The following is a 70922-nucleotide window of genomic DNA, read 5'->3' as shown; positions in this document are numbered from 1 at the left end:
AATTAAGTTTTATTTCCTTTAAAGTTGTTAGCCTATATATACCAAATTAACTCCTCATGGAACGATATTTGAATTTTGCAACAAACAAACAAAAAAGCAAAAGAAAAAACTTTCACACTTATCTTAAACAAAAACGCAACCTGTTTTCAATTTTGTCTGTCTAGTATAGGACAACAAGAAAACAAAGACATTAAATGAGACCATCATCAACAATGAACATAGATTAAAGTTTAATGAACCGCCGAACCAATTACATTAAATGGAAAACGTCAAATAGCACCTACAATTATTTAATCAGAACATTAACGCTTCTTTATGTAGAATGATAATGTTTATTATTGTAACGAATAAATTATTCAGATCAACTACTGATGCAGTAACGTACTAAATTTTCATCTATTTAGCACCATAAAGATACTATATTTAATTAACAGTCTTATTAATTAATCTATTTCGATGTGGGTCATTGTCAAATTTAGTTTAACATTATTTTTGGTTAGTTCCTAAGCCAACTACACAACAATGCATGGCCAGTATTCATTTGATATCTTAACCTATATGCTCCAGCAAAAATTGGGTGGCCCCAAAATTATAGCTAAACAAGAAAGAAAAGTAAAGGTCAAAAGCAAATGCAAGTTGACCAAAGTACCGCTACCACTAGGGCTGTTCACGGTTTTGGTTAAAATCAAAATCAAATCGAAAATTTAACCAAACCGAATAAAAAAACCGACATTTGGTTTGGTTTGGTTTGATTTGGTTTTAAATTTTAAAAACCGATAATATTTGGTTTGGTTATGATTATATTAAAAAAATAACCGAATAAATAACCGAACCAAACCGATAAATTATATACATAAATTTTATAATTATTTATATGTATAATATTAGTTTTTCATAAATAATTATAAATATTTTATACATTTTAATCATTAATTTTTATTTTGATCTACTTATTTCACATGATTGTTTAAGGCTCATGTTTTTAAGAATGTGTCCAAGCCCATGTCTTTAGTCTTTTAACTCTTTAAGTATTAAGTGTAAACTTACTAATAGAACCTCGTGTTAGAGTCTAATGTCTTTAACTTAAATTTTTAGCCTTTCTTTATCAGCCATTTGATTTTAGGTTGTTTCTTCTTCTTTTTTTTCGAATTTATACCTCTTTTTTTTTGTCTGAATGGGTCCTAAACTTCTAATACTTTTCATATGAAAAGGACAGAGGTTGTAGATTTGGAGGTTTCTATAGAAGATACTTCAGTAACATCAGCATTTGCTGCAACTCAAGCACATGGTAATGCCCTAATACTTCTTCCGTGGGTAATCCTCCTAAAAAGCAGAAAAGAACAACTCCTTGTAGTTGAGACCCTAACCTTTGGGATAATGATAGAAAAAACATCTGAAGTTTTGGATCATTATAGAAAGTTTTTTTAATAAAATGGGAGAATTGAGGGCAAAATGCAAGTACTGCCCCAAAGTTTGAGATCATTACACAAAGTTTTTTTATTCTATATATTTTCATTTTAATTTTAGGTAGTCTTTATGTTTAATTAATATGTATGTTTATAACAACAACTAAAAGCTCCTATGCTCTACTTTATTTCCAGATATGTGTATTAAGATGACAAAAATGGTGCAGCCACTACTTAGTTAGTTTTTAGCTCTATATGTAATAGTTTAGCAACTTTGGGTAACTTGAATACGACACTATCACTAATAGTGAAAATGTTTCTATGATGTATGTTCCACCTTAAACGATAAATAAAAGTTATCGTTCGAATAAAAAAAAAAGACATGTCTTTTTCAACTTTTTAATATTTTACTGATAAGTCTCATGGTTGTTAGTCATAAATCGAAAAATCCAACCAAACCGAACCAAACCGACAACAACCAAACCGGTGGTTATTATTTTATTTGGTTTGGTTATGGTTTTAGACATTTAAAAACCGACTAAATTGGTTTGGTTATGGTTTTAATCAATAACCGATCCAAACCGAACCATGAACACCCCTAGCTACCACTATCTTAGGCCCTGTTTGGACATTACTCCCTCCGGATCAAAAAGAGCGTCCAATTAGCCATTTGCACACGCTTTAAAAAAATATTAATTCTTAGAGGAAAAAAAGGTAATTTGACTAAACTGTCCCTAAATAAATAGGTTTTGGGGTTTGATCACATAACACTTAATAGGGGCAAAGCTGAAAAAATAATGTTATAATTCTTTCTTGGTTTGATAATGTTATACCCCGTACATTTATACGACAAATTATCCGCAAGCAAATCGACTCAAGTTAAAGGAGGAATTATTTTCGGACATGAAATAAGAGCTTTTAATTTTCAACTTTGATTATCACAAAAATTGATTAATTAAAGTTAGACAAGTAAATTAGTGGGACATGTGTCAATGTTAAGGGCTACTTATATAAGGCATAAGATGACTTATATTCCTCCATTATTCACAAAACTCATCCATCAAAGTAGAGTTAGTGAGAGAAGCTCTCAAGCTTAGAGAGAGAGAGAAGTTCCCGGTGCTACTATTCACGGCGGCGCACTGTTCACGGCGCCGCCACTGTTCACGCACTGTTCACGCCGCCACTGTTCACGGGCGGCACACTATTCACGGCCAGCCCATTTTTGCCCCCTTCTACACAATTAATTGGAGAGATTTGAAGCTCAAGAGGAGGAAAAAGATGGAGCTCATGGTAGCCATGGCTTTCTTGAAGACATTTCATGGTGAAAAATTAGAGCTTGTCTCTAAGGTAAGATTTAATTCTTTTCTACATGTTTTGGAGGTAGTTTAGACTTGTATAGCTTGGTAGATGTGTGTTGAATTCAAACGGGTTATGTATGTTGATGTTGAATTATAAATTGAGCCGTGTAAGGGGGGTGTTTTGAGTAAGAATGAGGAATTGATTTTAGTAGCATTATGTAGGAATTAAATGGTTAAATTTAAAGTTGTGTTATTTTATGGACATATTGCTATCCTTGCTAAATTGAAAGGATTGAGGGTATGATTATGTTCATATGATTATTGTTGTTGTTATCATGGGTTATGTGATGAGAATGGAGGAAATTAATGGTTAGAAACTTTATAGAGGTCGTGTGGGTGTGTGAAGAGGAGTATGGTCGTGAGCCATAGTAATGAAAGAGAATGGTGAATTAAAATTTATTTAGCTTGTTAGAGGTGTCGTTGTGACATTGATGACGTAGATAAAGGGTTAACGAGTTGAGTTGGTGTTGAAATTGGTTGTATGTTGTTATGAGAAATTAAGTGATTTTTATATAATTTTTATGCAATTATGAAAGTAAGATGCTAAATGTGAACTATGGTTGTTATTAATGAATTTGGAAGAAAACAATGCGATTTGGTAGTTTCGTTGCAATTGTAGAAGTTTCGAATGGAATATGGAAATGGGCGGAATGGTTCGAATCCTTGGATATTGTTTAAAATGTTATTGAAATATGTTTGGGTAATCTTGAGTTAGTTGATGAATATGGAAAAAGAAATGTTGATATTAGTTGGATGGTGTGAAGTTAGAATGGAAGAGTTACATTATGTGGAAAGGAAGGGAAAAATTTTGGATTGTTGGAAATGTTGTATGAATTGCTTAGAATGTCTTTAAGTATTGTTGGTATGGATTCGGGTTAGTATTTAAATATATATAAGCATCGATGGTGGCTTGAAGGTAAGTCGTCGAGTTGAATTTATGAAAGTTGTTGAATGATGTAAAAGAGAGTTACTATTATTATTTTGCCTTTCGAATTGGTTATCAATGTTACTAGGTTGGTTATTGTGGTTGTTGTTGTTGATTTTGAGCGAGATAAATTCTCGGGATGGCCTATTTACAGGGGAAGTGTTGCCGAATTTTCTGTAGAATTTAATGATTAGTTTGGAATGAATGGCTTAAGTGCCCTTAGCTAATGATTGGATATTCGTTGGCATATTTGTAGACCTTGGGGAGCCCGAGGCGTAGATTGGGATTTACTTTAGATTGACTATCTTGGAGTGTGTACGAGGTATGTAAAGCATCCTCTTTTTTTTTTTGGCATGTCTTAGTTTTACATAGGCTAGATTAAAGCCTTAAGGAAATTCCAAATTCGAAATCCGAGCATGATATGATATATATATATATATATATATATATATATATATATATATATATATATATATATATATATATATATATATATATATATATATATATTCCTTGGCACTCTTATGTATGATTTGATGAAATATGAACCATTATGTTTTTGAAAGAAGTGATTTCCAAACTTTGTACAAAAAGGTTTCACTTTAATGAATTTCGTAATTTTTGAATGCATATCTTTCGCATAAAGGCTCGGATTGTTCTAACATTTTCATAAGAGTTTGCATTATGTATAATGAGTATGTTTTCCATAAGCGGGCCCGACTTGGATAAATACCCGTCCGTGGGTCCCGCGACGTTCCTTTATGTAATTCGGGAACTTTTGAAAGAATTCGTTATGACTATTATTTCGATTTTTCAAGTATGATCAGTTTACTTATGTTTGAGTTCATGATAATGATTTTATGCATATGACTACTCACGACTCTACTCGTGCGTTCTGTTATATCTTTCGCCGGTTCCCGGGCCGGTTCTGTTATCGTGCGCACTTTGATATACTCCGGAGTTATGCTGTGTTATGGTTCTCCGAGCTACTCGCTAATGAGGGTCGGGTTCCACATATATTTGGTGTTATGCTGTGTATGGCGTTATGTTGTGATGTGATATGTGACGGGGATACGGAGATTTGCAACTTTCTGGTGTTATGTTGTGTTATGGCGCCATCGACGGGAGGGCGACCATATTCTTCTGTACCCTATGCATGACTTACATGTTTGAAACTAAACATTTTGATATGATTGGATTTGTACTTATGTTCGGCACTTCTGCTTCGTTTATGTCTCAGGTTTGTTTTCTGTATATTCTGCTTTGCATACTCAGTACATATTTCGTACTGACCCCCTTTCTTGGGGGGGCTGCGTTTCATGCCCGCAGGTACAGACGCACAGTTTGGTGATCTACCCATTTAGGACATCCTCTTCTGCTGTTTGGAGTGCTCTTCTCATTTCAGAGCACACATTTTGGTATACATTTGTTCGCTATGTATATATGTATTTGTTCAGGGGTACGGCGGGGCCCTGTCCCGCCATATGATTCGGTTTGTCTGTTTAGAGGTCTGTAGACGTATTTGTGGGTGTGTGTGTCTACTTCTGTACAGTTGTGTTTATATGATTCTATTCGTTATGGCAGCCTTGTCGGCGTGCATTCGTATATGTGTTTTGGGCTGTTGTGCCATTTGATAGCCTTGTCGGCTTTTGATACATTTTTGATATATGCATATGGTTGCGTTTGAAATATGTCTAAGACAGTTTGATATAATTTGAGGCAGCGTGTGATATTTGTGCCTATATACGTTATCTGTATGTGATTAGATTTGGATAAGTATGTTACGATTTGATATGTTTGTCTGTTTGGGTGTCCAAGTAGGGCACCAGTCGCGGCCCACGGGGCTGGGTCGTGACAGATAAGTGGACACTCTTTTTGATCCGGAGGGAGTATTTGAAATTAGATTGATTTGAAGTTGAAGTTTTGTTTGGACATGAAATTTGAATTTCTTAAGTTGTATTTTTTCTCATAAATTTGAAAACCCCCACAAGTTATGAAAACGATCAAAACATCTCCAATTCTTGTACAATCTTACCAAATGAGCAAACCACATAGTTCATAACAAAGTTAATAGGGTACCAAAAGGCCTTTTTAAAAATCAACATCTATTGATCGAACTTCAGTTCAATAAAAAGGAAAATTGAACATAAGTTGTAATGTAACTACTCTTTAATATAATATTCCCACATGATAAAGACAATCTCTTCATGCCAAGCATGCATTTCCAATCAGATGATCGAGAAGACGAACCAACATTATTACTTTGAGTCAAGTTTTACATTTAAAAAAATATCTATCAACTTATGGATCTTGTTTTTACAAAATATAAACTTATGGGTCTCAAGTTTTACACTTAAAAAAAATTTGAAATCATTATCTGTAATCCCAAATCCTAATTTTTGAAGAATTTGGAATTTAAAATCATGATATGTATTAAAGTTGAAATTTTATGCAAATTACATAAAGAAATGTTGATTTGAAATCAAAATATGAAATGATGATTCTAACTGCAGGGCCAAACACCTACTTAGTTTTGTTATCTCACAAAGGACTGATTAGTAATTTAGCCATCTCAAATATTTTGGCATGCATCGAAGGCGCCATATACTATATATTAGACTGCTCATGATGAATGGAGAGTCAAGAATGGGACAGAAGTTGCTTCAAGTTTCACCGATCAGCTTTTGTTGCCGGAGTTTTGCCGGAGACCTGCCTGCTTCCTAAAGCTTGTCAGGATTTTGTAATCTGAATGTACTTATCAAGAATTGCTCGGTTAAAGTTGATCTAAACCAAGGTGATTCCTGCTCTTAGCTCTGCATGAAAGTTTGTTTGTTGCTTCCTGATGATACGTTTATTCATAAATAGTAGTACTTAATAATATTGCAAAAAAGAAATTTTTTATGTGACACTCTATTTTCTTTTGACCGTTTTAAAAAGAATGCAGATATCATATTTGGAATCATTTCTTAGTCTGTTCTAAAAAGAATGACATGATTCTACACTTTTTGTTTAACCTTAATGGCAATGCTTATAGCTCAAGACATGTTTACATCAAGAAGTTTTAAAGTCTTTATTTCTTAACTTTCGCGTCTAGTCAATCAGAACGAGAGAGTAGTAATTTGCTCTTCCTCTTTGACTCTTAATCGGACAATTCTGTCCTTAAGATGTGGAAGACGGGCGATAATATAAATATAAGAAATTTAAGATTGGAGACTATGGATCATGTTTTTGGTATGAAAGATGGACACTCTAGTCATCTTCAGCTTTCAGCTTTAAATGATCTGGGGGTATTCGAGGTTCTCCTTTTAATGAAGAAGGCTTTTCTTCCATGTGGAACTAGGGAAATAGCCTTTATCTGCCTCTTTGGATCCAAAATATTGCAAGTATTGTGAGAAAGAAAACTACTACTCTAGTTACTACTAGCTAGCATATCTTCTCTTGGAGGGAGAAGAGGTGGATGATCTGGACCTATTTTTATGACAGAGAAATCTGTCTTGAGCCAACCCTTAGGACCAAGCGCAGCCTTCGAAACTCGGGGATAATGAGCCCACCCCTATCCTTTTCTACTTAAATACCAAGCTTAGTTTGGTTGGTGCGAGGCTCGAACCTGTGACATAAGTCACAAATCACTCAACTTTTGCCACTTGATCAACTCCCCGGGGCCTGATACGGACCTATTAATGGCTGACTATTAGCCTCAGTAGGCTTACTAACTGAAAGAAAATATTGTCTTGCCCGTGAATCTTGTTCAGATGAGTTTGCACTATGAATTTAACAATTAGTACCATTGGTGATTAGATCTTGTTTTGGTTTGATCAGGAGAATCAGTAGAGAAAACCTTGCATTTCTGGAATAGATCTTCAAGTTTACAATAAAGGGCCTTTTCCTATTTATATTTTCTTTTGAGGGGGTGGGGGCGATGGGGGGATCGCGCTCCTTCCATAAGCTAATGCCAACTTTCTTCTTTCTTTATAGAGACATCATTCCAAGTATACCTGAGCTTTCACTTCTTATATAAATAGCCTATTAGTCCTAACACTTACGGAGTCTACCAATTAAATTCATGGTGTATATATTTTGCAAATTCAATGGCTACTCTCATTGGCATGCACTCTTCCACCTTCCTTAATTTTCTCCTCCATAAAGTGTGTTGTAGGCTTCTCCGCACTTTGAGTCAATTAGCCTAAATCCACTAAAGGCTCTTCTGTGTGTTTGTCATCTTGATTATTCAATAGTATGTATTTTGATGTAGAGTTTCTCCCAGGTTCAGTTTAGGGGCGTAGGATCAGCAGAAAGGGGAGAAGGGTGGGAAAAGTTAGAATGGTATAATTTGGTTTAACACCTCTCCTGAAAGATAAATCACTTTCTCTTAATTATAAATTGGAGGCTGAATAAGTTGATCGCAACAAACATATGGACACAAAATTTGTTTTGAGTTCTAATTGGAGGATTATAACTTCATTTTATGCAACATGTTCTTATGTTAGAGTATCACCATTTCGCTCTTGTTTTATTATTTTCATAAATTGTAGTCACAAGGAATCCTAATTTCTCCATAATTATGCTTGGTAGGATCTGCAGCTATATTTAGGAACAAAGAAAAATGGTGCAGTTCTCTTCTATTTTCACTGGCTTTACCAAATCTAGAAATGGGAGGAAAAGTAAACATGATGTCGGAAGGGAAGCTGCGGATGCAATGGCTAAGGAAGCCAAAAAGAACGACATGATGTTAACATCATCTGGCTGTGTAGCTGGTGGCTCTGAGAATTTGGCTGCTGTTTTCTCCAAAGGAGGGAAGAAGGGTATCAATCAGGACAGATTTCTTGTATGGGAGGTATGAAAATCTCGTCATTTACAAATAGTAGTGTAACTCTCTAAGACCCATAATGGCATTGATGTATCTGAAATTGTCGATATAAAAACAAGAACATGATGAAGTTTATATGATTTGAATTTAGGACTTTGGATGCCAAGATGACATGATTTTCTGTGGGGTGTTTGATGGGCATGGTCCTTGGGGTCATCTTGTTGCTAAAAGAGTTAGAGAATTGATGCCACCAGCTTTGCTTCGTAATTGGCAGAAACGGGTTGCCAACTACATGGATGGCGATGGGATGGGAATAGATGAAAGCTATTTCCAGTTTGACATTTGGAAGCAATCTTACTTTGAGACTTGCTCCATCATAGATCAAGAGCTCGGGCAGCATGCTGACTCTTTCTACAGTGGTACAACAGCTTTGACGCTCGTTAGACAGGTAAAGTATACACTTTACAATTCAAAGTACTCTGTGATTATCAGGATGGAAGGATAATGAAGCGAGTGACATTTACTTCAATCTCCGTCCGCAACTCTCTTTTATCAGCTTAAGTAATTAGCTACCATGTCAGCAGACAGGATTGGAGTGTTGAAGATTTAGAGAGGCAACATTTAGTTGTTACATATGAGTTTCTAATTGATGATAACTCCAGCATTTGTTCGTAGAAAAACAAGTATTAGGAACTTTAGAAAGCCTGGCCAGATTCTTTCTGGATCAGGAGTGGAATTTTAATTTTAAATCCTTGGTTGAGGAATTCGTCAATATCAGGAACTGACAGTTCTTTTATAATCTAAAACATATTTGCCTTCTGAAGGTATCCAGTAGTTTGCTTCCAGGATAGGTCAAATCAAATACACGGTGGCTAAAATTTACTACTAAAGATTTTTAATTTGTATTGACTTGATAATCCCAACCATGAGCTGCCAAGTGTCTAATGTTGCTGCTTCAGCTTGGACATAGCTGGTGTAAATTCATAAAATAAACTCCATCCAGTTCCTATGATTAATTGCCCCTTTAACATGTGGTCTCAAAGATTTTATCTGATCCATGTTTACATTCACTCACTATAAGTTCTGAAACTTGCAATGCTTGAAAATCTTCTCTTTTTCTTCCTCAAGTAGCAGGCCTCCTGCAAACAAATTGGATCTTGAGAAGTTAGCATGCATAATGATACCATTTAAATAACTTATATCTTTCTGCTTCATAAATTCGTTTAGTTTTTCTTTTTTCAAGCTCTATGATACCACTTGTCTCCTGTCTGAAAACTTCTAAATGTGACGTACTTTCAGGGTGATCTACTGGTAGTAGCAAACATTGGAGATTCTCGAGCTGTATTGGCAACAACAGATGATGATGGTAGTTTAGTGCCAGTTCAGCTCACTGTTGACCTCAAACCCAACTTACCTCGTCGGTTCTCTTCCATGTTCCCATAATTTCGTTTTTTGATTGCCAAATGTAATTTCAGCAAAGACTAAATATCGTGACGTATTAATGATAACAGGTGAAACCGAGCGAATAATGCAGTCAAGAGGGAGGGTGTTGTCGTGCGACGATGAACCAGGGGTATACAGAGTGTGGATGCCCATGGGGGAAGGACCTGGATTAGCACTATCAAGAGCCTTTGGTGATTACTACATAAAGGACTTTGGCCTTATTTCTGAACCAGAATTGACATCAAGAAATATAACCCACAGAGATCAGTTTGCCATCTTGGCAACAGATGGGGTATGTATTCCATTGTCTTGGAATACTACATAATACACGATTGATTGAATGATGAACAAATAACTAAGCTTAACCTGTATAAATCACACCATCAACTCATCACTGACTAGATCTTTACCAAGATGTTCCAATTGCATCTTATATAAGACAATAATAGACCTTACATCAAAGTAATCCTTCGAGGTGTTCTTTTCCCCTATCCCTACTCCTGGATCCATGCAGAATAATTGCCTCGAATCGAGGGCCTTGGGAGCAACTTAATTATGTATTTCCTCTGTTCAATTTATATGACACTTTCCTGGGCGCGGAGCCACAATGGTGGCTACGAGTTCGGCAGACGAACCTAGTAGCTTTAGCTCAAAATCTATATATGTATTAAATTCATTTGATATGTACAAATAATCTATCAAAAAAGCAAAAATAATTATAATCTAGAACTCATAAACTAAAAATCCTAACTCCACCTCTGCTCTTTCCCCTTTAGTCTGTTCCATAAAAAATGAAACATATCTATATTTAAAAGCTCTTTAACTTAGAAACTTCATATGTTACCCTTAATGACATGTTCTTATAGGCATAGAAGTGTCTATATGTCTACGACCGCAAGTTTAAATGTACTTTTGGTATGTGCCAAAAGTCTGTCTCTCTTTCTCAAACGCTGTGCTTAATCAAATAGCGCTATATATAATGTAAGGGAGGGAGTATTTATTAGTTCAGGGAGTTAACAGTGAAATCCTTTTTCATATTGATTAGGTATGGGATGTTTTGTCAAACCAAGAAGCAGTGGAGATAGTTTCTTCAACACCAGAAAGGGAAGAAGCACCTAAGAGACTGGTGGAAAGTGCTATTTGTGCGTGGAAACGCAAACGAAGAGGCGTTCCCATGGATGACATCTCTGCAATTTGCCTTTTCTTTCATAACTGTATTCCTCCTTCCAAACAACAGGATTGTCCAAAATTCGAGAAGAAGTTTACATGAACTACCGGCTGACTTACAGTTGCTGCAATTTTTGTTTTCTCTCTTTTTCCTGTACTGATTTGTACATAAGTTCATACATAGGCTCATGTTTTCTATATTTCTATCAGGCAATGAAATGGAAAATCTTGAAATTAGCTTCAAAACTTATGTTCGTTCATGTACTTTTTGTCAATCAAACTTTAACGTTAAAGAATATGGTTAATTTCTGTTTTCCAGAATAGAACATACTCAATATTATGTGTGCAAACTTTAAAATGAAAAAGAAAAAGGGCGGCTAGGATCTTCATTTCTTTAAATATTTCAATGCACCGTCAAAATTCCACTTTCTTCTTGCTTTTGACTATTTAGGCAGTTTAGAAAAGAACCTTTCTAATGCACGTACATTTTTTTGTTTTTCATATGGACTTTTAAACTCCCACAACAACAATGCCATCTGTCATTACTTTTAATATTATACAAATTGTTGTAGACTTGTAGTTCTTTAAGAGATTTCGAGGAATAAATTCGGTATTATATACAAATTTCATTACAACCTCGATAGGTCGTGTGAAAAGCTTTTGGGTAACCTGTAACAAGTACTCAATATAGAGAAGTAAAATTTCAAAATAGATTCGCTTAAAACCAATCAAAGTGTCTGCGTATTGAATGTGAATAATAACTTATTGAAGAGGGTATGTAACATATTGCAACCCGTCAAATTACGACGTATTTATTACACCGTTAGAGAAACAAAATTCAGAAAATTGTATGAATTGACATTTTGAGACACTAAAAAAAATTAAGCGACTTGATTCCCGTATGTTCTTGCAACTATTTCATATTTTTCTTTCAGTAGGCTGGTTATTTCGCAATAAATTCCATCATAATTATGAAGAAAACGGAATACATACGTACGCTGGAAAAAAAAAGTAGAGGAGTTAGGATAATAGTACAAGGAAAACAAAAGATATAGATTGTAAAGAACCTAAGCTGATCTGTGATTCTAATAAACATCATTGATAGCGAATCAAAGATGCAGCTAAATTGGCAAAAGATTCTTTCACCAGGGCTCAAGCAAACGATCGAAAAATACTTGCCTTTGTGAATGCTTGAATGCTACCTAGGGCTAGTAGTGATTAAGACGACAAAAAATTACTCATTTGGTGTTTACATTATCAAGGCTACATCAACAACGAATATATACATGATTCATTCATATATACTTTTCTCACTTGACTATGATTAATTTATTTACATTCTCACCTCAACCCAATGGTGTTTATATTATCAACGCCACATCAACAACAAATATATATGTGTCATTTATACATATTTTTCTCATTTGGTTATGATTGATTAATTTATATTCTCACCTCAATTCAATACTTGGGTAAATTAGTGCGTTCTTCGTATGATGCCGAATCTTCATATTCATGTTTATTTTTTAACTCCTGAAAGCTTTTCGTTGACAAGTATGCCTTCCTTGTCACGACCCAGCCCCGTGGGCCGCGACTGGTGCCCTACTTGGGCACCCATACGGACATACAAACTAAATCATCATAGCAAAGCTTAATACGGATTTCATATTCATCATTTTTATTTTTTTTAACAGAGTTGAGAACGAATATTATCTTGCGCGATTGCGCGTACAAAACATTATATCAGAATTAGAAGAGGCGGCGGAATATACATCGCCGAACATATGCACATATATGCTTTCTCGGAATAAAATTTCCCAATTAAGGATAATGCTTCTTACGAATGTCATGGAGGGTATCTCTTAACTTTAATCCATCATGATAGATTTACCCTATCGGTATCGACTTTCAAAACATGTTGAGAACTTATATCTCATTTTCTCTCTTTATATTTCTGGAAAAATTTGGGCAGAGGTTCCTCTGTATTTCTTACTATTCCAAAACCTGTACACAGGAAATACCAATCATGCCTTACAGGGCCAACACATATACGTATACATATATCATATCAGGTCATATCATAGCCACACAAGGCTAACAATTGCAAAAAAAAGTATACAAATGTCGAGGCTTACCTCACATGCCCAACTCAAACGGCACCGGTGACATCTCCCTGTTTATTTTTCTTTTCAATCTTCAACTTTATTTTTCCATCATACTCCAAATAACTTTCCTGACATACATCTTTCATACCATTTCTTACCTGTGTACGGTACAGCTTCCAATATCATCGGTCACTTTCTTACGTCGATACCGTCCTCCAGCTGAATTTAAAGGTTAGTAGAAAGAGATTCATTTCCTACGGCTGGCTCTATCGCACGATCTAAGATTCAAAGAAAGGAAACACCCTAAATGTCCTGTAGCCTCCTGTTTATCGATGTGGTGCACAACACACCGATAAACAAGACTCTACGAGACACGGTCTGTAGACATTACGAGGACAAACCGCTCTGATACCACTTCTGTCACGACCCAGCCCCGTGGGCCGCGACTGGTGCCCTACTTGGGCACCCATACGGACATACAAACTAAATCATCATAGCAAAGCTTAATACGGATTTCATATTCATCATTTTTAATTTTTTTAACAGAGTTGAGAACGAATATTATCTTGCGCGATTGCGCGTACAAAACATTATATCAGAATCAGAAGAGGCGGCGGAATATACATCGCCGAACATATGCACATATATCAAAAAGCCGGCAAGGCTATCAAATGTGTCAAAAGCCGACAAGGCTGTCAAATACGTCAAAAGCCGACAAGGCTGTCATAGCGAATAGGGTCATATAAATTCATCTGTACAGAAGTAGGCACACACACCCACAAATACGTCTACAAACCTCTAAACAGACAAACCGAAACATATGGCGGGACAGGGCCCCTCCGTACCCCTGAACAAATACATATATACATAGCGAACAAATATATACCAAAATGTGTGCTCTGAAATGAGAAGAGCACTCCAAACAGCAGAAGAGGGTGTCCTAAATGGGTAGATCACCAAACTGTGCGTCTGTACCTGCGTGCATGAAACGCAGCCCCCCGAAGAAAGGGGGGTCAGTACGGAATATGTACTGAGTATGCTAAGCAGAATATACAGAAAACAAACCTGAGACATAAACGAAGCAGAAGTGCCGAACATAAGTACAAATCCAATCATATCAAAATGTTTAGTTTAAAAATATAAATCATGCATAGGGTACAGAAGAATATGGTCGCCCGCCCGTCGATGGCGCCATAACACAGCATAACACCAGAAAGTCTCAAATCTCCGTATCCCCGTCACATATCACATCACAACATAACGCCATACACAGCATAACACCAAGTATAGGTGGAACCCATCCCTCTTTTGCGAGTAGCTCGGTGAACCATAAACACAGCATAACTCCGGAGTATATCAAAATGCGCACGATAACAGAACCGGCCCGGGACTCGGCGAAGGGAATAACAAAATGCACGAATAGAGTCGTGAGTAGTCATATGCATAAAATCAATATCATAAATTCAAACATAAGCAAAACGATCATATTTGAAAATTGAATAATATTCTTAAAAAATTCTTTCAAAATCTCCCGAATTTCATAAAAGGAAGTCGCGGGACCCACGGATGGGAATTTACCCAAGTCGGGCCGCTTATGGAAAACATACTCGTTATACGTAATGCAAACTTTTATAAAAATATATTGGAGCAATCCGAGCATTTATGTGAAAGATATGGCATTCGGATATTTCGAAGTTCCTTAAAGGGAAACCTTTTTGCGCAAAGTTCGAAAAGCGATTTTTCAAATACATAAAGGTTCATATTTCATCAGATCATACATAAAAGTGTCAAAGAACATATATGGATCATAACATGCTCGGATTTCGGATTTGGAATTTTCCTTAAGGCTCTAATTTAGCCTATGAAAACTAAGACATGCCAAAAAGAAAGGAAGTTGCCTTACATACCTTGTACGCACTCCAAAATAGCCAATCTAAAGTAAATCCCAATCTACGCCTCGGGCTCCCCAAGGTCTACAAATATGCCATCGAATATCCAATATTAAACATAGGCACTTAAGCGATTTATTCCAAACTAACTCTAAATTCTACAGAAAATTCGGCAGCATTTCCCCTGTAAATAGGCCAACCCGAGAATTTAACTCGCTCAAAATCAACAACAACAACCACAATAACCAACCTAGCAACATCGATAATCAATTCGAAAGGCAATATTACATTAATACTCTCTTTTTCATCATTCAATAACCTTCATAATAATTTATTCGACTGCTTACATTCAAGCCACATTATCGCTTATACATTCAATTATGAACCTGAATCCTTACCAACAATATTCAAGGACATTCTAAACAATTCACATAATATTTTCAATAATCCAACAACTTCTCCAAGTTGGCCGAAAACATTCCCAACCGAGAACAGCCCCTTTTAACACATTCCTCATTTTCAATTCATGATTTGTATCGACAATTTACAATATAACGGTATCATTTTCATGGATATACAAATTACGCCAAATGCACAATAAGCCTCAAATCAGCCCGCAACAATTCACCATATCACTTTGGGACATTAAACTTTCATTTCCAAACTAGAAGTCATCACAACAACCATTAAAACGCTAAGCGACATTAGTGTGTTCTTGGGCATATAGCATGACCCATATTCATCTATCACTACACATATACATATATTGATGATTCTTGGCCATCCTACACACTACAACAATTTAACATGCTACAAGGAATTTATTCAATAACCCAATCACAATACCCATTTACACGGCTAGCACACCCATCACACAACCCACTTCCAACATACTATATCTCATGATTTTCATCCATATTAACATACTACAATGTGCACAAAACATTCACAACTCATAAAACAAGAGAAATTCTTACCTTTCTTCTTTACTCCACAATTAGGCTAGGGTTTGAAATCCACAAAATTGATGGCTTGATCGCTCCAACCACGCTTCCACGTTACTTAGGGACCTCAAAATAGTGGGTTTATACCAAAGAAATTTTTTTTGGAGAGGCTAGAAATGATCTTGATTTTTCCATGGTTCAGCCGTGAGGTTGGAGGGATTTTTCTCCTTCTTGCTATTTGTTCTAAGTGTGGGAAATGAATAAAGATGACTTGGTTTTCATCTTTTAGGTGTCCACCAAATATCTATACAAGTCTTTGGCCCACACAATGTGTTGGACCATTTAAAATTGGCCACACAATTGTGTGGGACCACTTCATATACACGGCCACCATGGCCTTATTTTGCAAGATTTTTAAATTCCCATTTTGTGAATTGTGGTCCCAAATTTTTTTTTTCTAAGTGTACAATGCCAACAATTTTATATACAACTTATGTCTCAAAATAAAATCAAATGGTCAAAAGTCCCGACTTCAAATCCCGGAATGGTCTTGGCCTTACATTATCATAGTTAATCCGGGTTGTCCCAATGTATAAAAATACGGGACGTAACATTCCTCGTCTTTGATTTTAGCAGTGTCAATCAGATTTCATCAACCATTTGCTGGCGAGCATAAGTTTTTAAAGCACCTTGTCTCAATCAGATGACGACGGATGATGCTTTGAGGAACAACAACGAGTAACTTTTTCTGTTTTTGCTTTTCCACCCAGTGTGTGATACCCGCATTAAGGTCAACTACATCTCGATTCGTGCCAGAAGTCCCACATTTGGGTAAAGCGCTCCCTAAAGAAGGGCAACTCCACAACCACTAGGACTCAAACCCGAGACATGTGATTAATGATGAAGGAGTACTTACCACTCCACCACAACGAGTAACTTAATACAAACAGAAAAGACTTTTTTCTGGGACGGGGTTTCTTTACTTGTAACAAAAGGATTCCTCGAGTGTGGATATCCCTCTTTCACCTCTAAAGTTACTTTCATTTTGTTGACCATCAAGCATGACCCACCGCCTATGCCCCCCCCCCACCCACCCACACCCCCCACGCCCCTCTACCTCCCTTATGTGATGATATATCTTTCTCAAACTTTTTAATCCTTCTTTCCATGGTCGGCTTTAGATAATCATCCCTGCACTTGGAAAAGAAACTGGCAATTGTAGATAGCCATCTACTTTTTAGTGCTTAAGAGCAAAAATTCCCTTGGCTCAACAGAACAGTCCAGGGTCCAAAAATAAGCAAAATTCGGGGTGGGGACTTCTTTTCTTTTTGCTCTTAGCTTAAGATGATAATGACTTGCTAAAGTTCACCAAGAAGCAAAAACTCTCCCTTAAAAAGGAGATTCTTTTCCTGTCCCACAACTTCATGGCTTTTAAATATTCCCTTACACGCACACAATGATGCCATATATTGATTCCCTCCATTTGATTCCCTCCATTCTCAACAATCAATCTCTCCATACAAGCATCTCTCTCTCTCCCTCTTCCTCCAGAACAGATGGAGGTAAGCCTTGCTTCTACTTCCATATCAACATCTGTCTTTGAACAAATCAAGAATCATATTCATGTATAGAGCAAATTGTTTTCTAACTGTGTTTACACATATATCTTTTCATGCAGAAACCTACGGTGACCGAGATACAGGTGAGAATGGACTGTAATGGGTGTGCGCAAAAGGTCAAGAAAGCTCTAGATGGCGTCCATGGTGAGTAAGTGATGCTTTGAAGTACTAATTCTTTCTTTTTAAGTGCTAATCCTTTCTTGATCTCCTCTTGAAGATGTTATAATATTCTATATGTGCTTCTACAGGTATTCATCATCATTATATAGATGTTCATCAGCAAAAGATTACTATAGTAGGATCAGCAGATCCTGAAAAAATAGTAAAGGCAATAAAGAAGAGAAGAAAAAGTGCTATTGTTTGTTCCCGCATAGAACAAGCAGACCCTCCAACTGAGCCAGAGGAATCTGTACCAGCTGAGAATGAAGCACCAACCCCTGAGTCTAGCAATCCTCCAACAGAAGCTCCACCAACTGAAGAGCCACCCAAAGAACCGCCAAAAGATCCACCAACACAAGAAAATCAACCATCAGAGGAGAAACAAACACATGAGGGTGCTGACAACACCAAAAGCCAATCAGACCAACCCTCTAAACCGAGAGATGTTGAAGAGGTTCATGTAATTTACCACTATCCACCAGACTATGGTTACAGATACAACTTTAGCCAGGGTATGAGTAGTCACGAGCCACACAAGGACCCTGGATACCGATACAACTATGGTCAGAACGTGATCCATGAGCCACCCCGGGACCATCGTTACAGCAGATACAACTATGGTCAGAGTATGAGCCAAGAGCCACCCAGGGTGAGCCAAGAGCCACCCAGGGACCATGGCTACAACAGATACAATTATGGTCAGACCATGAGTTATGAGCTTCCTAGGGACCATGGCTACAGATATAACTATGGTCACAGCATGATCCATGAGCCTCCTCAACGAGACTCTGGTTTCAGAAATAACCATCCTCGTCCTATCGGTCCAGAATTCAGACCTGAGGTGCCACCACCAGGTCAACCACCAGTTCATGTGACTCACAGCTACAATAGCTACCAGCCATCACCCTATGTGACTGGATATGAGCACATCAGGTCACCACCAAGATACACACAATATACTAGGCCAGATCATTACTCTGAGGATTATCATTATGGAAACAATGGCTATGGAACAATCAGCTCAGTTTTCAGTGATGAAAACCCAAATGCATGCACAATAGCTTAAGGAGGGTGCTCAAAATGGTTTGCAAGGGAAGCAAGTAATTATTTTTGTTTCACCTGTACGAGAGAAAGATGCCTAACTAATTCCAGATGATTCGTAAAGTAATTCTCAACAAACAAAAATAAAGCAAACATGTGCAAATGTTGAGAGAAATGAGATTCTTGACTTCAAAAGCAAAAGGGAATATATCCTCCGCTCCACCTCTACAGGGCTAATACAGACCACCTGGCATTCATTTCCTGAAGAAGAATACTAATAAATATCCTTTATTCTTGGAATTTATTCCCCAGCTTACTTTTAGAATTTTAGCTATCCTTTTATGCTTGAAAGTTAACCATCCTTTTCTGCCAAAATCCAGACAGTTGAAATTTTAATTGACTATGAAATGGAGAAATAAAGGAATTTGGTACTTTCTTTGGTAAGCTTTGCGGAACAAGTCTTGTAAATTAATTCCCATTGAATGACTCGGCCTATTATCGGCTTTGCGAAATCTGAGCAATTACATATCCTGCATAACATATTTCTTTAGGCAGGGAAATGCAGATAGCAATTACCAGATAACAGCACCTTGTTCTCAGAGAAGAAAAATTGCTCATCCAAAACATCTAAAACTTACGGTTTGAAGCTTAGGTTTCTTTCTGTAACTTTGCATCTACTTGATGCCTTTTCTAATGGAATTTGTTTACTTTACAAAAAAAAAAAAAAAAAAAAAAAATTGCCAACTTATTTTGCCAATGATGTAAAATTCCTTGCACAATGGAATAATTCCATGTGGACTCAATTAAGAACAGAATAGGGTAGCAAGAAATCCATTCAGATGATACAAATTAGGTGGGGTTAAAACTTACTCATTACATAACGTCAATTGTATGCCATGAGTCTTTTCTGGTCCGGCTAGAGATTTGTAAGTACTTTTAGAAACAAGTGAGAGGATTTAGAAAAAACAACTGGCAGAGCAATTGAAGCAAATCGTCCCCAGTAAAGCATAGAGCTGACGTCATCTAGTTTGTCTGATCAATTGATTTGGCATTGCAGTAACTTCCATAGATACAAAATCCAACCACCCACACCTGGACAGCTGAGATTTCCCGGTAAAACTGATACTTGGATTAATATGAATCAATACTCTGTGTACTCCAAAAGACCAACAAAAGCAAGACTTTTAACATTCACTCGTTCTCATAGAGATGAAGTAACAAGAAATCCTCACAAAATTGTTATTCCAGGCTGTTAATCACAAGATATCTCACAATAACTATGTTGGTAGGAGATAGCAGGTATCCAGTGGAATAATCAAGGTGCTCACAAGCTAGTCTGGACACCACCGACATTGGGAAAAGAAAAGGATATCTCAAATTAATGAACATCCAAAAAACAAAAATTTGACAATACAGCTTGCACCGATGATGACTATGTAGATTCAATCGCATATGGTAAAATTCTTTTGAGCGCATATTGTGATGAGTTTCCTAGCAAAAGGACTCGCTATAGACATCACCCTTATACTCCATAGGATTTACGAGCAGAAGAATTCATTTATATTGGGTAGATCAAATTCAAAATGAAAGGGAGTAAGGTGAATTTATAGAATTCCTCAAAACCAAGCAAAATCTTACATGTCAAGATCCAAAGTTACACGTCACAATTGGACTATGAGATAAATATGATAACAAGGTCATCGTTGACTTTAACAGTTACTGGAAATCGATAATAATGTCTACCATTTCCTCCCAGTTTGTAAAGTGTAAAGATAAATACAGGAAGGTCTTAGGAAGCTATATGCCCCTAATTAACGATGAATATTCTCAACAAGCAAAAATGAAATAGAACTCTCAGCCAGTGAAAATGGAAGATGGTATCACAACGCATGCTACTAAGCAAGTCACACAAAATAAGATAAAGACTTCAGTATCACAAATACTCCCATTACTACGCTGCAAAGAGTCGCCCCTCAAGAGTTGTGCTAACCCGTCGCTACCAAACAATTCCAGCTGGGAACCTTGAGACAGCAACTGCCTACCTGTAGTGACTTGATTAAGAGCGTGTCATATTAAATCCACTCTGTTAGCACCACAAGACTACTGAAGGGTACCGAGGCTGATATTAGCAAAATTGGCACGTGAATGGTGGCAAAACACAGTCCGCAACATAAAACCCTGTAAGATTTTCAGTATCTATGAGCACCTAGTTTTAAAGAAACAAATAGAATTTGATGCTTCTAACTGGTCTGCAATTGATATATTGAAAACAGATTATCTGGAAAGTCCTTCAAGCACATGCGGTAAGATTAACTCCAAAGTTTAGGAAAGATGTTTACTTTTGAATTTATATTTTGTCCCTTTTTTTCATTTATTTGAATCTATATTTTCTTACTCTGTATATCGCTCCTTACGCAGATGTTGCATATATGTTTATCAGAGATCTCGTATCTAGTCAGCATATCACAAATGCAAATCTCAAATGGCGGTAGCTTATTTTCAATTTCACTTGTGAGGCCAATACAGAATCCCAATTTTACTTGGATAACTACAATCAAGCGTAAGCAGAAAGATCAAACAGAATCTACAAAAACATTATGTGTGCGTGTGCGCGCGAGATTAATGAATTCAGTCAACCCACAGCACAGAACAAAACCCTCATAGCAAGCAACTATAAACAAGAGTTGCCCCACCGTCACTATAAGACAGTTCAAATAAGACAGAATTCATTTTGCATGTAAACTTGTTAGTGGGTCAAGAACAAGACATTCTCTTCCTTGCCATAGCCTCTATATCACCAATCCCCATAACCCCCCCCCCCCCCAACCCCCACAAAAAAAAAAACTTTTCCTCAGTAGAATAGCTTGTTGGGGAGTAGTGCTGACAAAATAAGCCCATATTTTATGGGCTCATGAGTGATATTTTAGATGGGTGGAATTTTGGCTTTCAACCTTTAGAAACATGGGTATTCATGGGTAAAATATGGGTTTGCCTAATGTGTTATCTTCCAACCTTTGCTCACTCAAAATGCTTAATTTCATTTCTGAAGTAGAAAATACTACAGATAAAGGTAGTCCTACTTAAACTCCTCTTTTTATGTTTCTTCTATCTATAATTGACCATGTGAACCCTTTTTTATTTTTCATCTAAACATTGTAATTATTGTTTACAACAATACAATTTTAAGCTTTGAATATCGTAACGTCGAGTATTCCAAATTTAAGCTTCGGAATATTTCAAACGTTCATCACAATTCATCAAATTTCCCAAAGTTCTTCCATTATAAACGTCGAATCTTTGGTGGAATTTAAGCTTCATCAAATTTTAAGCTTGGAATATCTTTTGGACTATTTTTGTTGTTCCAGTTGGCGTACCTTTAGGATTTTCGGTTTTGAGAAGTTTGGAGATACCTTTTCCTTATTGGCGTTGAATCCGAGAAGAAGATATCACCGCATTAAGGATGAAGAGTATATATCAGTCCAATTAAAATGCCATGTCACTAAATGACCTGAATAGAAGGAAAATTTATAAAATATTACACATATAAAATGGGTTAACCCATTTCCAACCCGCCCATTTAACACCCAACCCGGTTTTACCCGCATCAAATATGGTTGGGTTGAAACCCAGCCCGTCTTGTTCAACTCATTTTTAACCCACCCAAACCTGACCCAACAGCCTATTTGCCACCCCTACTGGGGAGGACACAAAGAAACCGCTTCGCTAGGTCCCCATTCACCAATTGTTTCATTCTCTTCCTAGCTTATAAGTTTAATTGCACTAAATGGAGACTAAAGCAAACTTTTAACACCAAGACCAATGAAGGATAAAATAACTGGCACAAACCTAGGAAGAAGTTCATATAACAGATTGATTAACTTAATGTATACAATCAGGAAGGATCTGAGAAGGAGAGTACAGAGGTTTTATCCCATCCCCATGCCAAACTAGATAGAGCAACATAAATTTTATATCCTTGCACTAAACCTCTACCACAACTGACCATGTAGAACGCCTTGTTAAAAAACACCTGCCCCATAAACTTTCATCACTCCATGAGATAACATCACTTACCAAAAAGTCTTAATCGTCCCCGTCGCTGCTCGTTTGAGATTCTTCATCTATGCCATACATAACTTCATCTACCTCGTCGTCCTCACTTTCATCTATCTGGACCTCGAGTGTCAATGCTGGGCCATTCTTATTATCGGCCTTCTCTATCTGTTAAAAATTAAGAACAAAAGGATTCATGTCAAAACATGTATTGGACAGGCGAGTTTCTTTTACTATTGAAGTAACCAACCTGTGCCATTACAAGTTGAAAACGGCCAGATAACTGCAATAAAGAGTTCAGGGCTGCCACCTTTGACCTGGTAAGCTGAAGAAATAAAAACCATTGAAGTATTTAATACCTTTCAAGCTTTTTCACAATCCAACAACAGAGCAACAGTAAACTTTTTTATGAACAGAGAAATAGTGAATTTAGCCATCATGAACAAACAAGAAAATCTTCACTTATCAAAAAAAAACATCTTCAACTACCGAGTGAAACGAATTGGTCACAAATTTATAAAATAGTTGGAAAACAGAGGATGATCAGAACCGTTGTTCCAGAAGCTGGAGCTCAGTTAGAGATTCAACTCTTTGGAATGTGACCCAAAAAATGTGACATCTATAAAGCATCATCTCATGTTGGTGGGATTTAGCATTCTATTTATAGTGGCTCCATAAAAATGAATACGCCCACTCGCGAGCATTAGTGCCAGTACGTAATCAGAAGAATTTCAAAAAAAATTAAAGTCTAATAAGAAATTAACTAAAACTCAAGATATGTTAATCAGACTCAACTTACCAAACAAATGAGAAAAAACTAATGCATATCATAACGGAACAGGTCCAAAATGGATTAATTATATAGCTGAGCCCAACTAATTTCAGATTGAGACGAACTTGTTGTAGTAAGTTATCAAACAAATGATGAATAATATATTGTCAAATGACTTCCATTTTCCTTTAATTTTTTGGTCATTTTTTAACCTGTTTGGTGATCAAACTTCAGTAAGTGTTGATGACTGCTAATCTTCTTGTAGTCTCGTACAGAGCAAATTCTGTGACAAATTTTACAAGTCTGGAAGGATAATTGTGATGGTCCACCCAATGAGTTCCCAGCTTAGCTACTCCATGGTGTTACACTTCAGATGTCCCCACCAACCACCTCTTTGGGGAAAGGAAAGAGGAACCTTTCAAGATGACTACAAGAATGAGTCTTCAATTTAAGTTACAAAATATAGGTGAAATAATCGATTTACAAAAGGCACTTCTCCATCACCCAATGAAGAGAATATGGTTACTTGCAACCAATAGGCAGCTTTTTCCATACTAAAATAAAATGCAGTAGTATCTGGACAAAAATGGCACTCCACAGGTGTATTACATGGGCTCTTTATCTAGATAGACCGATGTATAACATGGGTGCGAGCACTTCACTTTTCTTTTCTTTTTTTTTTTTTTTAAAACAATGATGGTACCTGGGCCAGTGTGCGCACGCCTCAATTATACCACTGGGTACCTGCTACCTTCCACCGCGGTATTGGGTAACTCTGTCCACCAACGCTTAGGCAGTTGGGAAGAAACCACTTAGTGTTTTTCTGTCTCTACTGGGATTTGGACTTGGCTCCCGGATTTGCACCCATTTCATTGACCAATAGGTTACACCTTGTGTGTTGGGTGTGAGCACTTCATATGATCCTTCAAACAACATACTAAATAGTAATAACTGACGAAAGTTGACATGCCTGTGATAGATCTATAACTGAATCTTCCTGAATCCAATATTCATCCCCAAGTCATGTAATATAGATGACGAACAACAAGACCCTGTCATCATCAAGATTCTTACTACTGTCATGACCATAAGCTACCTCTATACACACCTAAACCAATACTCTTTGTATAGATACTTTTATACTATGATTCCTGGCGTGGAATGGTCGTCAACCTCCCGATGAAAGATTAGTTATTATTTTTTTTCCTTGACAAACTTTTTTCAAAAGTCAGCATAGCTATAAAACCTTCTTCCCTCCTCCATATATGTAACGCAGTAACACTCATCACATGAAGTACAAAAAACAAAAGGAAGTAGTTTATCAAAAAGATCAATCAGGAAAGTGTGCATAAACAATCATGTAACTTATCAAAAAGATCCATCAAAAACGAGAATATAGAAAACATGAAACCATCGACAACTTGGCACCCCAACGTGAACCCCAAATTGTGCAACAATAGCACTGTAGCATATCCTACCTTGTTTAAAGAATCCAGAAGTGACGTCAGTGGTTCCTGTGATGTGACAAATTCATTGTGGTTCACCAATATACAACATATCCATGGAAGAACATGTCTTCCCATGCTTGATCTGTAATAAAATAAAATACACGTAAAACCAGGAAACAATTATGCTATGCATAAGATTTAGCTATCCAACTAAAAGGTTTCTACAACTGGTGCGATGATTCGTTCTCCCAAATCGTGTTTAATGATACTCCGTCCACACAAAAACTAGCCTTTTTGCAGAGTTAAAGAAGTGTGAAGTTCTGATATGAATTTCCAAATCTATCTCAAATTGGGGAAATAATTATTTCTGCAACATTGTGTTTAATGATACTCCGTCAATAAACATAATTTAGCTATTTTTCGGACAGTTACAGGAGAATGAAAATTTTCTAATATGAGTTCCCAAATCCTAACCAACTTTTTCTTTATAACGGAGAAATCCCGAGGCCAGTGGTGCACTATTTAAACTCAGTGAATAATAGGCCCGTCCCTCTACCCTTCCCCATTTAGATACCAACCTTTTCCCTGCGGCAGCATTCGAACACGGGACATGCACCTAACCTAAACGTCACGCATTGCGCTTTTACCACTAGACCGATGCCCTGGGGCTATTTGTTGGTAGTATTTTCAGGTAGTCTCAACATTTCAATTTTATCTCAAAATTCTAATGATTAATGTCCAAGATTGATCTGTAAAATCAGTTTTCACTTTGAGGAATTGAACCTGGCCATTCTTATACTCTAAGAAGAGTACCAAGTTCGTAGTGCATTTCTTTTCTCCCCATCAGTAGGAGGATGCAGTGCATCTCCACTCTTGAGGTACAGTATGGAGTCAAAGTATGCTATCCCCTTCAAAGTTTGAAGAGCTTACCCGGACTGCCATGCTGCCACTAAGGCTTTTAATAAGTTGTACGCATCAGGTGGTTCCATAGATAACACAGCTGCTTTCATCTGCATTCGGTGAATGCAGTTAAAACAATTTATGCCATATGGTAACATAAAAAGTGACCAAATCAAACTAAAAAGTATCCTTAGTAACCAAGAGATACAGACCTTCTTCGGTGGCATACTAGCATCAACACTTATTCCTTTCAAAATTTTAGGGTCAAGAATTGAGCTAGGCGAGAGATCATAGTCACTGCTAATCATACCTAAGGATCTTAACTGGTCCTCCATGCAAATTGCGACCTCATCTTCACCTTGTTTACCAATGATATCTGTAAATAGCAGTAAGCAAAAGCTTCCACATTTATAAGTAAGCATTTAGATAATAACTTGGTTGTATTTTGGAGACAAAAGTAAACACAGAAAAGTTAACTGAGACAAAATTCTAACAGTCCTTAAACTCTTGGTGAGAGAAAAATAGTTACTGATGGAAAACTTCGGACTTCTTGTAATAAATTCTCATCTGAGGTCATGTTGACTTACACTTCACTATTAGTAAAGTAGTGATGAAAAGTGAAGAAAGTTCCTTCGCACATTTGAGATGAAAAACAAAATATTGAGTGCAAAAGCCCTAGAGTCGGAGCACTGATTAAAAACAAAGCACAGTCAGAGTAGGGATCACAAGTTCCAAATATGAAGATTAACCCCAATAAAGCAGGGATCTGGTAGCAGTAGAGAATCCCAAATGAGTGCAGTTACTTCAACCAAGGAACAATTCCAGCATGGAGTAACCAGTTTTATCAGTAGTTCTAATCTATAAGATTCCTCCTTTTAGGTAATGGCATTGCACCTTGCAGAAAACATGCAACCACCGCAAGTTCGAAAAAAGGTTTAAGATACAGTACAGACACAAAAGAACAGTGTGCCAACAAAACCAAGATATCACAAAGTTTGGGGCAATGTTAAGTGATACCTTTTCTCGCTGTGGGCTTAATTCCAGTCTTGACATCAACCTGATCAAGAATCTTAGGCAAGGGAAGTAAGGCACCCTCTGCATTTGCACAATCGAGGGCAGTAACTGTTCAACACAAGAGAAATATTAGGACACGCCTGTATCAAAATGCAAATTGACCATCACATTTAATGATGGTACAGACCATGAAACAGGTAAAAGGGGTTGTCTCAAATCTTTGTGATTCTTAACCTTTTAAAGTGAAAGCAATAGCACTTTTTCCTTCCCTCCTAAGGAAATAGATGGTCGAAAAAGTAAACAAATTGCAATCCCCATTTATGACATGTAACCATAACACTGTCTCAGTAAAAATTATGCTGAAACATCTCAAACATCACTCATAGTTATGCATATCAAATGAACGCCAAAAACATACAGAATTTGGAGCTTAAAGATTACACAAAGGAGGAGAAACAGATATTAAAGGTACATAATGGCACAGGACGACTGTCATCTCAAGCCTTTGGACAATTTTTCTTTTGTAATTAATATGGCATAAGATTGTATTAGATGGGCACTGTGAATACAGACAGGCCTAGAAACAAGAATTCAGTGTATTGGACTTATTTTCATCCAAGACATTTGCAAAAAATAAAATTTTAAACGGACCATGCACAAAGATACATTAAGCTCCCTCCACCTACAGGGACATAGGTTAGGAGGTTGAAATTCTCTAATAATAAGGAGAAATAAGTTAAAGGAAGGAGTACAGGTGGAAATTAGCCACGTGGAAAGAAATTAAAAAAATGCATTATAATGTGGGAAGCAATAGCAAATTTGCTGATATAATGAAAGATCCCAGAAACATTTACATCACCATGCCAAATCTGTCAATAGCTATTCATACATATTTAAAACAGCAATTGGTGATCAAATGCGGGGTTCAGTAATCTCATGTTTCGACATATTAATTAGACAAGACAGGGAAGGCAAGTGCAAAGGACGAGAGAATGTTACCCTGACTCTGAGTGTTGGATGCTTGTTTAGATTTGCGAGATTGACTGAAGGATAGAAGGATCCCGTCAAGTAAGCTTTTTAATCTGAGATCTGCCCCAGGCTGCACTATAACTTTTTCAAATGATGGTTTTATCAACAAGCCATATGCAACAAACATATGACCAGAACCAGACATGCCAATAGATTGCAATTTTGCTGAAAAGATACTGTGCATGGCTTCTTTATGTTTCTTCAGTATTTTCTCATCTAAAGATACACATATTTGTGTGGGCTTCGAATTGTGCAATTCCTCAAAACTCTTTCCATGCCAAAAATAGCAAACACCAATTTCTGAAATGGCCAAAACACCTAAACTTGCATCATTTTCATCTACAGTTTTAATGTGGTAACAATCCAAAAAGACAGCAGGGTGATCCATTGCAAGCAAGCAGCACGCTGATTTCTTTTTGCTACCATCTAACTTCCAAACTGCTACATGCCGGTCACCAACAGCAGAAGAAAGAATATGTCTCCCATCTTCAGAGAAAACCATACACCGAACAGCCCCCTAATACAAAAAGGAGAAAAGAAATAAGGTGACTCACAAGAATGGGTAATAGAGGTGTTCTGCAGTCTGTATCGACTTCACTTAACCACGAAGCAAATGCATCAAAAAGGCAAGCAGATAAAAAATTAAAAGGGAAGATGCATAACACTAAACACTCACAGGGTGGCCTGAAAACTTCTGGATCTTTTTGTCATCCAAGCAAGTGAAAATCTTCAACTGAGAAGTTGCTGTTGCTAATACTTTTCCATCTGGCCAGACAGAAAACCACAAGAGGAACCAATTTCAGCAGAAATAAATTAAGCATAGAATGTTGGCTGCTACAGTGAGAAGACCACTACATGAATGCTAACACAAGATAGAGATAAAGAGGACACAAATAGAGCAATGACATGTATTCAGAACATATAGTGATCTAATTATGACATGAGAAGAATCTTGCAAACTCTTAGCACAGGGGATCTGGTACCATTGTTGTGAGTATCCATTTTACATTACAAAAACTACAGAAGGGATAAAAGATGCCAATCATTCAGTTACTCATCCAGATTAACTAAAATGCAAGATTCTCAAAATGTAGCCATTATCGACATCGTGGACAATGAACATGTATAGATACAAACCTGATGAGACGGATAAAGAAGATATTGCTTTAGTGGAAGCTTTAAACTTGTGCAGTAAGTTCCCCGACATGGAGTCAATTTTGCAAACCAGTCCATCAGCACCAGTCGTGTAAATGAATGAACCATGTGAAGGGAATGAGATGGCATTGACACCGCTGCTCATTGACATATGAATTTCGATTAACGCAAGGGAGATATGCCATATCATGATCTTACTATATGATAAAATCTCAAACATAAATATAGAACAATTCACCTTTGAACTGTGAGAATGATGAATGTAAAAAGAACAGAGAAAAGCTTCAAGATGGAGACAGTAAAAGAGGTGTGATCTACAGGTCATTACCACTTCTGAGAATAACTCTTATCACTAAGAGTCTCGCTTCACTTTTGAAGAAGCCACAACAAAAGCACTAAGTAACTAGTGACAACAGAAAAACAAGAGTGAAACATGCAAAAATTTTATTTTCATCACAAATAGCAGGAAGAGACAAACACTCATCCAGAATCTCCCTTCTTCAAAGTTGGACATGTGTGCTAGACATCAAACTCCGAGCCTCTCTCTCTATATGTGTATATTTTCGATGATGTTGGTGTCTGAGACAGCGTGCGCACCTCAACTATTCCATTGAGTCGAGCTGCCTCCCACCAACTCAGGTGCCAGGTGCCAGGTAACTCTGGCGCGCCAAAGTTTAGGCAAATGGGAAGAAATCACCTACTGTTTTTTTTTTCGGCCTCTACTGTGAGCAGTTTGAACCTGAGACCTCATGGTTCTCCTCCCATCTCATTGACCACTAGGCCACACCTTGATTGTCGGAGCCTCTATATATATACTTGTTGAATTGCGACCTAAAGCTATTTTCTTTCTTTTTTTTCATAATGTGTCCTACACCTCACATTGAAGCGCTCATATAATTGAGTAATCCTATGTCCGACACATAGTATGCAGGAGAAAAGATAAACGAAAGCTTCACAAGAAATATACCATTCTTTCTGTAAGTCGAGATAATTTTAGTTATGAGTTTTGCCCTGAACTCACCCAGGATGGCAATCACTAAATCTCCATTTCAGATGACCTGCAGATACATCTAGAGCTAAAACATCACCACTGCCTGTACCTAAGACCAGTAATGAAGTTCCAAGCTTCCTTTTTTTCTGACCGACCAGTAAAATAGCTCCCGTTAGAAAGAGTTGAAGTTAGATACAACTAAATAATTAACCACTAACATCTTTTTCTCGCACACGAAATTTCACCTTTTTGTCACATGATAACCACTTCATGCAAGTATAATCCATTGAAAGATGACCTCCTGGCTTAGTAAACAAGCTTGCTGTTTCAGTTGACACAATATCTGCAAACTCGGTCTGCACCTGACCCTTCACTGTATCCCATATCTGAAAGATGCCCAAAAGATATATTTATGAATTGTAAAATAAAATTCAAATAAAATGTGGAATTGCTAAAATGATTACAGGACTATATTGATATCAAAAATTTCTCTAGCATGTCTTTCAACAAGCATCACATAAGTTGTGCAACTGTAGCATGAGAAAACAAATAAAACACGGCTAAATACACATGTACATTGAATAACTTTCCGCTTTACTTCACCTCGCTTTCCAAGCAATGATTTTTCACCTTCTAAGCATAACGATAAACATTCAAACAAGCAATTGAAAAAAGGAGTCACCAACATAAAAACAAACAAAAAAACAAAAAAAAACATGAACATATATGTCAACAATTACAAGAAGGAACTACACACAACTCTAGCACGAATCAATTAAATTTCACATGCGTATTAAATGATTGAATAATCTCTCAGTTTAATTCACCTTGTTGCATAAACACATCACCCAAAACGAAAAAAAGAAAAACAAAAAAGCACCACATACACATGCATGAAAACAAAGTTCATAACTTTCCATCTGCAAATTCTAAGCTGTTAGCTATAAACTGACTCCACGATAACTTCTCCCCTCACCGCCCTCTCCCACACCTGAGGTAGTGCTGCAGCCTGCAAGATACGTTTTTGTTTGGCACTTCTCCCTTATCAAGAGTCAATTTCACTAACTTTCGGAGGTAAATGTGACAAATTGATTTTTTTTTTCTAAGTGCCCATTTGGCCATGGATAGTTTTCAGTTTTTACCCGGAATTGGAAACACTCCAACAACAACAACGTACCCAATATATTCCCACAAGTGAGGACTGGGGAGGGTGGAGTCTACGCAGACCTTACCCCTACCTCGAGGAGATAGAGAGGTTGTTTCCAAAAGACCCCCGGCTCAAATGACAGATAACAAGGAAGTTAGAAAAATACAATGCAGAATTAAAAAGGCATAGCAAGTAAGACATAACCAACAATAGAGAAAGCAACATAGGAACCAGAGCAAAATAAAGCGATAACTGAAGCACAAGAAACAAAAAATAGTGGCAGAAATCCAATCCCAGAAACTACGTGAAAATTGGAAAAAACTCCAAAAACTGTTTTCACAATTTTCAATCCAAATCACTCACAAGAATTAAAAAAAAAAAAAAAAAAAAGGAAACTCCAATTTGTATTCATGTCCAAACATAACTCCAATATCCAAATACCATTTTCAACTTGAAAACAAATACTACTTCTTTTTTTTTTTTTTCAAAATTCTTATGTCCAAACACCCACTAAAAGTAAAAGTTGGATAGCCGAAAACTGTAGGTGAAATTTACATTCTAACTAGGTACCAACCATGGTATTACTGATGCAGAATTTAATATTTGTATGCTAACTAGCTACCAAACGACCCCTAAAAGTTGAATAGCCGGAACGTAAAAGAAAATTACAATTAGCTGCAACTATTAACGCACCAAAAATGGTGGGAAAAAATCATTGTGAAACATGAGTTAGTTTGAGGGAAAAAGAACACCTTGATACGGCCATCACCGGTGCTAATAGCAAAGAAATCCAAAGAAGGACTGAAACAAGTCAAGATGTCCCTGATGTTTGCTGTGCCCATTCCTCTCAAACGGGGTGGCCGCCAAGTTGGAGGTGTTAAATTGCCAAGGCTTATACTTGCAAATAACACAATGCCCTTCCACTTTCAGTCCCTAATAATCGACACTTACGCCCTTTGTTCTTTTAAGTTGTTTGGACATGCATTTTAATGAAGTTTTGCAAGTGAAGCGAAATTTTTTTGGAACTTAAAAATATTTTGAAGATAAATTTTTAAAATTTGATCAAATTTTAATGATAAATATATATATTTGAAAGACAGTTTCAAAAATTTGATCAAAATTTATGGCCAAATGCTAGCCTAATTTTTACCTTTATAATAAATAATATTTTCGTGTGCCATAAATTTATAATTTCGCATTATAATATCTCACAAGTTATGTTTCGTGTGACTTTTAACCTTTAAAATTTATATTTCATTAGGCATAAGTGATTGCTAGGGTACACAAATTAAAGATCCACCCATTTGAAGGGCATAAACAAAAGACAAGGGCAAGTCGTGCAATTTCTTCAATTTCACTGAAGTTAGCTTTCGAATGAGTGTTTAACCTTTTACCCTGTTAAAAAAATTACCAAAAAAGGAAAGAATTTCTCCTCTCTTTGTTTTCTTTTTCCCTCCTTCTTCTTTTCATTTTGTATCTCTCATTACTTGTTTGTGACTGAAATTTAATTGATTAATTGTTTGTATTGATTTGATTGAAGAAAATCGAAAAATATCATTATTGAGCTTTCTTGAGCTTTTTAAAAAGATAAAGAAGATAAAATGGGTCTATTAATTTTTTAATGTTTAGGTAGAATTTAACTATTAAAAATTGATGAGATTGCTATTGGATAGTTGTGCATCAAAATTGAAGTAATTTGCAGTTGTTTTGAATTAATTTTAAAGCAAAAACGTGTTTGTGAATTTCTACACAGCATTTGGCCACAAATCCTAACGGATAGTCGAAATTTCAGTCACAAATGTTAAAACAATAATGTAATCCGACAAAAAACTTGGTGTTAAGACAAGTCATGGCTAATGTCCAATAAGAAATCCTGACCATTACATAAAAAAAATACCTAAAAATTCTGATGAATCCACAAGTCATCTCAACAATCATCTTAGGTGTGCTTTCATTTTCTGACATGAAGATCACTTTCATGAGACTTTTTTTAACGGGGTCAAAATTTAAACGGTGATATCAAAAGATCCTTATTAGGACTTGTTCATTATGATGTCGGGGCTTCCTTCTCCTCCTTAAAACAATTATATTTTTCTTAGTGGGCCTTGTTGATTATAATATTTGAAACTTATATTTCAAACTGATCTTATGTGAGGTAAAATTGGGTGTTAAATTATCGAAATTCGAATAATAAATGGTTGTGGCAAAAATTGTTACTTGAGCTTCATACCAAAATGTCCAAAGTGTAGTCGCGTATATGCCTAGATGTCATGTTCAAATGTTTGGAGTGGAGTCATTATATGTTTGAAGTTTGGCCTTGCTGAGGGTACAACTTTCGTTAAAAGTGTCTGAAGTTTAGCCTTACCAAGACCATAACTTCAGTGAAAAATGTCTGAAGTTGGCTTTGACAAGTCATTATATGTTGGAAGCTTGGCCTTGTTATGGCTACAACTTCAGCAAAAATATTTAAAGTTAATCTTAGCAAGTCAGATCAAACTTTGGGCAAAAATATCTGAAGTATGGCCTTCAGACAGTCAGACCAAACTATAGGCAAAACTGTCTGAAGTTTGGCCTTGACAAGGCCACACTTCAGACAAAAAATATATGAAGTTTAACTTCAGACACAAACTTACAACTTCAATCTCGTATGTCGATGTGATTCCAGATCTATTAAATTTGCAAAAAATATTCAACTTTAGCTACATCTCAAACAATGGTGCCAAAATAATATATTTTGCTCCTTAAAATCAGAAAAATAACACGGTATGTCACTTTACACTATATTAAAATGGCCCACTTTTACAAATAGGGATAATTTCACAAACAACTCATGAGGTTTTGACTTATAAAACAGATTTTTCTTGTGGTAGGTGTTCGGCCATCGATTTCAAATGCTTACTATATTTGAAATTTATGAAGTTGTGTTTGGTTATACTTTTTGCAAAAGATATTTGAAAAATGTTCATGTTTGAACGTATTTAAATATAGCTTCAAAAGTGAAATGTGAGATGGAAAACAGATTATAAGTTGTTTTTCAAATTTGAAATACAACCTCAAGTTGAATTTGAAATTTTCATGGCCAAACACAATATTCAAATAAATTGAAAATTGCGAAAAAAAAAGTGATCAATTTTCATAGCCAAAACTATTATCTAGACTAGTTTGCCCCTTATTTTGTGGTTTATTAATTTTATTTTAGCAAGAAACTATATTAATTAGATAGTATTCTCAAGGGTAATTTACTCAAAATACTTGGGGCCTGTTTGGAAAGCCACCTTGTAATTGGAATTGGTAATTACACAACCTAGTAATTAAACAATATCGTAATTATGACGACCTGTTTGTCTGTCATAACGTAATTACAAGCATATTGTTTGATTGCACAAGTATAATTACTCAGTTTGATTAAATTTTAAAAATAAAAATTAATTATCAAAAATTAAAAGTTAACATTTGACAAATGTTTACCTTTATAAATGACATCAAATTAGGTATATAAGATACATATTATTTATTAAATATATATTAATAATTATTAATTAGTAAAGAATATTATAAAGATAATTGATATGTATTTCTCAAATTAAAATAATATTTTAATTTAATTAATTATAAAAAATAAAAGTATACATTTTGTAAGAATATCATAGACGACATGTTTAAGAAAAAGATTAATATTTATAAATATAATGTCAAACATTATTCAAATATTTGACAAAAATTATAATTTATCAATGAAAAAGGAACAACATGCAATTTAAAATAAGAAATCAATACTACTAAAGCAAATAAATTGGAACCGAAAATATAACATAAATTCAAAATTCATTTTTTAACATAATATTCTTATTTCAAATTCCGAACAACATAAAATAATTTCCAACATAACCTAAGTAATTTTATTCATAAGAAAAGGAAAACATAAGTCTATAACCTCATTTCAACGACGAAATGCCACTTTAATGTCATCACTTATTATATGCCAATTTTTTTTATGACTCATTTTTTCTAATACTAGGAGATGTAATTTCAAAAACTAGAATAATAACATTGTTACGCTGAATGAAGAAAAAAAGAATAGCAAATAAGAAATAGAAAATACGGGCAATCGCATGGAATCACAAGACGTAAGGGCTGGAAAATGAGAAAAAAGCAAATGAAAGATAAACAATGTAAAAAATATATTTTAAAAAAATGAAAAAAAATTAGAGTAAAAATAAAATAATAGAAATAAAAAATAAATTTAAATAATAATAAAGTCAAAATAATAGAAATAAAAATAAAAAATAAAAAAGAAATTAAATTAAAATAAAATAAAAAGAAAAAGAAAAAAGATTAAGAAGCAACCTTGTATTACACCATGTAATTACACCTAATTCTCAACCCCTATTGAGATTGAAGATTGTAATTACTATCTCCCAATTACACCCAATTACATGTTGACCCTGTAATTACTTGGCCCGATAAACACATCATGCTGTGCAATTACACCCAATTCCAATTACATGGGTGGCTTTCCAAACATACCCTTAATTTTTTCCCTAAGAGATAGTCTTAAGGCGTGTATTAAAGACTAAGTGGACACTTGGTAGCTAGTTTGGAGGTGAATTATGCAACTATCAAATTCGGTAGCTGATTAGGAGGTAAGTATTCGGGTACAACAACAACAACAACATACCCCAGTGAAATCCCACAATGTGGGGTCTGGGGAGGGTAAAGTGTACGCAGACCATACCCCTATCTCGGAAGATAGGGAGGTTGTTTCCGAAAGACCCTAGGCTCAAGAGAAATCACAACGAGAAAGGTTAGATAAGCACAAGCAGTTCAAAGCAAAATGTAAATGAAACTAAAGAAAGCGAATAAGTCAAAATAGAGCAGTCTGAAAAAAGGGAGCAGTAGCTACCACAGATAAATAAGATAATCGAAGTACAAGAAACCACATATAGTAGCAAGAAACAAAGGACAATAGACTATAGATCGAAACAACGACTACCTACTGGCCTTCTACCCTAATTTGAATCCTCCAAAACCTCCTATCTAAGGTCATGTCCTCGGTAAGCTGAACCTGCGCCATGTCCTGTCTCAACACCTTTCCCCAATACTTTTTCGGCCTACCCCTACCTCTTCTGAAACCATCCATAGCTAACCTCTCACACCTCCGCACTGGGGCATCTGTGCCTCTCCTCCTCACATGCCCAAACCATCTCAGCCTCGCTTCCCTCATCTTGTCCTCCACTGATGCTACTCCAACCTTATCCCGGATATCTTCATTCCTAATCCTATCTCGCCTGGTGTGCCCACACATCCATCGCAACATTCTCATTTCCGCAACTTTCATCTTTTGGACGTGAGAGCTCTTGACTGCCCAACACTCTGCCCCGTACAACAAGGTCGGTCTCACAACCACTTTGTAGAACCTGCCTTTAAGTTTTGGTGGCACCTTCTTATCACACATCACTCCTGAAGTAAGCCTCCATTTCATCCACCCTGCGCCAATACGATGTGAGACATCATCGTCAATATCCCCATGAGGTAAGTATTCGTGTATGAAATTAAAATACGGTGTTTGATTTACAATTTAAAAAACCCCCATAACTGATACATGTATAAATTATGAGGAAATCTATATATTATTTTATGCAAGACAGAAAGTATAATAACGAATACATGAATAACTAGGAATATTCATCTATCATCATTTCTAATAATTGAGACTTTGGAATTTACTTTTCCAAGCTCTTTTTGTCCAAAATACATGTACAATTATATATTATATTTTATTAAATAAGTAGGCGTTTGGTATTTTTTATTTTATTTGTAATATTAAAATTGGATTTGTGTTTGGTTATATTTTTTGCAAAAAATACTTGGCCGTGTGAATGTACGTATGTGAAAACTGGATTTTATGTGTTTTACTAGTTTCAAATACAGCTTCAGGTTGTTTTAGAATTTTAGTGGCCATCCGCTATTTTCAAATAACGTGAAAATATTTTTCGGAAAAAAGCTAAAATTCTCGGCCAAACGGGTCCTAAGTATTTTCATGACTAGGGTTTTATATTTAGTTCCATCATGACAATGCACTTGTCTCCAAACTAAAACCCTTGCAAAACCCAACAACTAGTCTTAACAGCAATGGCGGCAAACGAACCACTTAACACCAAGCGACAACGTCGTATACAGGCTAAGGTATCTCCTTTTTTGTTAGTATTTTGTTAAATGAAATTTCAGTTCCAATTTTTGCTTATTCTTTTCTAATGATTTTGGTAATGTCACCAATAGTGTTGTTGACAAGTTAATAATTTTGAGCTGTAAAGTCTTGTTTTGCTTAATATATGGGTAATGGGGTTTTGTTGCAGGAACTAGCTGAAGCAAGGAAGAAGAGGAGGAAGAAACATTACAATTTGGAGCAAGTAATTCATTCTTTTCTAAGCTTTAACTTACTTTTATAGACAGATGAGTCAATCTTTATCTTACTTCGTTTACAGATGTTAAAATATGGCATCTTTATTTTGTCAAGACAAGACATTTCTCTACATATTTAAACAAAGCCAAGATAAAATGATATCTGTAAAAACCCTTTTTTTAAATCAATAATGATATGGATAATAGTAATAAATGGCACCCTTATGATTTAAAACTACAATGTTTTCATCCCTTGATATTGTTATCACTCCATGCTCTACTGCTGCTATTACACTTCTTTTGCTGTTTTTTTAAAGTATGTTTCATTCAATCTTATTATCCAAGTGAAATCTGTATATTAACCTATTTATCGGAAATGTAAGGATAGCTCGATCTACAAATAAACCAAGGTGGTTGGTTGGAAACTGGATTTGATCTGAGGGCTGTGGTACTATGCAAGCAATTTGTATTTAATATTTTAATTGAAATATTTTGTGATATTACATTTAAAGACTTCAGCTTTGAGATTTCAGTTTGATACTTCAGCTTAGCGTTGAATGTCTGTGGAAATGATAAATGTTTATCACCATGGTGCCTCAATCTTAACATGGCTTCATGAAAGCTCTGGTAGTTGATTGTTTGTTTTGGCAAAACTGTTTGTGTTATCTGTATATGCTAGCTTAGTCATTCAACCATTGGTCTTTCAACAGGAGCTCGCATCACTATGGGAGAAGATGAGAACTCGAAATATTGCGAAAGAAGAAAGATCAAGGTGTGCTGTCATACAACTTCAAACATTTTGAGTTGATCCTGAATCTTTGCGGGAAGATTTTAACTTATTTGTTACTCGGTCTTTAGAATGTCTTCTCAACTTTTTATCCATTGATGCAGATTGGTGAGTGATGCTTTGAAGAAAATGAAAGGGAAGATCCCTGAAATAGCAAGCTCCCACGTTTCTTCTCGTGTTCTTCAGGTTCCATCCTCCCTCTTCTTCTTGTTGATGACAAGGATTTTATGATGCTCCAAATGGTTTTGCTAAGTCTTTTTTGTTAACGTAGACTTGTGTGAAACATTGTACACAAGATGAAAAGAATACTGTGTTTGTGGAGATTCGGCCTCATTTTATCACTCTTGCCACCAATACCTATGCAGTTCATCTGGTGACAAAGATGCTTGATAATGGTAACTTGTACTAATTATTCTTCTGAGCAATTTCATCAACTAAAAAACACTTATATGTCCTTTTTTGATATTTTCTTTTGTGCTTTGCAGCATCCAAAGAGCAGCAGGCAGAATTTATTTCCTCTCTTCATGGCCATGTTGGTACTCTTCTTAGGCATATGGTTGGTTCACTTGGTAAGATAACCTGGCCTATTGCTATGAGCTTGGTTTTGATCAATATTCTGCCTCAGATTTCGTTCATTTTTGCTTGATCCTGCATTTCTGTTTCAAATTCCATTCACCAGCTGTAATTTTGGGAGAAGAATTTTTTCCCAGTAATTCCCCTAATAAAACACCGCTTTTATTTTTGCAGTTGTTGAACATGCTTATCAGTTGGGAAATGCAGCTCAAAAACAAACTCTTCTGATGGAGCTGTATTCGCCGGAGCTTCAGTTGTTCAAAGATTTGATCTCAGCGAAGGAAGCAAGGTAAAGTTCAAGCTGTTAATGACAGCATCCTGCATGCCTACTTTAGGCTATTTAAAACTTTTCTAGGTTGCGGTGTCAGCTCGGGACGTTTTTACTTCTTCAACAGGGATATCCTTATGACATTTTTGTTTTTCTCTGCATTTCATTTTATCTTAAGTGTCCTTTTACTGTTGCTTCTTCACCTGATATTGTTCATTAAATCATGTTTTTCTTTTTAAACTGAATTAATTTTTTTTTAACTGATTTTTTTTTTTGAAACTGAAAATCATGTCGGTTCTCTTTTGATATACTTTACATTGTGCCTCATATTTGTTCTTTATGAATGCATTTGTTTCCTAATTTAGCCGTGATTCACATTTTATGATACTTCCAGGCTAGTTGATGTTATATCCAACCTACATCTTCAAAAGGGTTCAGTCATACGGCACATGACTTCTGTACTTCAGCCTATCTTGGAGAAAGGAATACTAGACCACTCAATTATACACAGGGCACTTGTGGAGTACCTAACTATTGCTGATAAGGTACCTCAGAAACCTTAATGAGGTATCAATGAGTTGGATTATTGTGAATCATCCCTTTCTAAATTTGAGTCTGTTCCAAGTCATCTGCTGCAGAAATAATCCAGCAGTTGTCAAGTCCAGACCTTGTTCGGATGATTCACACAAAGGATGGATCCAAGATTGGGATATTCTGCATCAAACATGGGAGCGCAAAGGTTTTAGAGCACTCTTTATATATCTAAAACTTGTCCTACTGATTTTTTTGTAATTGAACTGATTTCAAATGCCGTTTGAAACCTTCCTGTTTTAGGAGCGGAAGAAAATCATAAAAGGGATGAAAGACAAAGTTGGAAAGATAGCTCGTGATAAAAGTGGGACTTTGGTAAGCATGATTTTCTTGCACTTGCTAAATGCTTTGGTCTATTTGTGTCCACCATGCCTTCTTTCAGATACTGCCGGTCTTCATCTCTGCACTGTCTCTCATTTATATAGTGCACCTTTATGCTCCTATTAGTTTCACAGCTTCCATTCTCAATAACTTTCAGGTGCTTGTCTCCATCCTTTCAATTGTTGATGACACGAAACTTCTATCAAAGGTTTATTCCAGCTGCTTTTCCTAACTTATCCAGGCTGCAAGTCTGCAACCTGTTATCGAGGAGTTTCGCTCTTAAAGCTGGTCACATTGAATTCTTTGCAGGTCATCATTCGTGAGCTTAAAGGAATCCTGAAGGAGCTTCTTTCGGATCAGGTTCGTCCTTCATCTGGTGTTTGAAAACTTCTGCATCCCCCCTCTCCTTTTGGGCTTGTGTCCTGTGAATATTTTATTGTGGTTGTTGGTTCTGGCTGTCACAGAATGGTAGGCGCCCATTGTTGCAATTACTGCATCCAAATTGCTCGCGCCATTTCAGCCCTGATGAGTTAGCAGCCCTTGGTTCATCTGTTCCTTTGCTTGTTACCAAGGTACTTTTTCAGCTTTTCTTGAAATTACACCATCATCTTATAAAAAATTTTCATGAGATAAAAAGTGCCTTGTAAGCAGTGCAGCTAAATTTAATGCTTGTTTTTTTTTTAAAATTTGATAGAGCCCCTCAGAATTAAATGTTACATTGGGCAAAGAAACAGAAGCTTCAGGGCTTGGTGAAGCTGGTAACGAAGATGAAGCTACTGCAGCTGATGCCACCCAAAGTTCACATTTGAATGAAGGAGGAAAGAAGGATCCTCTTACAAGACGGCGAGAATTACTGGTCGATAGTGGGCTAGCTGAGGTCAATACTTTCTACTTTCTCATTCATGTATCTATAGAGCTGTTTTTTTTTGGCCAAGTCTATAGAGCTGTTTTTTATTAGAGGAAAAAACTTAAATGGTCCCTTAACTATAGGTGAAGGAATATTTGTATCACTTATATATAGGGTAGAATATAAACATCCCTTAAGTATCCAAAAGTGGATAAATTTAGTCTTTGCCTCTAACAGAGAGACTATACTAACGCTAACTTGCCCAAAGTTAATGAAAACACACCCACGGAAACGTATAGAAGATGGATAAAAGCCTTTCTTCTTAAACTTGTTCCATCAAAAGCCAAGTTTTGCCTTTAAAAAATATTTTTTGCCAAAATAGCGAAGAAGTTAGGGATTTTTTAATTCTCACATCTATGGTGGTGCGTATAATTCAAACTGCCCCAATTTGAAAATCATCAAAGCTATGACAGTTGTAGGTTTGGTTTCTCATAAAAGAGACCCTATCAAGTCATCAGGCATGTCAACTCCTTTTTCTATTTTGCTCAGTGTATGTGCTTACCTTTCCTACATTATTTCCTGTAAAACAGAAGACCTTTTCTTTTTGAAATCATCTTTTGGTAGTCTTAAAATGTAAAGACCAAGTTTTTTTTGATTGTTTGTAAAGACCCAAGTTTTTTTTTGATTGTTTGTAAAGACCAGTTTTTTATCTGTGCATAAATATCCAACAAAAAAAAGGCTTGGTTGTGTTATTGTTTTTTTGTTTTTAACTTCATCAGCACAAGAAAAGCTGAACAATTAGCTGATTAGTGAATTTTTGTTCATTTCTCCTGATTGCTAATGTTTTAATAGTAGATTTTTAGCGCCTATGTTTTTGTGCTGACTGGCTGTCTTATCTATGTTCTCTCCCTTATATATTATATATATATATATATAAGGCATAAAAATATTCCTTCAGTTATCAAGCTTGTCGCCTTGGCCATTTCGCTTTCTGTGATCCTCGATTCCTTTCCTTCGGCCGCTCTCCTTTAGTTAAATGAATTGTGTATTCATCTCCTTTACATACTCACCTTTATCCGCTTTACCAAGTCATTCCTGATCAATAATGCAGAAACTCATCGATGCATGTTGTGAGATGGCGGAGGAATTGCTAAGATCAAACTTTGGAAAAGAGATCATATATGAGGTATTATCCTGTTGTTTTGATAAAATTGTTGCATTTTCAATGTATCATAACCTTTAGGTACCAAGATGTCCTGAATAAATGTTGAACATCTTTCCTGAGCTATGACTCCGTTCATTTTGTTTTTAAACTTCATATAAAAATAAACTTGGGGTTGTGACATTACATGTTGACTCACTTCATCTCAAACTCACACTGTACGTAATTTGGAAATATGCTGCTTAAGACATGCTAAATCTGTTGTTTTGCTATCATGGAGATGTTTTACTCATTTTGATTTGATATAGGTTGCCATGGGAGGTGCCGACAGCATACTTCGTCCAACTTTAGATGGAAAGTTGGAAATTTTACATGGCGTTATAGCATCTCTGGCAGCACATCCTAAAATGGAGGGATCAGATGAACATCTCTTTGAACACTTCCATTCTAGCAGGACCATCAGAAAACTGGTCTTGGACTCCCCTTCTTTTGCTTGCACGTTGTATGGAAAAGCACTGAAAGGAAAATGTTCAATTTGGGCTCAAGGCCACAGGTTGGTTTGGTTAAAACTCATTTCCTCCTTTCAAGCAGAGAAAAACCTCTTTCTGACTTCTTTTACAATTTGCAGTGCGAAAATAATTAGTGCATTGTTGGAAACTTCAAGTTCTATGGTACACAAGCTTGTGAAGAAGGAAGTGCAACCATTGGTAGATAGCGGTATCCTCAAATTAGCCACCAAATGATCTCCTAAAGCAGAATGAGCCAACAATGAGTTAAACGTCAGCGGACTTCAATCTAAGAATGAAGTGTCCAAGGTTATTATTTTATCAAGGAGTGCTTTGGACGAGTTCCTGGCAAAATGCCTTCACACTCAAAATGAAGTTTTCTATCAAGTCAATGAATAGGTGATACCACAAAAGAGTGTTATTTCTCTCTGTTATTGTACCATATATAAAGATATGTAACAATTTTGTTCTGTTGAAATCTTGCATTCTTTCCTAATATTCAGTAAAGCCCTTCTCTATTAGTCAATTAAACACATCTTCTGGAGGTTTTTGAAGTCTTCCTGATTTGTCTATATTCCATTCCAAATCCTTCCCGATACCTCCCAAGGAAAATCTCGAATTTGACATGGAGAAGTTGAAAACTTTAGTGAAACATTCTTAGCTAGTTATAAGTTTTAATTTTTCAATGCAGTCTGATCCAAACACTGTACCAGGAAGAGACTAAATGAATTAAAACAACCTAAAGGAGATTGGTATCTCGTAGGTGTTATTGTCAATATATGCTTAGAGCTGGTTCTACTAAATCTTTGCATATGCTCCCTTTTCTGATCTAGGCTTAAATACTGGGTAGCTAGAGACATGTTTCTCAGTGCTTCTTTCCTGAAATCTACGCGACAACTTCCTATAATTGCTAGGATGAGGATAGCCTTGTAACTCATAATTGGATGGATTAAAGATTGGTATCTCGTTTTGTCTTGTGAATGTCTGAGGTTGGTTCATTGAGTATGTAGCGGGCGAAGACTTCGCCTTCAAACAAGTGTTTATAACTGCAACTTCTTCCATAAATCTGGCTTTAAGTTCTTTAACACGTCGCGAAATGCTTCTGGAAACTGGCCATGCCTTGTCTGTAGGAGGAAATGTTTTGGCCACTTTTGCAACATTGCCATGTCTAGGTGTTTTTTCACTTGATTTTATGGAGCACTTTGGGCATATGTGGTTTCTTCTGTCTGTTTCAAAAGCCTCTCTGCCTGCTTCATCCGTCAGGCAAACATATGCCTGTACCAAAACAAGATGAGCCTTTTAGTAATGATCAAAATGGTAACGAGAACTAATTGTTCAAAAGGATAAATAAGGAAAACAAGAACTGCTTATCAGTTTTGTTTACCAAACATGTTGCTCAATCTCAAGGAAAAAGGTACAAAGAGGAAAGGGAAAAAAGTAAGTTTGTGTCTACAAAATCTGCAGTTGGATGCTAGCATCATTCTTGATTTTTACCTACTCTAAATTCATGTATAACTAACTACAACCACCTACTATAATGCATTTAAAATTCTATGTTCCTCAAAATGTCTTCTAGATAAAGCTTACACCTTTACCCACTTCAAATTCATGCATAACTAACTACAACTACCTACTGAAAAAAGAAAAGTTGGGAGAGGAAGTAGAGAAGCTTTAAAACCACCCATAATATCCAACTGAGCATGCTTTTTTCTTTTTAAATTTTTATTCTTGCGTCCTGTATGTATAGTGGATTTGGTCGTAGCTATCCAATCAATAATTTAATATGACTAACTCGAAAATACGTTCTAAAAGTGACGAATTGGCTTCTCCCTAACAGGAACCGTAACGAACTTTTACTTTGGCCATGAAAATAAAAAAAAAGTCGATTCTGTTGATTGCCTCATTCTTCAACAAATAGATATGGTTTTTGAAAGCTCCTAGTATAACTAAAGAGCAGTCTCATAATAAGGGAAGTTTAAATCATAGTCCATACACATTGCAGTTAGTCCTTTGCCAAAAGTAGTACCAGGGAATGAGCATGAAAAAGTTGGAATACCTAAATTAAATGAGAAACCAAAGTTCATATGCCTACCTGGGAAACCAACTTGAATGCAATTTCTGCTTTGGGATGTTTGTTCTTATCAGGATGAAGCTGCATTGCTACAGTTAAATTTAATTAAAATATTGTGTTATATACAAATTAAAAAATACAAATTATCTTGCAAATTAGTACTAGTACCTAGTTTACGATATCTCTGCTTAATCACATCTACTCCAACACTCTCATCAACCTGAACTCAGAAGTCAGAATCATCAATACTAGGTACAAGATGAGTCCTAAGATGATTTTTTTGGGAAGAAATCTTACAATGAGAATATAATTACAGTGTCAAGAGTTCAAGTTCAATTAGCCTTATATAAATTGCTATGTATTCTATTCCTTGGTCAACCATCAAATTCAACATCTTTTACGTCCTCGTTAACTATATATGTGAAAGAAAACAAACACAATATTATGGAAGTGCATGTGAATATTTAAAGAGACGTACATCAAGAAGAAGATACCAGTCGATGAATGCAGACTTTGTGGGATATTGATGTGAACAAGGAATTATGACACCTTTAGACAAATCACAAATCTCTGACACCAATTTCCATTTTGCAGATTCATTTCCACTACTTCTTCCCATGTAGAATGCGATTAATTCTTCAAGAATCAAATGTTATGGTCACTTGAACATGTATACCAAATTCAAATGCAATGATACTTATGGTTAGTCTACTTGAATATGTCTACCAAATATTAAAATGCAATGATGATTCTTTATGATTACGGATGGAATATGTATGGATAGTATAGATGAGAGTAATTAAGAGCGTTAATGGAATTTAATGGGTGGAGCGGTTAAGAAAAAGAAAGCGCATATATAGTTTGCGGGGTACATTTGTTTTTCAAAAGTGGTTCAGTTGGTGGAACCAAGAAAGAATAGGGCGAGTATTTTACTGTAAATGTTGACATGTGGCATTATGTTATTTGATCTTGGACAAATTAACATCTTCCTTAACCAATTTTATGACGATTGGGAGAAAATACCAAACTCATGTCACATGTCTTCACATATCGCTCTAATTACTTAAACGTAATTAATTAATACGCATTCTCACATTACCGCTTAGGACTTGTGAGTTTTGAATATTTTCCTACTTTTCTTAACATAACATATTGTGCGTAGTCCCACATTGTCTAGTTAAATACTTTCTCCGTTTACTTTTACTTGTCTACTATTCCAAAAAATGATTTTCACTTTTACTTATTCATTTTCCCATATCAAGAGCAAAATTAATTTATTTTCCTGTTTTACCTTAGCATTAATTACTCATTGCAAATCATTTTCCAAATTCATTAAGAACATACATTAATTAATATGGGTATCATAGTAAATTATGTATTTCATCTATTATTTTTTAAGGGATGTGAAAAGTCCATAGTGGACAAGTAAAAGTGAACGGACGGGGTAGCAGACTAGGATGTCATTGCAAGTAAACTTGTGGCATGCGGTTCAAATTTTAATCTTTGGTCGACGAGCCACTCCATTGAAAACGGATATTTTTATGCCTACCAATGGAGAATTTTAATTTGTGAGTAAATTACTAAGTGTATCTTTTGTCCATATGGTAGTAACATGTGTTTTTCATTTCTCGTTTGTGTAAAGCTTTGATCATTTAACCTATCATGTTGCTAAAAAGGTGTTTTCAGTTAGAAATTAATCATACGATAGTTTGTATTATAACTAATTTTAGTGATGCAAAATCATTTTACGTTAACTACAAACTTGCTAAAACCGAACTCCAAATGTTTTAGTATTCTTAAGTTTAAACATTAAAATCAAATAAATTCTATGACTGTTAACTTCTCTTGATTAAGGGAAATACATACAATAATTTAAACGTTCAATCAAGAAGATGAATAGTTCATGAATCATGCCAACTTTGCTAAATTTATAATCTTACACTATGATGCTAACATTTACTGTCAATAATAATGAAGCAAAATAATCTGTTATCTCTTTTACTTTCTCGTGGACTTGTGTGTTGTATATCGACAGAATTTAGGTGTTTCACGTGATTGCCAATGGTCGTATCCTCGTTTGGTAAAGAGAATAATGAGAAAAGTAACTCATTGTAATATTATTTTAAAAAAGAACAAAATTGGGTCAAAATTTTGAACAGTAAAATTTTGGACGAGTAATTTATGCAATTTGAACCTCAAAGGATAATGCTAATGATAATTATGGTAATCTATATATAATATAAGGCTAGGCATAGACAAGGTGATGTGACACCTCTCTATAACTAGCATTCATATTTATCTTTTTTTTTTCTCATTTTTTGGCTTTTCTATATATATATTTTTTGTTTTTCCTACTAAATTTTATGTATTTTTGTAAGAACATTAAATGTCTAAATAATTAATACTCCATTTTTCCTTTCCACTTTTCCTTCTCTTAAAGTCTCACTGATGACATTCACCAGCCCACTACATCATCGGTTAAGGAAATTAATATCCAATTTTATTTTCTAAATAGACTGAACAAATTAATGCATGTAAATGTCTATGCCGTTTTATCTTCTTTTATATTCGTTATATGAGCTCCCCTCATTTTTCCTAATTCATGTGCTATTGTGATGCTTCAGTTTGCAATTCTCTTCTCATGCCCGAAAGTTGGAGAGTATTAGACCTTCTAATTTGATGATTTTTCATTTGCTCTCTTTATGTATATATTTTTTATTAGGTGTGCATAGTTGTTTAAATAGACTACTAAGTTGTTATCAGTACTTATTTTATGTTACATTAGTATAGGATTATGGCTAATGTAAAGAAAGTGATATATTTTGGAGCCTCGCCGTCGGTTTATTCTCAACAGGGAAGCCGAAGGAATAATGCTGGTGAGCAAGATTGGAGTTAAATTATAGTTATAAATCTACAAAACGGTATGCTATATTCTTATGTGACATGCCAAAGGACAATAATTGATACTTCTCACATTTCATTGATCGTTCAGTTTTCACATACTCTTTTGGTACTTGCTAAAGAAAAATGTACCAGGATTCATAAAACTTCTAACGGAGCTTGCAAGAAGGGAAAGGGATACAATGATTTATGTTTATGATGGTATGAATATTAAGTTGACTTTTCAATCTGATGATGGTAACATCTTAATTTATTCGTTTATGAAGTATTTTCTCTTTATGATGTTATGTTGGTTGAGATTTTTTTTTTTTTGGAGAAATAATTGAGAATATTCATATTTTCATGTTCCTTTTTTTTTTAAAAAAAATTAAAGCCCCAAGGGGGCAGATTTTATTATAATTAAAGAGCAAAGGGTCCAAAGTAACAAAAAGTAAAACAAAAGTACATAAGTGCAAAAAGTAAACTAATATATGTATGATTTAGGAAAGTTGATCCTAAATCCCTAAAATGAGCCGTCTCTTCCTCTTTGATGCCATACACCTGAAAAGTTCCACCATTGTCCATGGCTGCTCTCCGGCTCCAACCTCTTCTTCCTCTAGATCGGTAATCTTCTGCTCCTCTTTAGTCCTTTCTTCTTCTTCTTGTATGACTGTTAAGCTGCTCATAATTGCTCTTTTCTGCTCTCGCTTATTTTCGATTTTTGTTGTTGTTTGAGTTCCACCTCGGTCGATTCATCTGCACCACCGCTCCTGAAGTTCTTGTTTCGATTCCAGCTCGTTTGTGATGCTGAGATTGCTGTATGAACACTGAGCTTGTTGTTGCCTTTCTCCTATTCGATCTGGTATGTCCCTTCCTCTCTCTTTGCTATATTTACCTTCTCTGTATCTCTGCATTTGATTCTTGCTTGTTTTGTAATCTCCATTGTTCTGTCTTATGTATGTTTCGATTGAAAAGTTTGGCTGAACAAATATGTATCTTCCTCTTTGTGATTTAACCCATATAAAATTGACTTTTGTCCATTCGATTGAGCACAACTTGGTGCTAATACCACGAATTGAACATCGATCAACCTTATATTAATTAAAATCCCCTTTGAGGCTTTCCTGAGTTGGATCTTGATCATATTTGCTATGCATCTGAATTATTTTCTGTTTTTTCTGTTTCCTATATCCTGATTACACTGTGTTTCGCTGCTTGTTGGTATTCCTTCAGTGTGGTTGTTCTGTGGTACCTGTTGAATTAAAAATCCTCCATTTATGTTAGATTGTGTACCTGCAACCATTAGCAAACAGTTAGTGTAAACCAAATCCTTCACATTGTCCTCCCAAAGGATTTGAGTGTGAGGACCTCCTTTTCTCCCACCTTCCCCTATATTCAGTCTCCTTAACATGATCTAATTCTTAGATAGGGCTGCTGTAATTTGTCACTGTTCACAATTCTTTTACAGTGGCTCTCCATGTCATGAAAGGAATTGAATTGTATGTCCCCTGTGTCCAAAGCTAAATTAGCCAAGTGATCTGCTAATTTATTTCCTTCCCTATAAGTATGCTCTATCACCACCACTTTTTCCTCAATTATTCTCCAAATTTCTTCCACCATAGTAATGATTTTCCAAGGAATTTCCCATGTCCTTTGAATAATGTTCTTCAGCAATAGTGAATCTGTCTCTATCATTATTTGATCCCACTGATTGTCTTTTAAATACCTGAGAGCTTGTAAAATGGCCAGGGCCTCTGCCTCGGTGTTGGTGCTTTGAAGATCCTCCATTTCTCTGGCCTGTGCTTGTATCACATCTCCCCTTTCATCCCTTACACAAAAGGCCCTACCCGGGTTTCCTCTTGAGGCTCCATCAGTATTGACTTTTATCCATCCAATATCTGGAGTTCTCCAGGTCACTGGTGTTACTCTTATCTTTGGAGAATATCTTTGTAATGACTCCACAATCACATTCCAATTATATGGTGCATATCTAAAATTTTTCCTTCTCACCTTCATGAAATGAATCAAAGTATGCATCACCTGGTAAATGAGTTTTGTGATTGACACCTTCCCTTCATGTCTCATAGTGTTTCTCCTCTTCCAAAGTTCCCAAATAATAATAGCAGGGACAGCTTGGTTGATGCATTTGACATGTAGTCTACTAGGCATATCCCACCATCTATTAATTATTTGGGTAACTTGCATGTTGACAACCAATTTTGTCCCACCTTTCCTCCGAAATACCTATTTTCGCTTCCAATATTTTGGCAACTTTAAGAAAAAAAAAAAATTATTTGCATTTTTTTTTACTATAATTATTAGCTTTTATTAATACCGATATTTCATTAGCCTGTCATTATCTTTTACTACCATTATTATTATTACTATTATTATTATTATTATTATTATTATTATTATTATTATTATTATTATTATTATTTGTTATTATTACCAGTATTATCATAATTTGCGCTTCAGCATTTTTACCACCTTATGCATACGCATTGCATTTATTTCGCACAATTAAATGATAGCGTTTATTTGTTTTCAAAATATTATTGCACGGCTATTACAACGTCATATGATTTTATTACCTGAGCACTAATAATTACATATTTTATATAGCACACTTAGTATATAGTTAATTAAAATGGGTCTTTTATTCAAATTTAGAAGCCAAACTGTTTCTTTCACTCAACCCATATTTTTAATTCATCTGGCCCAAATCAAAGCCCAATCAACAACATTATTTTTCGGACTAGCTCAGTATCACTTAAAATAATTACCAGCCCATTCATTTTAATACCCAGCTCAAAAGAAAAATCGACCCAGTCCATTAAATCATTTGACCCGACCCAATTCTATTTGAACAAAAGGAACCACTAGGGTTCCTTTCATTCTCGCAGCCGCACCCCCCACGCTCCTCTTCTCTTCTCCCTTCTTCTCTCCTACGAAACCCTAGCCGCCTCTGTTCCCCGCTCCTTTCTCTCTCCCACGTTCGTTATGTCCCCTCTCTCTCCCTGTTCCCCACGCCTGTCTCTCCCACTTCCCTCTGTCCCCCACTTCCCTTTGTCCCCCCGCTCCTCTCTCTCCTCTTCACAAACGAAAAAAAAAACCTATAAATATTGGTTCTCTGTAATAGAAATGTCTTCTTTTTTTAGCCGCCTGAAAACTCCATAGAATTGAGAAGCTTTGTTTTAGCCGCACAAAATCCCAAAAAAATTTAATGCTCAGTAGTGTTTGCATTTTCTGAATCGAGCAAAAATCCGATCATCGTCTTTGTTTCATTTGCCTGATATGGTTTCGCATCTGAGTCTATGCAGACTCAGAGATTTGAAGTGTTCGAGGGTATATCGGAGATCCCGCATCTAGTTCGCTGCACCCAAGAAAGGTCGGTAATCCTCCTTCTCCTTTCGCTTCAGTTCTGTTCTATGTAAATTCATGTAGTTAGATTAGTTTAGTTTAGTTGGTTCTAATTTGGTATGTTTAGACTGCTAGTTTGTGTTCCTTTAGTATAATTTTCTTCCTCGTCAGAGTTTATTTTCATTTTTTTTAAGTTCTGTGCCTTTTTGATTTCTCATAAAATTAGCTTAGTTTTTTTTTAATGTTGTCGGAGTTGGATAAGTAATGGTCTTCCCTATTTCAATTCTAGCGCTCTTCCCTTTTCTTTATGTTTTATATAGTTCTGTGATTGTGGATTAGTCAGATTAGTTCTGAGTCGTTGGGTCGTGTTTACATCTCAGTTTTCTTTACTTAAGTTCCTGGGATTCAGATGCTTAAAGCTTTAGTTTACGAGTATAAAATTTGGCCATGTTAACGTAACTAGTTTAAATAAATATTTTCTTCATAGACTAAGTGTTAGTGATATTCCCACACATTCATTGTTGGGTTGAGCTTTGACTATTTGAACCTTATTTGTAGAATATGTGTTTTCTGACTTCATAATTGTAATGAAGTTTACCTTTCATTTAGGATTTAGCCATCTGGATTTTTACAAACTAATCTACTTCCTTAATTTGAGCAATGCTTTCTTCTTTCATTCTTCGAGCCTATCTTTCTCTTTAAATCAATATAAGAATATAAATGCTTTAAATAGTTTATCTCTTTTAAGGTTCTTTGACAAAATATGAGTCGAAAAGTCCTTGTTTAAAATTTGGAAATGATGTTTTTAGTTTAAAGTTTCAAGAGTAATCAAATATGTTTCTCCTATTTTGTTTGAGTAGTTTTAGTTCGGGACTGCTGAATGGCTGGCATATTATGCAAATTCATTTTTTTTGTTACCTCCAATTCCTAAAATTTAGTTTGTTTAATTTCCAATCCTTAGTTAAGAGTGCAAACCTCAGCTAAATGCTATCCTAAACTTGAATAATCAAGCATAAAGTGTTATGTGTCCTACATTCACTTTCATGTCTATTTCGTCACTTTCATTTGTATGGAGTATGTGTCAAAATCAGTTTTTTTTTTCTTTTTCTTTTACGAACCTGTGTAGCAATAGGTTTTAAAGTCAGTCGAACCAATTAATGAACAAAGAGAATAGCAAGCTATGAATCTGTTTTGGTCACAGTAATGAATGTTTATTAGTTTCCTCTTTTTATTTTTATGAATGTTGATATGTCAAGTTGTGTTTGATTGCTTTTAAAGTCCCGGAAACTTGAATCGTTTGTCACTAATCTTTATTTCCCCTTCTTTACATGTACACGTTGGAGCAAATGGAGTCTTAATTCAGGACTCTCTCACAATGTAGTCTCGAAATGAGACTCGGCGCTATTGCTATACCCATGCATGGATTCGATGCGTCCCATACTCTTTAATCACAACACTCGGCGAGAAACAAGCGAAATCGCTAATCGCTTGAGGCTGTCTTTGACATCTTTATCGTTTTCTCTTCTCCCCTTTCCTCATCATTCATTTTATTTCACCCTTTGTTTTCATGATTGCTAATTTATCTGTATGTTGGATTTGTCTGTGGTTTGAAAGTATGTGTGTAACTTATGATTCACGTAGGATTAGAATGGGTAGATTTTATCATTTAGGATTACCGCTCTGAACATTAAGTACTTATTTTCACCATATAGAGTGCATCATTCATATAATAATATCTTAAAACTTTGTTAGTTATAAGTTATCTTTTTTCTCAAAGCTATATTCTTAAATTTTAAGCCTCAATTAATTAACCTAAGTTTGGCCGGATAACCGTAGTTAACGGATTCTAAAGGATGCCTAACCCCTTCCCTTTAGGATAATATAGAACCCTTACCTAGAATCATACTGATTAAGCAGACTATTAATGGAGGTTTAGTTAGCTTTACTTTAGTTAATAAATTAGGTGTCCTAATTCACCATTAAACTAATTAGGTGGCGACTCCTTAAAACAAAGCAATTTAAGAATCACCAATATGTTGTACTCTAATTTAACCCGGTTAAAATGGGGTATAACATTGCAAATTCTCAATATTTATTCCCACTGGTCCACAAAAATACTTCCCGATGGCTTGAGCTGTTGGTGAGTGTAAAAAGACATGGGAGGTATCTTCCACTTCTGGATGTTGACAACAATAGCATCTGGAAGGGAATTGGTGTCTCCATTTCTTCAACTTATCATCCAGTGGTAGCTTGAACTTCCAAAATCTCCACATAAAAAAAGATATCTTTATTGGTAGTCCTTTAATCCACATTTGCTTATACAAATTACTGAGATCTTTTCTTTGTCTGAGCAATTAAAATGCAGACCCAACTGTGAATTTCCCCCTCGAATCTAACTTCCAGAAAGCCTTATCTGCTTGGCCATTTTCATCTGGTGGATTAATGTGCTGCACAATATGGTCTGCTAGATCCTCAGGAAGGATTCTTCTTAGCAACTGTTCATCCCATTGCCCCACTTCTGCAGTTTCTTTTACAAAGATGATTGTGGGATCACACTCAAAATCTGGTGGAGTAATATAGTATAGGGCTCCCAGTCCTGTCCAATTATCAAACCAAAAATAAGAATTACCTTATTGAAGCTTCCACCATATCTCATGTTCCATCTCATCTCTGTGTTTAATCATTTTCTTCCACACATAAGTACCTGATCTGCTAGGGGCTATCACAACATGAAACTTCTTTAAGTACTTATTACTCATGAAAGTTCTCCATAAGGATTGTTTGGTTCTCATGTTCCACCACAGTTTAGCAAAGAGGGCTTTAGATATATCTTGTAGGCTTCTGAACCCCATTCCACCTTCTTCTTGTGGATGACATAAGGTTGTCCAAGTTGCCCAGTGCTTACTTGAGTTTCCCACAGAGTTTCTCCAAAAGAACTTAGCAAACAATCTATGAATCTGAGCAAGTACACCACTAGGAGGGTCACAAGCGGATAGTAGGTGTATAGGCATGCTCTGTAAAACAAGTTTAATCAGTGTTGTCCTTCCTCCAATAGATAATAACTTACCAGTCCATGAGCTCAGTCTATTCTGAATCTTCTCTATTATTTTCTTGTAGTGAGTGTTCATTCTTCTCCCATAGTAAATCCAAATATGTGAATGGAAAATCCTTTTCAGGAATCTGAGTGACAGAAAATACCAACTCCTTAATGTTATGAGATGTCAAATGATGCATATAAACAACACTTTTCTGCTTGTTGATCTTCTGACCACTCACCTTCTCATAATTACTCAAAGTCTTCATCACTAATCTCACAGACTGTTCATTAGCAGAGGTGAAAATGATAGTATCATCTGCATATGCCAAATGATTGACATATGGACTCCATTTTGGCATCCCATATTCCTTGTAATCAGCCTCAGTATGCAGTGCATTCAGAGCCCTAGACAAACATTCTGCAGCCAAAATGAATAAAGTAGGGGATAATGGATCTCCTTGCTTTACTCCTCTAGATGATTTGAAAAAACCATGAGGTTGCCCATTAATCAGAATGGAATACCAATTAGTTGAGATAACTCTAAATACCAGATCAATAGTAAATTCACCAAACCCCATTCTCCTCAGGACTTTAGTTAGAAATAACCATGATACCCTGTCATAAGCCTTTGCCATGTCAAGCTTAATGACAACATTGGCAGGTTTTCCTCTAATCCTAATATCATGTACAATTTCCTGAGCCAACAGAATGTTTTCTACAATACTCCTGCCTTTAACAAATCCTGATTGCTAAGGTGAAATGATCTCAGGCAGTAGATGTATCAATCTTTCATGAATGATTCTTGAGATAACTTTGCTAGTGATATTACTCAAGCTAATTGGCCTCATATCAGAAAATGTATTAATTTCTTTCTTCTTTGGTATCAAAACCAAATTGGTACAAGTTACATACCTTGGGAGTTTATTCCCACAGAAGAAAGATCTCACCATGTTCACCAAGTCATTTGCGATAATTTCCCAACAAGCTTGGAAAAATCTTCCTGTGAAACCATCAGGACCCCCTGCACTGTCTCCATTTAAACCAAAAACTGCTCTTTTCACCTCTGCTTCATCTGGCATTTCATAGAGCTGTTGATTTTGTTCTTCTATAACCATTTTAGGAATCTTATCAAGCATAGAGAAATCTGTAGGAATATTTTCCTCTTTGAATTGGTCAAATAAAAATCTGATTGCTTCCTGCGCAATCTCCTCTTCAGTGTCCAGCCATGTACCTGTATGATATTGAATTCTCTGTAATTGCAGCTTCCTTCTCTTTCCATTGACATGAGCATGAAAGAATTTTGTGTTCCTATCTCCATCCTGAAACCACTGCATCCCTGCTTTTTGTCTCCAAAATTTTTCTTCAATAGCATAAAACCTGATCAGATCAGCTTGTACCCTTTGTAGCCTTTCCCTGTTAAGCCCTGTAGGATTCTGTTCAAATTCCTGCTCATGCACCTGCACCACTTCCTCCAGAGTTGCAATTTGCTTGAAGATATAACCATAAGTGTCCCTACTCCACTTAGAGAGAGCTCTTCCCACTTTTTTTTTTAACTTATTATGAAAGTTAAAGAAGGGGTCTGAGCCATAAGATTCCACCCAATTTTCTTTGACTACATCTATAAAAGATTCATACTCCACCCAAAAATTAAGAAACCAGTAAAGGAGAGTGGTCTACTGTTTGCTCTCATATTTACCAGCAAAGGAGAGTGGTCAGAACCTTGTTTAATGAGATGCTCTACCTCCAAATTAGGAAAACAGTTCTGCAGAGCCTGATTTCCCAAACATCTGTCCAATATTTTGAATATACAAGCCTCATCAGATCTCCCATTCCACCATGTGAACATACTTCCAGTAAAACCAAGATCCATCAGTTGGAAAATGTCTATACATTGTCTAAAATCCTCTGTTTCTGCAAACTGTACAGGAAGACCCCCAAATTTCTCAATGTCATCTGTAATGACATTAAAATCCCCACCCATAAGCCATGGGATGGTGATGTGTGAAGATATGTCATATATATCCTCCCATAAAGCTATTCTCCCACTTCTATTAGTACTCGCATAAACAACTATAAGCACCAACTCCTGCCCATCACCCAAATGAGTGAATCTATAAGATAACAGTTGTTCTGTATCCCTCATTATTTCTACTTGAATTTATGCATCCACAAAAATCCAAATCTTCCCATTCATATTATGCCATGCTGTCCCATATTTAACCACAATTTGTACATATCAATATGTCTAACATGCTGGAAAGGTTCCAGTAAGGCAACATAATTAAAATGTTTCTGTCTATGCAATAGTACTACCCTCTCAAAGGCCTGTTGAGTGTTTACAGACCTTATATTCCATATTAATGAGCTATTCATTGAGAAACTCCTTTAGAATAGGCCTTCCTTGTTTGTACTCCTCCCACTGTCTTGGGAGGAACACTTTTATCCCTTGCCTTGTGACCCTTTTTAGTTTTTGTCAAGTGTTTAGGGAAAATATCTCCTTTATTGTTGCCCTCCATTAAATCAGAACTAATAGTTTCACCTGCTTCCTCCCTTCCAATATCTATTTTATTCTGATTCACTTCTTCTTGTGTTGTGTTTTCATGATCTTTGGCTACCAGTTGAGACTTATGATTTCCTGAACTTGCCTGCTTTTCTATGTCTGTATCTTTGCTGTTTTGATCTTTCTGATCCCTTGCTTGTGTTTCCCTTTCATTATTTTGTGTCCCGGATTCCTTATTTTGTTCCTTATTTGCAGATGATGCTGTATCTCCTTCACCCATATTGTTTGCATCAAGTGGCTCTTCAGGTAAGTCCTTCATTTGATCCACTTGTTGTCCAGCTGATTCCACTTGCTGATATGAGCTTGAATTAACACTGTCTTGTACTTCTATGGGTTGAAATACGTCTTGGCCTTCAGGAATCTGTTTGTTATCATCTTCTTTTTTGTTAGCATTTTTCACGATATCTGTAATTGTTCTTTCTGAATCTTGTATGGCTATCTCCTCTGACTGATTATCCCCTACCCCTTTCTCCTTCTTATTATCTTGCTCTTGTCTGCTATCTATTTTTCCCTGCTCCTTCACAGCTTTGTTATTTTCTGTCTGTTTCCCAAAGGCAGCATCCACCCATGGCCTAGCTGTCTCTTTAACAGGATTGCTACTATGTGTGCTTCCTTCTTGTGTTTCATTTTGATTTTCTTGTTCCTCCTCCAAGTCCACCAAAATGTTAAATTTGTTGCATGTAACAGTGACTGTTGTTTCTTTCTGTTTGCTATGATTTGCACTTCCCTTCTCAGCATTGAAGTTTCTGTTATCTTTGATGGGATTCCAATTTCACAAATTTCCTAACACTCTTCCACCTGCCAACACTCTAGCAGAATAATTGTACAAATTATTGTATCCTCTATAATTGTATTTCCCATAATTCTTTTTCCCTTCATATCCTTGTTGGTTTCCCTCCTCTTGCTTTTGTTTGCCTTTATTATTAGCCTGCTTTTTATTATGTTGCTCATCTGCTTGTAATCTCTTGGCCTTTTTTGCTTCAGTTTCTTTATCCTCTTGAAGATCTTTGTTGTTTTCCTTACTATTGTGCACTTCATCAGAGCTTTTCTGAAGTTTTGTCTTGTCATTCTCCTTTGGCATTTCCTCCCTTTCATTGTCATATTAAGCAAGCTCTGGATTTATAATTCTACAATCATACTCATCATGCCCCTGTAATTTACATTCCTTGCAATACTTAGGAAGTTAATCATAATGAATCTGAACATTAACAGTCCTTATTGCTCCTGTTTTTTCATTTTCAATATCCATCCTCACTGTTTTGGGTAAATCCGCTAACAAATCTACTAAAACCTTGACCCTAGCACAACTAGGTCTAGTCTTGTTGATCGTAGCCATATCCAATTGTATAGGAATACCCACTGCAGATGCAATTGAAAAAAGAGTTTCCTTCACAAAGTATGTAGGCAATAAATTTGGGAAGGAAATCCATGCCATTGTCTTTGATGTTTCTTCATTAACCTTGAAATTCGAATCATAGATCAGTGGTCTCATTTGGTACGAGTATCCCTCTCTATCTTGAATGTAGTATACAGGCTTTGAAGTGAAATTCACAAAGTCTTCAAAAAGACTTAATCTGATAAGCACATGGCGGTTTCTTAAAAAACCTGTTCTACACTCACCTTTTGTTCCACATTGTGCAGGGATTATCAAACGAAGTTGTTCAATATCTGGCTGGCCATATGAGAACTTCCCTACCGCAGCATACTGAAGATTTTCAATGACATTCATCTGATCAACTTCTGCTTCAGTGTATTTAATGTATGGCACCCCATGTAGGAAAGTTACTGGTTTCATTGGAATTTGGGGCAGTGATTTTATCTGACTATGTAATGAATCATTCAAGGTTTTTGGTTTGAACAGATCTGAATATTGTAATGGATTAGGATTGGTATTTGGAACAGTCGTAGTTAGTGAGGGTTGGCCAACCTCCATCGTGGACTGGCCAGCGGCCATGGAGGCCATGTTCGCCAAGCTTGAGATCTATGTATTAGGGTTGTGCATGAAAATAGGGGGTGAGAGATCAACCGCCTCCACTCTCTGGTCCGTTGGTTGAGATTTTATTATTCTTGTACTAAATGTTTAATAGCTTTTTATCTAAGTGAGCATCATAGGCATCTTCATAATGCTTTATAATTCAATCGCTCATTTGATCTCTATAATTTGAATTTGAATGTATTTGTATTTGCACTTATGTAATTATTAATGTGATAGTGATATGTTTTTCTTAAAATCAATTTTAGAGGTAGTCCAGAGAGATATAAAGGTAATTATGATGAGTAAAACTCTGTTGGAAATAGTCGTTGGGAAGTGAAGGATGAAGATGCTGATATGATATGATAGTGAGAAGGTCTTATACATAATCTTTCAAAAAAGTTTGTAATATACATAGAGTAGAGAAGCGGTAGAACTGATGATCACATGGGTTGATATAGATCATTACAATTTAAATAAAAGAAGATAACTCTGTCAAGATCTCTTCCGTATTATTTTGTGTTTTTCTTTATCTTATTTTTAATCTATTTTATTTAACAACAACAATTATTATTTGAATCCGTAATAAATTATAATTGATTATATGAATTCTCAATGTCCGTGTCTCTCTATTTAAGCTTATCTAAATAAAACAATGAAAAATTATGTACACACTAAATTTAAAATCCCTAATGAAAGGAAAAGATATGTTAGATATCTATGTATATATCATATGTACCATGGAAAAACCGTGTAAAATTTGTTAAACACATGCACATAAAAGATTTGTTTTTTTGGAATTCATTACTTTCTTTAATATTTCTTTTTGAGAAAACTATAAAAATAAAGTTTCATTTGTGTAACAAGTGATAAAAACTAAGACTTAGTTAATAATAAACAGGTTGAAATTTAAAAATTAATCTGTCTTGATGTCTAAAAATAATTTTTAAGATATCTATTATATTCAGATATTAAAAAGGATTATTTCGTAATTTGGACAAATGCACTAGTTTAAATATTGTGTCCGGAGATAGTGAGTGTTCTCCTGTTTGCATTACATGCTGAATCAAAGAGAGCAAATATTGTAGTAGTTACTACAGATTGTTGTTTCCACTACTTTGTAGCAAATGACTTCGTGTATATCATCAGATTTCTCATAGTTTCGCAAAATTATTTTTTCTCTAGTGCAAGGGGTATCATAGGAGTGGGTTCCTGAGGACTTATAAATTATTATGTATGTCAATAGGGGTAATTTGGTTTGGGTTTTAGGAAATATAATATACACATATCAGCATAAATTTAATATTTTTTTGGGATTTCAGGAAATTTGATCTTTACATAAAAATCGATATTTCAACTATCCTTATGCGTGCGGCTGAATGCAAGTACTCTACTCATTCCAGTAATCCCCAACACTTGACCAAAACTATCCAAGTCAAATGGCTTCCACCCCCTCCACATCATTATAAACTTAATAGGGTTGCTGCCTACAGCTATAATAATAACAATGGCGGCCTTGGAGGTTTAGTTGGCGACACTCATGTGTTTACCCCCAAAAAGGGTACAGTTGAATTTGTTATTGGTTTAAAGGATATGTGAATTGATTTGTGATACAAACACCTAATTTTTGACATCTCGTAATTTATTTTAATTACTTAGAGTCCTTTGATGATAAATAAAATGAACTATGCACCTTAAAGGGTTTAAATAATTTCTATAAATTCTTAAGTCAATATTTTACTCCTTTAAATTGGTAAAAGATATTTATGACATCATAAATTATTTAGAAATTAATTGGTACCTTTTATGACATTTATGAGGTATTTGTTAGATTTAATCAAAAGAAAAGAGGGCATTTTGTTTAAAAAACAATAATCATTTATTTAATTGTTTAAATTGTCAAAAATCAAAATTAGCAAATACTTTATTCCCTTCAATTCAAGGAGCTTGAGTAATTTAAGTAATTAACCATTTCGTCCCTTAATCCCTAATTTTGTATAAGGATAGTTTGTCAAAATTATTTATAATTGTCTACAAATGTTTTAATTAATCAATTAGGTGGTCATTATTGCAAATTGATTTTTAATTATTTAATTATTTTGTTAGGGCCACAATTAAATTAACCAATTCATGGTTTAAGGAAATTGGGGTCATTTTTGTAAAATTAGCCTCTTAATGGCCTTAATTGAAATAACCAAATTCATTGGCTCAAATTAATTAAGGTCATTAATGCAATTTAATTTTAAAATTTGTTAATTAGGCCAAATATGGTCATAATTGAAATAATCAGTTAGATTAAAATCATTTGGGGCCATATTCCCAAAATTGAGCCCATTTACACAGTTGGCCACTTTTAAAATTATTTAATAGGTTAACTATGTCCTATTTTTTTTTTATAATTAAAGTATTATTACCAATAATCAATATTTTCATTTTTGTCTGTTTATTAAATTATCTACTTACTCTATATACATGTGTATACATTAGGTGTATATATATATATATATATATATATATATATATATAGACACACACACACACACACATCATATACAAAAAAAAGGGCCAGTCTTATTTTCAAGACTTGGACCGAGTTGTTACACCTTGAAAATTCCATGTCGTCGTGTAGTAAATGAACCAATGCGAGCTTAAGGGTAACAGGAAGTTCTTAAGACTATAAGACGAATAATTAGTGGTCTTAGAATGCGTACGTTAAGATTTTGAAGTTATGTGAATTGATGAAATAAGGATTGATACAGACAAGTGAAGTATAAGTGGGGTTTAGGAAAGGTCTCGTAAATTATTGCGTCAAGAATTTTTTGGTAAGGCCTTGAGGGAGAGTTATAGGGATGTTTAGATCATTAATGAAGAATTAAACAAGTGTTAAGAAGGTTGTATAAGGATTGGAGATCAAACGAAACGAAGAGGACAACTTCGGAAAAACTGTGAGTTACACGACCACATTATACGGCCCGTGGAATTTTATACGGACCGTATAACCCAACAGCAACAATGTTTTCCAAGGTGGTGAACCACGGACACTTATACGGACCGTATAAGTGGTCCGTATAAGTCCCGACGGGCTGAGTATTTCCAAGTATTTAAATGTGATCCCACCTCATTATATTCATTCTCCTCACTTCTCCACCTCTCTCCAAACTTCTAGAATATTCCATACATGTCATTTTCAAGAATACAAGGGGAAATCAAAGGTTAATACCATAAATTCAAGTGAATAGAGTGCAAGGAAGCTCTTTGGAGTTGCTAGAGTCAAGAAATCCCTTGGAAGTGGAAGCTAGGGTTTTATTCAAGTGAAGTAGTGCCACCCAAATCCCGTTCCTCCGCATTCAAAGGTGAGTTTCATGATTATTCCATGTTGTTTAAGGTATTGAAAAGTTGAAACACTTGGATTATGAAAGAAGATGGAAAATGGATCACAAAAGATGAGATTAGTGGCAATTGTGAATAGTAGATTAATATGAATCATGAATATTGATATGTTCTAATTGTAATTACGTTATGAATGATGTTAAGAGCATGAGAGAAACATTAGATGAGAATGAATGTAATGTGGTAGTATGATTATGATTATGGATGACCTTGAGAGGAAATTGTAGGATAATGATGAATTTGACTAAAGTCATTGATGATGGTACTATGAATGTTATTATTGACGTTTGGGAGTTGAAATATGATATGGGGAAAGTTGTATAAACAAAGGAAATGCTGCCCAATTTTCTTTAACTTTAGTAAGCACGTTCAAGTAATCGATTAGCTAATGTTAATGCGAATTCTCTTGAAGGTAGAAACGTGGGCATTGAAGGAGAACAAGCAAGCGATAGATTAGTAAACAAAAAAGGTATGTGAAGCTAGTCCTTTATTTCTAAGGCATGAATCCTATGGCATGATTTTTCCTTCCTCTCCATGATTCTCGTACATTCCGGAAAACTAAGAGTCTATGTTCATGAATAGCCATATGAGATAAGAGATATATTATGAGCCAAATAATTATGATGATGAGTTTAAGTCTAAAGATTCTAGAGTTCATGATATGGTTTTCCTACAAAGTTAATGATGTCGTTCATTGTATGCACTCACCTTATATACTATTTCCTTCAAGGTGAGGTAGAATACTTATAAATGCTCCATAATGGAATCGGGGGTTCACGACCTTATGTCACCCCGATAGAGTATAATTGTCTTAAGTTTCCAGTCATGCATTATGGTAATAGAGTGATGAGAATATGATAAGTCTGTGATATGTACATGATGCTATCACACCGCGCCTACATGGCCGAGCATACACCGCTAGGCGGGCAGCGTATACACCATGTCCAGATGGCATGGGCAGACATCACTAGTGGGCGGCATGAGATGATACCTTGGACGCGGGAGGCCTGGACGCAGGCTAATGATTATCACACCGTACCTATATGGACGGGTAACTTATACATTTATGCATACATGATATGATGATGATTATGAAGTAAGCTAACATGCATTATTTCTTTTATAATTGACAGTCAGATACAGTTGCTCCTTATTTGATGCTTCCTTTATCTCATTGACGTATTATTGTTACTTATGCCTCTCATACTCAGTACAATGTTCGTACTGACGTCCGTTTTCTTTGGACGCTGTGTTCATGCCCACAGGTAGACAGGGAGGTGATTCGGACTCGTAGAAGTCATCAGCAGATCCACAGGAGCACTCCATTATTCTGGAGGTGCTATTTGGTTGATTCTTTTGTGTGTATATATATATGTGTGTGTGTGTGTGTGTGTGTGTGTGTATGTATGTATTTTGGGCACGACGAGGTCTTATCCCGTCCTTATGTTTAGTACTCTAGTAGAGGCTCGTAGATACGCAGATGTGGTTTATATGGTCTCACGATGTTACTATTGCATATGTATATATTATTTTGATAGCCGAAAGGCTTATGTATATAAAAGTATTTATGTTTTCAAATGAAAAATGGTTGTCTTATGATTAAGAGTTTATGAATGGTAAAGAAGTGCATAATGATTATGATGAGTAACAGAATGAGTGGTACTCGGTGGTTAGCCCCGGGTACCCGTCATGGCCCCTAGTCGGGTCGTGACAAAAGTGGTATCAGAGCAGTTCAGTCCTAGAAAGTGTCTACGAGTCGTGTCTAGTAGAGTCTTGTTTATGGTGTGTTGCGCGCCACATTAATAAACAAGAGGCTACAGGGCATTTAGGAAAAATGACCATCTTTCATCTTAAGAGATCGTGCAATAGAGCTGTATTATAAGATCTTTTCCTGCCTAATAGTGTGCTATGATTTCAGAAATGCCGCCAAAAGGAAAAGCTACAGCTGCCCAGAAGGGCAAGACTACGATGAAAAGGCAGGTAGAAAGAGATCCGCCAATGAATGTAGAAGAGGGCGAGTCACATAATGAGGCCCCATCTAGTACTTCCTCCACCCCGCCCAATGTAGAAGAACAAGGAGGAGCTTCAGCTCCAGTTCCTCCACCGGTTTCTTCGGGTCAACAAATGACCGAGGCTATCCATTTATTGACGCAGTTAGTTGCTGCCCTGGCACAGCGGCAGACTGCGGGTTCAAGTGATAGGGCAGCTAGTACCTGAGCCCGTGACTTCATGAGTTTGAATCCTCCGGAGTTTTTCGGGTCAAAGCCGGATGAAGACCCGCAAGGTTTTATTGATGAGATGCTGAGAACATTGAGGATTATTCATGCCTCTGAAACTGAATCTGTGAAGTTGGCATCTTATAGACTCCGAGATGTGGCGGTATTGTGGTACAATAATTGGCTAGCATCAAGAAAAGAAAATGCGCCTCCTCCCGTGTGGCAAGAATTTATAGATGCTTTCATCCGCCACTATTTGCCACCCGAAGTCTGCCGAGCTAGAGTGGATAGGTTCTTAAATTTAAAGCAAGGAAATATGAGTGCTCGGATATATAGCCTTCAGTTTAATTCATTGGCTAGATATGCCCCGACTATGGTGGCCGATATGGGAGATAGGGTACACAGGTTTGTGAGTGGCTTAGGGCCACATTTATTTAAGGATTGTTTGACGGCTTCGTTGCAAGATGGGATGGATATTTCCTGAATACAAGCCCATGCCCAGAATTTAGAAGGACAACAACCTCCGCAAATGGGTGATCGTGATCTGGATAGAAGACAAAGCAAGAGGGCCAGATCTATGGGGGCAGGAATCGCTTATAGAGGGGGATCAAGACAGACACATTCTAGACACTCAGGCCAGTCGGTGACTAGTGCACCTCCACGATTTACGGGTAGGAGATTTGATCGCTCTTTTCGCCCAGGACAGGGTCAGAGTTCGAGGGCCTCAGATTCTCAGTTTGGGGGAGATTATAGCCAGAGGAGACCCCAGTACCGCGATGCAGCCATTGCGGTAGACTACATTCCGGACAGTGTCGCCAAGGTTCAGATGCTTGTTCTGCCTGCGGCCAGGTTGGGCATATGATGCGAGATTGCCCGTCGATGAGTGGTAGAGTTGGGGTTCAGCCCACAGGATCAGTGGCTGGTTCATCTTCAGTGCGCCTGGTAGGGCAGACTCCCCAGATGTCAGCAGGTCGAGGTAGAGGCAGAGGGGGAGCATCTACTTCAGGTGCCGCTCAGTCCCGTGTGTATGCTTTAGCCGGACGACAGGATCTTGAGTCCTTCATGGATGTGGTTACAGGTACATTATCCATATTTTCCCACGATGTATAAGCATTGATAGATCCGGGTTCTACCTTATCTTATATTACTCAGTATGTTGCTGGTCGTATTGGGGTGAAACCTGAGCCAATAAAACCTTTTGAGGTATCTACTCCGGTTGGTGATCCTGTGATAGCTAGACAAGTGTATAAAAACTGTATAATTGTGATATGCTACCGCAAGACTAAAGGTGATTTAATTGAGCTGGAAATGTTAGATTTCGATGTGATTATGGGTATGGATTGGTTGGCCTCATGTTATGCTAATGGTGATTGCCGAATGAAAGTGGTTCGATTTCAATTTCCGGGGGAGCCCGTGTTGGAATGGAAGGGTAATACATCATCTCCAAGAGGTAGGTTTATTTCCTACCTTAAAGCAAGAAAGATAATATCTAAAGGCTATATTTATCACCTAGTCCGAGTTCATGATACCAAAGCAGAGTCGCCAACTTTCCGATCCGTTCCGGTAGTGAATGAATTTCCGGATGTATTTCCAGATGAACTTCCAGGCCTTCCTCCAGAAAGAGAGATTGATTTCGCCATTGATGTGTTACCGGACACCAAACCTATTTCCATTCCTCCTTATCGAATGGCTCCGGCAGAATTGAAGGAGCTAAAGGCACAGTTGAAAGATTTGCTTGAGAAGGGGTTTATTAGACCCATTTCATCGCCGTGAGGAGCACCAGTCTTGTTCGTGAGAAAGAAAGATGGTTCCCTACGAATGTGTATCGATTATAGGCAGCTGAATAAGGTGATAACAAAGAACAAATATCCTCTCCCAAGGATTGATGATTTGTTTGATCAACTACAGGGTGCCAAGTGGTTTTCTAAAATAGACTTGAGGTCGGGTTATCATCAAGTGAGAGTTAGAGAAGAAGATATTCCCAAAACAGCTTTCAAGTTCAATCTTGTCCACAGCTGCACTTTAAAAAGGTAACATTTTATCTTGTTGCTTATTTTTGTTATATTTCAGTAGCTTTGTTATGTGACAATGGTCTGTTTGATATTAGTTGCGTTGTTAGATTGTCTTAGGTTTAATTACTGGTAATGTGCTGTTCTAAATAATGCTTAAGATTCATTAAATGTTTGGAAATACGAATTACTTTCTTATCTCCATAAAGGACATGCTTAACCTTAATATTGGTTGTTAATATGTGTAACACCCTGTATCGTTAGAGTTCTAGTGGAAAAACTGAAGGTTTGAACGTTTTCCGAAAATGGTTGACATGCCTACTTAGGGAAACCATAAATCCTTGATTACTTGGGAATTTGGGAAAGTACCCTCAATGAAAGTTGTAGTACGTAGAAATACCTTTCGAACGATATAAGGACCAGGACAATCAGAGATCGGATCAAGGAGATATGATCGTCTCAATATGGCTAATAGTAAGGCACTTAAAATTCTATAGAATCGGCTAAGTTTTCGATACGTCTGCCTTCTAGTCGAATTTTGTGAAAATCCGTTGGGAATTTGAGGAAGCTTAAAACGTGAAAGTTGTATCCCTTTGAAATAGCTTTCCAACGGTGTATTTTGAAGCCCAAACAGAACTGTGTACAAGAAGTGATGTCCATTTTACCGAACACTGTGCAGAATCGACACAGGTCCGTTGAGAGGGCGCGTGCGCTGGCCCCGCGTCGGGCGCCGATTGCACAAAAACCCCCTCTCAGTATATTGACCTGCAGACAGTCGTGTGCTGCATGTGCATCGCGGGCCCATCGCATAACAGGTCTGGTTTCGGGTCAAAAATCGGGATTTCGCATTTTAAGTTATATTTAAGCTTGAGGTTTATTTCCCTAACACCCCTAGTCATGAAAAATCACCCTAAAGTCAGAGGGAACAAGTTCTAAGCCTCAAGAACCCTCCAAGGTAAGTTTTATCATGATTCTAGATTGAATTCAAGTCCCTAGTCTCTTTCTAACTTGAGTAAACCCTTCTAATCGATAGAATTGTGAGTGGAACATTATTGTTGGGCGTGGAAACCCTAGAACTCGAATTCTAGAGGATTGAACGTCAAAAAGGTAATGCTTCTACACTCTAATCATTCATAATAGTGAATTGATGAGTTCTTGGGAGAATAGTAAATGGGTTTAGTAAAGAGAATTACACGAACTATAGTAGGGTTTTGGATTGTTGACTTGAGATTGTTATAATCATATGGGTGATGGAGAATGATGTTAATTACACCCAATTGAGATTGTAGAATCACCTAGAAGTAATAGAATGGGAATTGGGTGAAGAAATCACCATTAATAGAGATTGTGGAGCTTTATGCCCACTAAGTATTTGATAAAATGCTTAGATGACTAAAAGATGCTAATATAGAATCCCTTTGACTTGTATTGATATAGATCAGAGTTGAAAGGGTTGACGAACATTGTATTACGCTCAAAGGATGGAATTAAGGTATATGAGGCTAACTATCTACGTTAGGGAATGTTCATGATTCTCCCTACGCCTCATTCTTCATACTTGTTAGTAATTTGACTCAACATACAGTTTAGCCCTAGTTTCATGATATGTGGTAGAACTGTTATCTTCTAGGGTTGCAGTTACAGAATTCATTCATGGTTGTCAATTTGAATATCATGAACTCAGCACGTAATCTTTATAGACTTATGTATTGTTACCACATGAGTCTCAGTCTAGAAATTCAGTATGCTCAGAAACAATCAGTGTTTTCAATTCAGTCCAACATGTCTATTTCAGTTCAGCATTGTTCATTGTTATTATGGTCTCAGTCCTTATTAATTAACCATAATTAAACATATGTGATTTTGCCCAAGGGCACAATATAGTCTTGTATATACGTATACATGGCCGAGGCCATTGACTGACGCACTACTAGGCCGAGGCCATAGCGTGCATTTATTATTGGGCCGAGGCCCCACATATACAAACACAGATAACACAGATGATTCAGATACAGAGCAGGGAGTATTCATATCTCTACTTCCTTGCTATTACAGTTAAAATTATCAGTTTCAGTTCTAGTATTTTATTGCTTCAGTTGCTTTACATACCAGTACAATTCAAATGTGCTGATGTCCCTTTTTATTGCTTGGGGGCCTGCATCTTGCAATGCAGGTAACGACACACAGGTTGACGATCTAGCTACTTAGGAGTGTTCGTATCAGCTACTGTGGTGAGCCCCAGTTTCTTTCGGGGCGATATCAGTCATGCAGTTGTTACAACTTTCTAGACAGTTACCTTTTTGTATTCATTAGAGGCTTCATAGACACAGTTCAGACAGTCATATATTTGTTATGCTATCCTTGTAGACAGTTATACTCAGTCGTTCAGTTGTTTTGGTTTAGCCATGTTGGCTACTTTCAGATATATTCAGATTGTCTAAGTATTTCCGCATTATGATTTCAGTCAGACCTTTAGTATATCAACATGTGTTTAGTTGTTTCCACATTCAGTTATATTTTTTATATCACATGTTGATTCAGCCAGCTAGTTTGTTCGCTCGGTCACATGCAGTCAGGTACCGGGTGCCGTGTTACGTCCAGGCCCAGGTTCGGGGCGTGACAATATGGACTGAATGTGTGAGCCTAGATAAGTTTTTTGATGTTTCTCCATAGATAGAGATGTACAGATTGGTGTATGCTTTATTAGATGTTGAAGTTCCTGTTTGGCTGCTCAATCCTTAAACATGACAAAATATGATTACATGATTAATAATAGTAGTTTTAGTGAACTTCTAGACTAATGTTAATCTTATTTGAATGTGAGAGATTGCTAAAGTATTGTGATGATCTATCTTGAGTAGTCTAGGGTAGTTGATAGCTTTCTTAATGAGATTGTGTAAATTTGAATCTTCAATCTGCTTTCCTGAGTCTATATATTTTGTTATTAATTAGTGGTATGAGTCATGATTGGGTAAAGACAAGGATCATAAGTGGACTGAAACAAGCTTAAAAAGTCTAGGCAAACTTGTGTGAGTTTTATGATATGGTCAAGGCACTAGAGTAAGATTAGATGTGGTCTGATTGCATTTGATTAGATGGGGTCTGATTGCATTTGAATAGGTTTAAGTACACCTAAGTCTGTTTAAAGATGTCTGGATTAGCCTAAAATGAATTGAGTGGCTTTATCTTATATATTGAAGGTGGATACAAAACAAATATCCCTCTAGAACATGATATAGGTGTCTTAAAAGGAAGATTGGGAATAAGGTGTATTTGTTTGGTATAGTGTGCTCTCAGATGGTCCACTAGAGGCTGATGTTGGCTTGTGAAACTGTAAAATCATCTAAGAAGAGTTAGGATACTTAGATACCCCTAAAATAATTGTGTGACATGATTGTTTGTCTTGATCTTTGTGTCACCAGACCCTTCACCCTTCAATATATGATCCATGTTTGAGTCTTTAAAGGGGTCCAATGACACTGAAATAGTAATTGAATCCTAATATGCTCTTTGGCTATTAAAAATAAATCATCAATCAGTGAGAAGGAACTATTTGAGTCTAAGGATTGGTGTTCAGTCTAAACTTAAGCTTATAATTATTAAGATGTTCAAATCTTTTCAAAGAGGTAATGTCTAAAAGAAATTCAAAATAGTTTTCATAGTTGAGACCCTAGGTTGAATGAATTGAAATTATTAACTTGTGTGGTCAACTAGGTGTTTAAATGGAATTTGATATAAAGACAGTGTCAAACTAACCTTAACCACAAGGTCTTAGTGGTTGTCACTGGGCATGAGGATAAGGTAAAGGGTTGAGGTTGCCTTGGGAGAGTAAAGGGTGATCTTAGGCATGAACTGGAGGTAATGACCAGTGGGGCCTTTGTCCCCTTTTTACTGAAAGTAAGACTCAGGAAAGGGATGACGAGGTGATGACCTCACCCTACCCTATTTCTTTTTCAGGACCCCGAGGTTCCCTTTTTCTTCTAAACTTCATTCCCATGACATGGGAATCACAGAGGTCTTATAATTGGTTAAGAGGAGTTTACCAGGCCCGAGGGGAATCCTTGAGATTTTATGCAATTAAAACCAAGTAAAAATAAAGTGTAAGGGTCTTTCCCATTCTCTGCCATAATTAAAGGGATTAAAAACTGCTATATTGACTAAAGTTCTTGGAATAAGTCATTTATCAGGACCTGGATCCATGTTTCAGAGTCCAAACTTGTTTGATTTGTGTTGTTTAAGAATGAATATGTTCAATAAAAACATGTATGATATATTTATGCTTGACCTGTCGGTGTTATTGCCCTAGCCATAGTTTGAGTCTAGAAAGAGGACATTTTAGGTAATATAAAATTGGTGGGAACTCTTGCTTTTGAAATTGAATATTTAGGCCTTCCTATGCATTATGGTGTAACTTGGATTAAGGAGATAAGGTTGTACTTTGTTTAATGAGGTATGTCTCTATATGGTTGGTGTATTTTAAGTTATATCATGTTTAGAACCAAGGGATGAAATGACAAAATACTGAGTCTGTGTTAAATAATGAACAAGTGACAAGCTAGAATTAGTTTAATGTTGTTGTTTGAGGATGTTGTGAG

At 36.1% G+C, this 70922-nt stretch overlaps 6 protein-coding genes and 1 long non-coding RNA gene across 14 annotated transcripts; 3 read left to right on the top strand and 4 right to left on the bottom strand.

Annotated features, from left to right (window-relative positions):
* The first annotated feature begins 6345 nt into the window (after positions 1 to 6345).
* On the top strand, positions 6346 to 11755 carry LOC132626669 (probable protein phosphatase 2C 34). Its single transcript, XM_060341618.1, has 6 exons — positions 6346 to 6483; positions 8262 to 8523; positions 8648 to 8944; positions 9796 to 9913; positions 10008 to 10231; positions 10985 to 11755. The coding sequence occupies exons 2-6, from the start codon at positions 8293 to 8295 to the stop codon at positions 11207 to 11209; spliced, it is 1095 nt and encodes a 364-aa protein (XP_060197601.1). The 5' UTR covers positions 6346 to 6483; positions 8262 to 8292; the 3' UTR covers positions 11210 to 11755.
* A 2130-nt stretch (positions 11756 to 13885) lies between these two features.
* LOC132626670 (uncharacterized) lies at positions 13886 to 17066 on the bottom strand. Its single transcript, XR_009577552.1, has 2 exons — positions 16078 to 17066; positions 13886 to 15184 (listed from the first exon to the last, which is right to left on the bottom strand). It is a non-coding gene; the product is annotated as an uncharacterized LOC132626670 (long non-coding RNA).
* Positions 17067 to 17356: 290 nt separating this feature from the next.
* Positions 17357 to 19307, top strand: LOC132626667 (heavy metal-associated isoprenylated plant protein 35-like). 2 transcript variants are annotated; one of them, XM_060341617.1, is made up of 3 exons: positions 17357 to 17606; positions 17723 to 17811; positions 17912 to 19307. In XM_060341617.1, exons 2-3 carry the CDS (start codon positions 17796 to 17798, stop codon positions 18886 to 18888), a joined length of 993 nt encoding a protein of 330 aa, XP_060197600.1. In that variant the 5' UTR covers positions 17357 to 17606; positions 17723 to 17795; the 3' UTR covers positions 18889 to 19307. The 2 variants fall into 2 exon arrangements, with proteins under 2 accessions (XP_060197600.1, XP_060197599.1); XM_060341616.1 differs by having other exon boundaries at positions 17359 to 17606; positions 17723 to 17807.
* Positions 19308 to 20517: 1210 nt separating this feature from the next.
* LOC132626666 (uncharacterized) lies at positions 20518 to 32350 on the bottom strand. 6 transcript variants are annotated; one of them, XR_009577550.1, is made up of 14 exons: positions 32125 to 32346; positions 30471 to 30611; positions 30256 to 30371; positions 29217 to 29371; positions 28756 to 28844; positions 28050 to 28596; positions 27054 to 27158; positions 26249 to 26412; positions 26067 to 26146; positions 25167 to 25278; positions 23167 to 23241; positions 22938 to 23084; positions 22238 to 22371; positions 20518 to 21041 (listed from the first exon to the last, which is right to left on the bottom strand). XR_009577550.1 is itself a non-coding variant. In XM_060341614.1 (13 exons), the coding sequence occupies exons 1-12, from the start codon at positions 32212 to 32214 to the stop codon at positions 22947 to 22949; spliced, it is 1812 nt and encodes a 603-aa protein (XP_060197597.1). In that variant the 5' UTR covers positions 32215 to 32346; the 3' UTR covers positions 20518 to 20905; positions 22938 to 22946. The 6 variants fall into 6 exon arrangements, 3 of the variants coding, with proteins under 3 accessions (XP_060197597.1, XP_060197596.1, XP_060197598.1); XR_009577549.1 differs by having other exon boundaries at positions 22274 to 22371; XM_060341614.1 differs by lacking the exon at positions 22238 to 22371 and having other exon boundaries at positions 20518 to 20905.
* Positions 32351 to 37404: 5054 nt separating this feature from the next.
* On the top strand, positions 37405 to 43360 carry LOC132626665 (pumilio homolog 24). 2 transcript variants are annotated; one of them, XM_060341611.1, is made up of 17 exons: positions 37405 to 37558; positions 37729 to 37782; positions 38485 to 38546; positions 38666 to 38747; positions 38833 to 38956; positions 39047 to 39130; positions 39309 to 39423; positions 39797 to 39947; positions 40028 to 40141; positions 40237 to 40308; positions 40472 to 40522; positions 40624 to 40674; positions 40779 to 40886; positions 41009 to 41191; positions 42273 to 42347; positions 42632 to 42876; positions 42952 to 43360. In XM_060341611.1, the coding sequence occupies exons 1-17, from the start codon at positions 37505 to 37507 to the stop codon at positions 43064 to 43066; spliced, it is 1740 nt and encodes a 579-aa protein (XP_060197594.1). In that variant the 5' UTR covers positions 37405 to 37504; the 3' UTR covers positions 43067 to 43360. The 2 variants fall into 2 exon arrangements, with proteins under 2 accessions (XP_060197594.1, XP_060197595.1); XM_060341612.1 differs by lacking the exons at positions 37405 to 37558; positions 37729 to 37782 and adding an exon at positions 37809 to 38401.
* Positions 43361 to 43494: 134 nt separating this feature from the next.
* On the bottom strand, positions 43495 to 45519 carry LOC132628687 (uncharacterized). The gene is made up of 4 exons (XM_060344454.1): positions 45379 to 45519; positions 45069 to 45120; positions 44922 to 44989; positions 43495 to 44104 (listed from the first exon to the last, which is right to left on the bottom strand). The coding sequence occupies exons 1-4, from the start codon at positions 45517 to 45519 to the stop codon at positions 43628 to 43630; spliced, it is 738 nt and encodes a 245-aa protein (XP_060200437.1). The 3' UTR covers positions 43495 to 43627.
* A 7978-nt stretch (positions 45520 to 53497) lies between these two features.
* LOC132628686 (uncharacterized) lies at positions 53498 to 56323 on the bottom strand. Its single transcript, XM_060344453.1, has 5 exons — positions 55837 to 56323; positions 55128 to 55720; positions 54519 to 54929; positions 53848 to 54157; positions 53498 to 53706 (listed from the first exon to the last, which is right to left on the bottom strand). The coding sequence occupies exons 1-5, from the start codon at positions 56321 to 56323 to the stop codon at positions 53498 to 53500; spliced, it is 2010 nt and encodes a 669-aa protein (XP_060200436.1).
* Positions 56324 to 70922: the final 14599 nt, after the last annotated feature.

The sequence above is a fragment of the Lycium barbarum genome, chromosome 2, assembly GCF_019175385.1.
Source record: "Lycium barbarum isolate Lr01 chromosome 2, ASM1917538v2, whole genome shotgun sequence".
Classification (NCBI taxonomy): Eukaryota; Viridiplantae; Streptophyta; class Magnoliopsida; order Solanales; family Solanaceae; genus Lycium; species Lycium barbarum.
Note: the sequence above shows the minus strand (reverse complement) of the source record. Positions and strands in the feature narration are given on the sequence as shown.

Coding starts and splice junctions, on each gene's coding strand:
- LOC132626669 (XM_060341618.1), top strand. CDS start 8,293: ATGGTGCAGTTCTCTTCTATTTTCACTGGCTTTACCAAATCTAGAAAT. Junction 8,524..8,647: donor ACAGATTTCTTGTATGGGAG/GTATGAAAATCT, acceptor ATTTGAATTTAG/GACTTTGGATGCCAAGATGA. Junction 9,914..10,007: donor CCTCAAACCCAACTTACCTC/GTCGGTTCTCTT, acceptor TAATGATAACAG/GTGAAACCGAGCGAATAATG.
- LOC132626667 (XM_060341616.1), top strand. Junction 17,808..17,911: donor AGCTCTAGATGGCGTCCATG/GTGAGTAAGTGA, acceptor GTGCTTCTACAG/GTATTCATCATCATTATATA.
- LOC132626666 (XM_060341614.1), bottom strand. CDS start 32,214: ATGGGCACAGCAAACATCAGGGACATCTTGACTTGTTTCAGTCCTTCT. Junction 29,372..30,255: donor TTTAGTGATTGCCATCCTGG/GTGAGTTCAGGG, acceptor GTCAATGAGCAG/CGGTGTCAATGCCATCTCAT. Junction 23,085..23,166: donor TTCAACTTGTAATGGCACAG/GTTGGTTACTTC, acceptor AATTTTTAACAG/ATAGAGAAGGCCGATAATAA.
- LOC132626665 (XM_060341611.1), top strand. CDS start 37,505: ATGGCGGCAAACGAACCACTTAACACCAAGCGACAACGTCGTATACAG. Junction 38,957..39,046: donor GACAAAGATGCTTGATAATG/GTAACTTGTACT, acceptor TGTGCTTTGCAG/CATCCAAAGAGCAGCAGGCA. Junction 42,348..42,631: donor GAAAAGAGATCATATATGAG/GTATTATCCTGT, acceptor GATTTGATATAG/GTTGCCATGGGAGGTGCCGA.
- LOC132628687 (XM_060344454.1), bottom strand. CDS start 45,519: ATGGGAAGAAGTAGTGGAAATGAATCTGCAAAATGGAAATTGGTGTCA. Junction 45,121..45,378: donor ACTGGTATCTTCTTCTTGAT/GTACGTCTCTTT, acceptor TTCTGAGTTCAG/GTTGATGAGAGTGTTGGAGT. Junction 44,990..45,068: donor GCAGAGATATCGTAAACTAG/GTACTAGTACTA, acceptor ATTTAACTGTAG/CAATGCAGCTTCATCCTGAT.
- LOC132628686 (XM_060344453.1), bottom strand. CDS start 56,323: ATGAGGGATACAGAACAACTGTTATCTTATAGATTCACTCATTTGGGT. Junction 54,158..54,518: donor TGCCAAAATGGAGTCCATAT/GTCAATCATTTG, acceptor CTTGTTTTACAG/AGCATGCCTATACACCTACT. Junction 53,707..53,847: donor GATAGCCCCTAGCAGATCAG/GTACTTATGTGT, acceptor TTACTCCACCAG/ATTTTGAGTGTGATCCCACA.